Source organism: Cynocephalus volans, chromosome 4 (genome assembly GCF_027409185.1).
Source record: "Cynocephalus volans isolate mCynVol1 chromosome 4, mCynVol1.pri, whole genome shotgun sequence".
In the NCBI taxonomy this organism is placed as follows: domain Eukaryota; kingdom Metazoa; phylum Chordata; class Mammalia; order Dermoptera; family Cynocephalidae; genus Cynocephalus; species Cynocephalus volans.
The window spans coordinates 45,918,580-45,990,668 of NC_084463.1; the positions used below are offsets into that span (position 1 = coordinate 45,918,580).

The 72,089-nt window shown below is 39.4% G+C and overlaps 1 protein-coding gene across 1 annotated transcript; it reads right to left on the reverse strand.

Annotated features, from left to right (window-relative positions):
- Nucleotides 1–14,590: 14,590 nt before the first annotated feature.
- LOC134375679 (death-inducer obliterator 1-like) lies at nt 14,591–40,967 on the reverse strand. Its single transcript, XM_063094339.1, is given in 14 exon segments — nt 14,591–14,812; nt 15,712–15,801; nt 16,498–16,651; nt 16,945–17,449; nt 17,686–17,821; nt 18,083–18,136; nt 18,139–18,189; nt 18,333–18,449; nt 19,733–19,892; nt 20,032–20,476; nt 33,443–33,656; nt 36,885–37,097; nt 39,076–39,397; nt 40,132–40,967. Coding segments are annotated over 14 exon segments (3,519 nt in total).
- Between the last annotated feature and the right edge of the window lie 31,122 nt (nt 40,968–72,089).

The window sequence follows — 72,089 nt, forward strand, 5'->3', positions numbered from 1 at the left end:
TACAAATTAATTAAACACCCATAACTTCTCTAACAATGCAGAGTCAGCCTTGATATCCACAGGTTCTGCATCTGAAGATTCAACCAACTACAGATCAAAAACATTCATGCATAAAAACAATAATAACAATACAAGAATACAAATATGCAAATAAAAACAATGCACTATAACAACTATTTACATAGGATTTACATTGTATTAGGTATTGTAAGTAACCTAAAGATGATTTAAAGTATACAGAAGAATGTGTGTAGATTATATGCAAATACAATGGCATATTTTATCAGGGATTTGAGTATCCACTGATTTTGATAACTGCTAAAAGTCTTGGAACCAATCCCCCACAAGTACTGAGGAATGACTGTATATCTATTTTTTTTTACAGCACATTGTAACATACCTTATTGTTACAGAATCATTATCTGCCCTCCTCACAAGACTAGGAATACTTTGAGTGCCGGAAATAGGTTTGTTTTAATACACCCAAAACCTGGCCAGTACCTAACTCAGAGCTCGTTTACATTTGTGAAACATCTCAAAGAATTTTAAACTGATTAGTAAAGCCAAGTAAGTAATTCACCATAATATAATGTGATAAGTGTTTAAAAGCAGCATGACTGAAATTACCAGAACATAGAGGAGGAGGAAGGGCTTGATTCTGATGGCATCTGGAAGAATGAAGACTTGAGGGAAGGGATTATAGTGAAGAGGTGACATGCAATTAGAAGGATTAGTAGATGTACCTCAGAAAGAAATGGAGCAAAGAGATGAGCCAGCCTAAGTGTCCAACAACAAGTGAATGAAAAAGAAAACATGGTATATGTACACAATGATAATACTATTGAACTATGAAAAATAATAAAATCCAACCATTTATGGTAGTAAAATCCCCCCAAATTATAAGCAAACCAAATTCAACAGCACATTAAAAGGGTTATATACTACAGTCAGGTGGGATTTAATGCTGGAATGCAAGGATCATTCAACATGTTAAAATTACTTAATCGGATACACCACATTAACAGAATGAAAGATATTGACCACACGATTACCTTGATAATCCAATAAAAAAGCATTTAAAAATTCAGGATCTATTCATGTAAGAAAAAATTTCAGCCAAATCTGTATAGAAAAACTTACTTTATTACAATAGAGGGTATATATAAGAGCTGTAGAGCTAACATCAAAATCAGTGGAGAGAAAATAAATTTTGGCCTGTAAGATCAGTATGAGGCAAGTATGCCCATTCTTACCACATCCATTTGACATAGCCCTGAAAGTCCTAGCCAGAGCAATTATATAAGAAATAAATAATAAAAAGAATCCAAAGCAAAAAGGAAGTAATACTGTCCCTCTTTGTTGACAAGATGATTATAAATGCAGAAAATACTAGTGTCTCCACAAAAACACTGTTATATTAACAAATTTTCTAATGTTACAGGATACAAAAATTAGTGGTTTTCTAAACAGAAATATATATTCAGAAAATATGCTTCTACAAATGAAGAAAACAATCTCATATTTTTAAAAAGTATGAAATATTTATGCATAAACATAAAGTAAGTAGTAAAAGACTGCACAGAAGATTATAAAATGTTGATGATAGAAATTTAAAAAGAAATGGTTAGGTACAAGTACATACAGTGTTCATGCATAAGGGAACTAATAGTGTTAAAATATTCAGATTATCTTTCGATATCTACAAATTCAAAGAAATGAATATTATTCATTTCCAATATGGAACAAATAACACTAAAATGTATATTTAACCACAAAAGTTCCTAAATAGCCAAAGGGATCCTATACAAAGAAGGAAATGCTGGAGGCATCAAACTTCCTGACTTCAAAATATATTACCAAGTTGTAGTATTCCATGCCATATAGTATAGACATACAAAAAGGCATATACCCCAACAGAACAGAGAGCCCATTAATAAATCCGTACATATATTTTAATAATATATAATTATTGTACACATTTATAATTTATGCATATTGACGCATCACAATAAAACCTGACAGCAGTATATCAATGATAGATTTAAATATTTCCCTTTTAAGAATGAAACACCCAGAGAAAAAAATTATTACAGAATCTGCTCACTTGAATAACACTCTATAAGAAACAGTCCTAACTTATTATCCAGAAATTTCCAACCAACCACAAAATCCACTTTCTTCCTAAGAGCATAAAAAACATTTTACAGGACAGATTATATATCAGCTTACAAAATAACTCTCAAAAAATTTGAGAAGTTCAAAATAATCCCAGGTATCTTTTCCAAAAATAACTGAATGAAACTACAAATGTATAACTTTAAGAAAATAGGAAAATTTACAACTACAGAAAAACTAAACAAGACATTCTTGAACAACCATTGGGCCAAAGAGAAAATACAAAGGTAATTTGAAAAATATCTCAAATCAAGGAAAATAAAAACATGAGATGTTAAAACCTTTAAGGTGCAGTCAAAGCAGTATTATGAGGGAAGTTTATGAACAACCACATTATATATTTTAAAAAGTCTCAAATAAGCAATGTCACTTTACACTTCAAGGAAGCAGAAGAAGAACAAACAGAGCAACAAATTAGTGGATGACAGAAAAAAATTAGATTAGGACAGAAATTAATAATGAGTAGAAAAACAAGAAAAAATGTTTTGCACCCCCAAAAACAAAACACACAAACAGAAAAAAACATAATCAAAAAACCATTCAGTTTATAAGGCAAAAAAAGAGAGAAAAGAAAATTTAAAAAAAGAGAGACATAAACAGAGACTTCAAAATGCTCCAAAAATAATAGTGGACAATTTTAAACAAGTATGTGACAACAAATTTGGTAACTTAGAAAAAATACTTTTTTTACTGACATACAAGCTGCCAGCACTGAATCGAGAAAAGAGAGAAAAAAAAAAAAAAAAAGCCTGAATGGACCAACCACAAATAAAGGGACTTAATTAGTGCTACAAATCTTCCCATGAAAAACAGCTCAGGATCAGATAACTTCGTGGGTCAATACTACCAACACCCAAAGAAGATAACTATCATTATCTTTTACTACATTTCCTTCACATGCAATAATTGTACACGTTTCTAGGGCACAGTGTGACATATGGATACCAGTACACAAAAGGAAATGATCAAATCAGGATGATTAGTGTATCAGTCACCTTATGTACCAGTTTTATATGTGTGATGGAAACAGTCAAAATTCTTTCTTCTGGCTACTTAAAATAGCTTTGTGATAGCTACAGTCACCCAATATCAATTCTTCAATACTTGCAAAAAAACAAAATAGAAGAAAACCTACACAGAACATTTCTAAACTCATATTAGGAGGCTAGTATCAGCCTGATATTAAAACTAAAAAAGGAAACTTGAAGAAAACAAGAAAATGTCCCTGACATACAGCATTGATGTATAAATTCCCCCCAAATATGAGCAAACCAAATTCAACAGCACATTAGGGAATATATACCACAATCAGGACGGATTTACTGCTGGAATTCAAGGATCATCCAACATTCAAAAATTGCTTACTGTGATACACCACATTTAAAAAATGAAAAATATAGACGACACGATTACCTCAAAATGCTATAAAAAGGCATTTAAAAATCCAGCATCTATCATGATACAAAAAGTTTCAACCAAATCTGTATAGAAAACTTACATTATTACAATAAAGGGTATATAATAAAGCCACAGAGCTAACATCAAAATCCATGGGGAGAAACTAATATATTGGCCTGTAAGATCCAGTACAAGGCAAGTATGCCCATTCTTACCTCATCCATTCAACATAGCCCTGAAAGTCCCAGCCAGAGCAATTATATAAGAAATACATAATAAAAAGAATCTAAAGCAAAAAGGAAGAAGTAATATTGTCCCTATTTGTTGATGAGACGTTTATAAATGTAGAAAACACTAGTTATATCTAACAAATTTACTATTGTTGCAGGATACAAAACTAGAGTTGTTTCTAAACACAAATTTAAATTTAAAATGTTTTTTAAAATGAAGAAAACATTCTCGTATATTTAAAAACTATGAAATACATATGAATAAACTTAAGCTAAGTATTAATATATTGGTCCACAGAAGATTATAAAATATTGATGATAGAAACTTAAAAAGAAATGGGTAGGTAGAAACACATAGAGTGTTCATGGATGAGGGAACTAATACCATTAAAATATCCAAATTATCTCCACCTATCTACAAATTTAAAGAAATCACTATCATTCTTTTCCAATACAGAACAAACAACCACAAAACCTATATGGATCCAGAAAAGACCCAGAATAGTCAAAGGGATATTTTGTAAAGATAGAAAGGCTGGGGCCGAGCCCATGGCGCACTCGGGAGAGTGCGGCGCTGGGAGCACGGCGACGCTCCCGCCGCGGGTTTGGATCCTATATAGGAATGGCTGGTGCACTCACTGGTTGAGTGCCGGTCACGAAAAAGACAAAAAAAAAAAAAAGATAGAAAGGCTGGAGGCATCAATCTTCCTGACTTCAAAATATATCACAAAGCTATAGTAAAGAAAACAACATGGTAGTGACATACAAAGTGGAATATACACCAACAGAACAGAGAACCCATAAATAAATCCACACATATATTTTTCCATAATGTATAATTGTACACATTTATAATTTGTGAATACTGACATATCACAAAAAAACCCTGACAGCAGTATATTAACAGTAGGAAACTTAAATAATTCACTTTTAATATTGAAAGAAACACCCACAGAGAAAATGATTAAAGAACCTGCTCACTTGAATAACACTCTAGACCAAAGTGTCCTAGCAAAAATATCCACAAATTTCCACCCAACAGCAAAATCTAACTTCTTTCTAAGAACATAGGAAACATTTTACAGAATAGTGTGTGTATCAGCTTATAAAATGTCTAAAAAATTTGAGAAGTTCAAAATAATCCCAAGTATCTTTTCGAAACAAAATTTAATGATACTACAAATATATAACTTTAAGTAAATAAGAAAATTTACTAGTACAGAAAAACTAATCAAGACACACTTGAATGACCATTGGGACAAAGGGAAAATTAAAAAGTAATTAGAAAAATATCTCAAATCAAGGAAAATAAAAACACAAGATACTAAAACCTTTGTGCTGCAAACAAAGCAGTATTATGAGGGAATCTTATGAACCATCACCCTCTATATTTAAAAGGATCTCAAATAAGCAATGTCACTTTACACTTCAAGGAAGCAGAAGAGCAAACTGTGCACACAATTAAAAGAAGACAGAAAATAATAAGATTAGGACAGAATTTAATGAAGGGTAGAAAAACAAGAAAAAATGTTTCCCTCCCAAATAAACAAAACAAAACATCAGAAAAGACAAAATCAACAAACCCTTTAGTCTATTATGCAAAGAAAGAGAAATAAAAATATCAGAAACTAAAAAGAGACATAACAATATGACTTCAAAATGATCAAAAAATCAGTGGACAATTTTAAACAAGTATTTGACAACAAATTTGATAACAAAGAAAAAATAAATCCTTTTTTACTGACACACAATCTACCAGAACTGACTCGAGATAGGAAAAAAAAAAAAAAAAAAAAAAGCCTGACTGTACCGACAACAAAAGAAGGGATGGAATTAGTACTGCAAATCTTCCTATGAAAAAACGCTCAGGACCAGATAACTTTGTGGGTCAATTCTACCTACACCCAAAGAAATATTAACAACTATCATTATCCTTTAATCCTTTTCATTCACATATAATGTGTACACATTTCTAGGGGACAGTGTGACATTTGGATACCTGTATAGAAACTGGAATGATCAAGTGAGGATGACTAGTGTATCCATCACCTTAGGTACCAGTTTAATATGTGTGATGGGAACATTCAAAGTTATTTCTTCTGGCTTTTCACAACTAAAAAATACTTTTGTGTTAACTACAGTCACCCAATACCAAGTCTTCTTCAATACTTCCAAAGAAACAAAACAGAAGAAAAAATACAGGGAATACTTCTAAACTCATTTTAGGAGGCTAGTATCAGCCTGATATTAAAACCAAAAAAAGACCCTCGAAGAAAACTAGAAATATGTCCCTGACACACAGCATTGATACCGTAGGATTCCAGGCAACATGAATTAACTTGGAGGACGTTATGTTGAGGAAATGTGCCATGCACAGAAAGGCAAGTACTGCATGACATCACTCATATGTGAAATGTAGAAACAGTTGTTCTCATAGAAGTAGAGAGGAAAATAGTGGTCACCAGAGGCTGGGGAGGGTACTGGGGAGGGGGCGGGGGAGAGATTGGTCAATGAGCACAAAGTTACAGTCCGGCAGGAAAACTAAGTTCCGGTGCTCCAGGGTGACGATAGCTAACAATATCGTACTGTACATTTCAAGGTAGCCAGCATGGAGGATCTTGAATGCCACCATCAGAAAGAAATGATAAATGTTTGGATGATGGCTATGCTAACTACCCTGACTGGATCATTAAACACTGTATGCATGTATTGAAACAACACATAAAATTTAAATTTGCTTAAAAAATAAGAAAGAAAAGGGGCAAAAGGAGAGCATTCAGGCCGAGGGAGCAGACTGAACAAGAAGCATCAGAGGTGTAGAGGATCATGACGTGTTGGGGACGAGGGGCCTCCTGACATGCCCTGAAGCATGGGGGTGCCTAGGAAGAGTGGGGGCAATGAGGCAGGACAGCTAAGTCACGTTCAGAACGTTGTCCATCCTGAATCAGTTAGCGGATCTCTTCTTGCCTCAATTTCTACCTCATGGTACAGTTCCGAGGAACTTCACATTTCAGAAAGCAGCTAGTCCCCCTCCCACCACGGTGAAGTGTAGAAGGGGTGCTCCATCCGAGAGGTTGGCAGTTCCAGTGGTTAGGAAGACTCTGTCTCTTTGGCTTATGACATTTATAAGTACTTCTCAGTCCTTATCCCCTTCTTGGGACTGGAAGCTTCGAGAAGGATGGAGTTGGGCATTTCCCCTGCCCCAGGAGGTTTGGCCCCGGTAAAATCTCAGTTGGTTATTAGGCTCTTAAGAAATCGTTTCTTTTGAAGGCAGCAGCTGTTAAGGAGGACAGAATTCAATGGGCGTATTTTAAATGCCTACTTTCCCCTCCTGCTGGAAGCTGAAAGCAATTATTTTGTGAGAGCCTGGTCGTGTTTCTGGAGGTAAAACTCCTTAATTTGTGGAAACTTCCAAGACTGGGCACTCCAGCGGTTTTGACTCTCAAACTTTATGAATTCGCCAATTCCAGTTTCGGATTCTGCCACCTGGAGCGCTTCTCACAGAGGTTTGCTTGTGGTTTTCTGATCAAGTAAGTGATGGTTCTTTGAAAGAGCCTCTTTCTCCAGCTTCCGTCTCTGTCTCTGTCTCTCCCTATTTCTATCTCTCTCTGACTCTGTCTCGCTATCTCTCCGTGTCTCTGTCCCCATCTACCTCTCCCTGTCTCTGTATTTCCTGCTGTCTCTCTATCTCTTTCTGTCTCTGTCTCTCACTCTCTTGCTCTTTCTCTCCCTGTCTGTCCCTCTGTCCCCCACTTTCTGCCTATCTACCCATATCGATCCCTCTCTCTCACTGTCTCAATCTTTCTGTCCCTCTTTCTGTCCCTCCTTGTTTGTCCATCTCACCCTGTCTCTGTCCCTCTGTCTCACTGTCTCCCCATCTCTGTCTCCCTATCTCTGTATCTCTAACTATCTCTGTCTCTGTGACTCTGTCTCTCAGTCTCTCCCTGTCTCTGTCTCACCCCCATCTCTCTATCTCTGTCTCCCACTGTCCCCCTCACTGGCTGTCATCTGTCTGGTCCTGTCTCGTTCTCCTCCTTGGCCACAGGCTGACACAAGGAAGAGGAAGGAAGAGGAAGGGACGGGCGTGTGTCTGCGGCACCAGCAGTGTGGACACCATGTGATGCGCGTCCTGTTACCACTGGGATTTGTGTTTCGTTTGCTCTTAAAGATGTAAGTACTTAAGAGCATCTGATAAACCTTCATTATGGATGTGATTTTAATTAAGTCCTTAGGAGTACTTGATTAAATATGTTCGTAACTGATATATAAATATTTGGAAAAATTAACTTTGTTCAATATTGAATTTAATGTTTAAGTGTTTAATATGCAGTGTTTAAATATTTTTTAAAAATATTATTCAATAGCTTTATAGGACTAGGAAATGGGATGTTAAACAAAATATGAGAGAGAGGAAAAGAAGGTTAAGGAAATATTCCAAAATGTCAACAGCAGTCAGTGCTGGGTATAAAATTATGGGTGACTTTGGTTTGACTTCCTCTCTTTTGCTGAGTGTCCTGCAGGAAGCAGGTGCAGGACCCGGTGGCTACCAGTCGAGTGCCCTGGCCCTGCCCTGCCACTGAGTGCATGAGGTCCTGTCTGTGCTTGAACCCACGTGGTTCTTGCCTTTCCTTTTCAACCCTCCTTTTCAGGTCCCTCCCAGGGCACAGCCACAGCTAAGGGCCCCACTGCTGCCACCGTTGCTGATGCCATGGAGTTCAGTGGGGCCAAGGGCCTGGTGTGGCACAGAGGGGCAGGGGTTACCCACTCCCTTTGGGTGTTACCCTCCACTGGAGGCCCCAACACCTTTGAGTTTTCTAGAGAGATGGCTCTTTCAACTTTCTGACACCTGCCTCAACAGATGTGCCAGGACTAGGAGCCACACCCAAGTGGTCCCTGTGCACTGGCAGCCCAGGATCTCTGGCCCGGGTATTTCTCTGCCCTGTGAGGTGGACATGGCTGTGCCCTTGTCTAGGAACAGGCTGGGGCTGGACTGCTCACCTGTCAGGTTTCTAGAGAGCCATGCATGGCACAGTGCACAAGTGTTGTGGGTGATGTCGGCCAAATGGTACTATGGGCTGGAGCCATTAGAGCTGGTCCTGGAGGGGATGTCGGGGTGGACAGATGCTTGAGCAGTGGAAGGAGCATGGCAGAGCTGCCTGATATAGCAGGAGGGTTTCAACAGGGCTTTGGGGTGAACGAGAATGAGACCAGACAACATCCGAGGCCTGCAAGGCCTGAGGGCTTTCAAGTGCGGGCATATTTTCCCAGTCATCTGGGAGGCCACCCTGATGGCAACCTGCAGGCCACAAAGTGTGGAGCCAGGGGCTGTGCCAGGCACACCTTAATGTCTGTGTATTGGAATTGGAACTTCCACTCTCTGGCAAAGTGTCACTGTTGGGCTGGATCGCAGACCCCTCTGCCTCGTCCTGTGCAGGTTCTGAGTCAGGTAAGGGAAAGAAAAACCGAACAGCTGCTGGCAAAGTGGACATGCTTTATTCTTCAGAAACGAGCTCCACTGACCAGCAGTTCAGAGCCGCTGCCTTTCATACTGAAGTATACAACAGCGGCAATGAGCCAAGGGGTGCCCGGGTGCGTGCGCACTAACTCTACTCTTACATCACTTGTTTACAAAGGATGTGCCTAGTCACACCCAGCCGGATATGAGGCGAGGGGACCTGACAAACCAACTCCACTTTCCTCACTGTCAGCTACCAGGATCTCGCTTCAGAGCAGTCTTCCATGAGGGACACCTGCACACATGCCACCACTCAGCTTGACAAGGCCCTTGAGGTGATGGGGCCATTGTGGAGGCAGTGCCAATGGCTGTGACAGCAGTCTGAAGGCAGTGGGGGCTGTGTGGCGAGCACAGGTGGTCAGAGGGGTCCCCTTATGAAGTCCCCTCCCTGGTTACACTTGCCTCAGGTCTGCCTGAGCTTGTCTGGGAAACGAGACACCAGCCCCACTGAACACTCTGTCACACAAGGCCTGTCCTGTCTGCGCTGGTCAACGCTTTGTTCAGGAATGTTCCCTTGGTGTCTATGCTCACGGCTGAGTTGTGGACATAGACAATTGCTGAGAAGCTAAGTGCTGGCCCAAGGGTGACCACATCGATCTGTCATGTGGAAGGTGGGCCAGACCCACACCCACATGCTCCTTCTAGTTGTGGCCACACACCATCTCCCCTTCACCTGCAAGTACTGAGTCTGGGCCACCAACTCTGCCCAACCAGTCACTTCCTAAGAAGCCTGAATGGCAGCTGGATGCTCCTTTGAACCCCAATGAGCTGGGATTAGGGGGCAACCTGCCCAGGAGCCACATGCTCAGCCCCTCCCTGCACCTCCTCACTGTTACACCCTGACTTCATGTCCTTTTCACCCTGCTCTGTGGTTCCCTGGGAGGGAGGCTCCTTGGTGGCCCCCAGCAGGGGTGTGTAACACCTGCAGAGTGATGAAGAATGTGGGAACCTGGGTGGCCAGTCATGACTAGGCTCATCCCCCAAGTTCAGGAAGGGGCCGAGGGCAACAGAAGCTGGGGGTCCAGGTGCCCATGTCCAAACTCCGACTGCCCAGTGTTAGGACAAAAATGCTGAGTGAAGACACACGAGACAAAACTCTTTGTAGATATTTATTCTACTTCAAATAACAGAACCTGACAGCCCAATATACAGTGATAAAATACTCTGCAATATAAATACAACTTACAGAAATTTCTATCAACAAAACCTAAAGAAACAAACTTTTTTTACATTTGTATATTTAAATTAGACAAAAAAACCTTCATAATATATTAAGTATTGGGAATGACACCCACTTCAAGGTAATTTAAGCTAGTGACACTTGTTTTATAACACAAACACCCCAAGTAGATAAGTTCTCCATATTTCCATAACTTAAAAATTTGTGCTATGAAGTGAAAGTCTGTAGTGATGTGTAATGCAACAGACTCCAAAAGAACATGTGAAATTCTCTAATGTTACATCTGAAAAAGTAAGTTTAAGAAAATGTAAAAAATTATCAACATGTATTTGTGCAGTCAAATAAATTAGCCAGGTTTTCTCTATTTCACACTTCAGAAGGACATCGTGGGGTAGATGGAAATGTCCACGTCTTCCTATTGAAGTCAGGGCCGTTTCTTCTCAATCCTGTCTAACTCTCCAGCACTTGGAGGACGTTTTATTTTATGACAGATTATTAACCCAAGGATTATATTTGGGCGTGGTGACTCAAGACCTGAAAACAAAATATTTGTGTGAATTTAAGAATCTAAATCCAGTTTTCATCCTTCAGAGGTAAATTTTATTAACGGCTTTCATGTGGGAAATTCTGTGGGAAAATAAAGCCCAGTGTTTGAGGAGCTTATTGCAAAAGAACAAATGGTTCCCGTCCCATGAAGTCACCACCAGGCCTACCCAGCCCTGATGGTGGCCGCTGAAAGGGAGGGATTAGTCCCCTAGCCACCAACTACAGAACCAAGCGCCCAATTCATGAGTAAACTCACCCCAACTGTCAGAACTTGTTACATGCTTTATAAAAAATTACACACAGTGCTAAAGCAATAGCATGGTGGAGGCGGCGGGAAGGGCACTACAGCAATGACTAACATTGTTAACCTGCAGGGATCAAAAGTGCGTGTGGACCAGCATGTCTTTTAAACAAACGCATCTCAGATACGCTCTTATGTGCCTCTTGTGACATATCCAGAAGGTAACAGCCCTTTTTGTCATTCACTTATGAGTTGCAACACATAAGTTAAGCTAAATATACTAGTATTAGGTGTTAATGATTAAGGACCAATTCAACTCAATTTACAATGACCAACAAGATCATAATCAGTAAAGCACAAAAACCATTAGGTAAATTCATTAGTTTCTGGTACCAGAATTACAATGAATGAAACAATAATGCTCACTGAAATAGCTAGAGTAGATGTTTGAGGCTTAGAAAAAAATTCAATGAGCATTAATTTATCAAAAACTAGCTAATGTTTGAGTCTTTGTAAACACAGGGCTTGTGCTTAAGTAAAGCGCCGAGGCATTCAGCACACTGGTGGGGAAGGACAGTCACACGGAGACAGACTGGGAGCTTCGGGGCACAGCATCAGTTTACAGAATAGGTATTTGTTAAGAAACGGTTACCCCAAAGATCCTAAGTTGTGACAACTTACATCAGGAATGCTAACGTTCCCATACTGATCCCCCACCCCCACACTCACACTCCATCAAGAATTCCCAAAGGGGAACTAACTAAACAGCCAAGTCACAAACAGTAACTTACAGAAAAATGATTCACGAAGGACAGAATATTTGTTTCAATAGCATAAGGATACAATCAGTCAGATTGTATAAATTCAATTTACAGATAACATTACATAATATACAAGAGGTAATCACACTTTTTTCTTACAATTTAAAGCAGTACTAAGATTGTCCTGTTCTTTTTGTGATTTAGAGATGATCACACATCACTTCACAGTGTTGTTTTCATAGTTCTAAACATGTTTGCTGTGAGTCTTCCAAAATTCCAGTACGGAATTGATTACCGACAGCTGAGCACACAAGTGCAGGTGGATGTCCTGCCCGCCACTTAGGAGGAGGACACCAGGCTGAGCTGGGGCAACCCAGCCTCCGCAGACTGACGCCGCTCTTCTCCCCTCCCTGCTTAAGGGTGTCCTAAGGTCTCCTGCTTCACAGGCTGCTGTGTAAGAGATTCGTGTTGAAGGCACCCCTGGGTGAGCTGTGATCACAACATATCCTAGTACCATGCCACCCTCCTCTCATGAGAACTTTCTGTCAAAACGTCCTCTCCTGGCCCCATCTGGTAACAGCAGTGTGTCAGCAAAAGAAAAGGCAAAGGAGGGGATAGCATGTGGCGTCTGGCCACCACACTGAACAGCACTTCCAAAATTTCCTGCTTGGCCAATGCGAAGAGCAACTTATCAAGTTAATTTCCTAATTAGCATTCATTATGGGTATTTTATCTTCAAATACTACTTCTTTCACCATAATAGCTATTTACCGAATACTTTATAGCTAATTTAGACAGTTTTGGGGTTTGGTCAATTGTTAAATCAGCTATCACGGCCTTTGTGGACCAAGTATCTCTGCTGCAGATGGTCCCAGAGCTTCAGTACAGGTTTAACTGCTGAGCACATTCGGACCTACTGAGTCACAGCTGAAGTTCTGTCTGTGGGGCAGCTCTGTAAGCCAGGCTCTCTACCTACAAACTTGGTCTCAGGAGCAGAAGTAGGAGTGGGGTTGGCCGGGGTGGGAGTGGGGCACTGGACGGCAAGGACTGGGGGGTCTTTGCATGGGGAAGTCACCAGGGACTACCTCACTCAGGGAAAGGCTCAACTTCTAAAGGGCTAACCTCAGGGCTCTTGCACAAATCAAGTTTCTTGCATCAATCAACTGCGTGTGCTGGGTTAACCATTGTGTTAAACTCAGGAAGACACAGTCCCCAGGCTCTGTAAGGTGCTTCTCTCCAACTATCTTTTAATACCCTAATATGCTTATTGATGAAAAGAATTAGTGTATCTCAGCCCTGACAAGCTGGCTTTGACCTTTGGGATCATATTTATCATAGGTGAGGTTACATAATATTTGTGTTGGTCTTGAAAACAGCAAGCTGTCTAGAGATTGGCATCTAATAAGCAACTGGTTTTTTAGATACTTTCAACTCTCGCCCATCTCATCTGCACACACTGGGAGATGATCTAGTGAAGCTCCACAGTTTTGAACATCCCCAGCAATCTTCCCAAAGATTTCAAATTTAAACAGGCCTGTCCCAAAATGCATACTCCTATCTTGAGATAGTCAAGGCTTATCACCTCACTCACATATTTATGAATATTTGAAATATAACTAGCACTTGGAAATAACTTATATTCATGGAAGAAACAATAAAATTCACTTATCTTGGACCTTAGAAGCAATGCTTACTGAGATGAAGGGACTTGTCTCAAATTTAATGATGCTCTACATTGCTGTAAGGTGTGTCCTGCATGACAATACCAAACAAATGAAGGCAAAGGGCCACATGAGCACCCCCAACTGTGCCCCACATCTAGGAGAGGAGCAAGAGAGGACCAGGTTTCCCAGGGGTAACTCTCTGGGTTGACCCCATTTTGGCAGCTCCTGTGTCATGAGTGTTAACCTGGAGAGTGGTGTGTGTCCCAAGAAAGCACAGAAGCAAAGGCCACGCCGGCTGCAGCAGGGAGGAGGCAGCCCTGTGGGAGGCCGGGCACCAGCTGGGTACAGGATGCTACTTACTCACCTCCCATATGAGGGCTGCTGTGAGGTTTACAATCCATAAAGTGTGTGAAAATAAGCAAGTAGGTAGGTGAGATATTTAAAGACCAGCTGCAGTTAAAATGTGCCATCTTCCACAGAGGTGACACCCCCACCTGATGCCCTCCAAAACACCAGCGTGTACAGTGTATATGAAGACTTTTTAGCTCCATGTCTGTGTCCCTTGAGTTCATGGTGGAAGGTCTAGCCTCAGACTCAGTTGTTAGAATTAAGCCACATGTATGGGAAAAGAAACCAAGGACAAGTTGTACAAATTGATACTAATCAATTCCTCTGTGGGCCTTTAATTCCAAAAAGTTGGCATGAGCCAAGCCCATGCCAGGTGTTAAGAGTGGGCTCCAGTCGGTGCTGGGGCCATGCTGGGGGTGATGGATTCCAGCCCCCGACACAAGTCCAGGAAGTGGAGGGGCCCGTACAGGATCCCAACTCAGCAGGACTCCATGTCAGGGGGAGAATATGTGTGGGTATCAGATGTTCCTCATCACCACCCAGAAAGTTGGTGCTTACCTGGTCCCTCAAAGGGCAAGAGTGCGGATGGAATAGGGTCCTTAGCACCCAGTGGAATGAGGTAGAGGCTCTTGATGTGCCTGCTCTTATTAGGTACAACACCAAAACGGCCACGACTGCTCAAGTAGGAGTAGAGAGAAACGTAGGCAACCTCTTCTTCCTCTGTCAGGGGGTGAAAGCGGATCAGACAGAGCTCCTACAATGCAAACAGAGGACAGGGGAAAGCCTTCACCTGTGGCCATGCGAGGAAAGCATCTGCTTTAAAATTTGTATCCAAACCTCAAAAGTACAGCCTGAAATGGGAGATTTTAGCAATTCTGATTTTGACTTTCATAGCCTTATTGTCCAACATTTGAAATAATGAAATAATGAAGTGGTAAAAGAAATTCACAATCAAGCATCCGAATGCTTGACTCCAGTCTTGGTTTCAGCAGGACACCCTTTAAAATGACTTCTACTCACAGTCTCAATTTCAGAGAGCTCTCCTGTGAGAGGGACAGGCCATGTAAGGTGTAGGCCTACCCACGTCTGCAGCAAAGTAAGCTTTCCCGCATGCACAGCGGCTGTGGGCACGGTGAGCAGCTGCACGATCTGCAGCCATTCCCTGTGTGTCTCCACATGGGAGGGTTAAACTAGGCACAGGGTCTAATCCCTTTTGGGAATCTGATGGAAAACTGTACATACAGACACACGCAGCTGTAGCTAAACCTCAGGGGTTCCCAGAAAACCAAAACCCATTCAAGAGCCCAGGCTCGGTGCCTTTTGCCAGATCACCTCCAAATTCCCATTGTACTCCTTCAATCATAAAAAAATAAACATAAAAATGAGGAAATAAAGTTTTCACATTTTTTTACTAAAATGTAATCATATATACATGATTACAGTAAAGAAAAAAACCCTTCTATCACCATATTTCTCAAACACACCATCACACAGGAATGGAACTATATAAACTTACTTTAACATTCACCTGAAAGTTTCTAGTAAGTTGCAGGCTGACATTTCAAGTGTTAACCATCAAAATGAAAGGTTAAAAAAGATGTTTAAATAAGCCCTATGTTCCATTGTTGCAGAGACTATACTATAAGCGGATACCTTAGACACAGAAGACTTGAGTTCACCAACATAATCCCAAACCATCTTCGGTGCGATCCTCCCACCGATGTGAATTGTGTTGGGCAAGTCCTAAATAAAAAGTACTTTGAGTAAATCACGTGTGAAACTCTAGTGTTCAAAAAGAGACTAATGTAGTAACATGAAGGCACCAAACAACCCAAAATTCAAGAAAACAACAATTCAAAGGAAAATGGTGATAACTGTAGTAAATACTGACTGGTGAACTACCGTCCAGGATTACAAGCTCCCAAACCCAAAGGTGGTATAATAACCTTCTGACAAACAGCATTGTTTAGAAACTACTGCCCAACCTTTTTTCGTTATCTTTTGTGAACACACACACACACACAAATGATTCAGTTATTACCAGGATAACTGACTTGCCACTCCTTCCTAAGTTCATAAATTCTAGTGCCATCTTTGTTAACTTGGAAAAATAAGAGACCTGTGAGGGGGTTACACCTGCCACCCACACTATGCAGGTTACAGACGCCTGGCCATGCTGGTGGCTGTGCACATACGTGTGGTAAATGCCCTTGCTAAACAGATCACTGCTAAACAGATCACTGGGCTGCCCAACTGCTCAGTCAAATTTCTGCTCTGTGCAAACCTGCTGACCCATTGCGGCAACCATTATCTTACATTCAGACGTACTTAAGTAACCAGGCAGCCAGCGTAAGAGTGTCACACGTCTGCCTGTAGTAGAGGATCTCCTGTGAAAGACACATACACACAAGCACACACACATATACTTTTGGTACTAACCTCACTAAGATAATCAAAACAGCCAGAGACAGGATATGCCTTAGTGACAAATTTTGCTACACTTTTCATGTTAATAAATCCTTTCCAAACAGTGTTGAATTGAGATAAAAAGCGGGTCGTATCTCCTTCTGGAGAGGAATGTGACTCTGAGACACTGTAAAACAAAACCATGAAAAATAAGGAAATCTGTGTACAATGAGAATTTCAAAAGAATGAAGACCATGTGTTTAAATGTAAAAGTAAAAATTCCTACACGTTTTGGTAGCTTACTTTTGCCAATTAAATGCTTTAATCATAATGATATAAATAGACATTTTGGTGAAAGAAAAAATAAACTGAATTGTATTTCTGAGTAAAACTCAGAGTTGAAATCACCAATTGCCTTTCCGTTCATTAGTTTAAAAGAAAACTTCATTGGCTCTTTCAGACTATATCTGAAATACACACCTGATATTCTGTGATGGAACTGACAAGTGTCCTGGGTCAGGGGATGAGGATGGATTAGCCAGTATGAACCTGGGCACCATCAAAGAGGTCAAAGCAGGCATCGGTGTGTCTTGTTTGGTTTCTACCACGTGGGCACTGTCTGGCTGGGCTGCTATGGAGGCTGTGACTGTGCATGATCCACTTGGAGCAGTCCTGGAGTCCCAGCTGGACATAGTGACAGTGGTGACAACCGCATTCCCATGGCCTTCCACTGGGGAGAGCTCAGGAATGACACCTCCTGGGGGCCCAGGGAAATACTTTCTCTCCAGGTTTGAATGAGAAGCACTTTCCAGGTCTGGCTCAGAAGCATTTCTGGGCAGAGTTCCTGGTGTTCTTTCATCAGCTGAGTTAGGAACTGGATCAGATGGAGAGCTGACACACTTGGATTTTAAGTCTTCTTTCTTAGCAAAAGCCAACAATTTCTGTTTTTTCAGAGGTGGCTCATCTTCTGATGAGGAAATGTGACCTGAGGTAGATGAGGAAAGACATGGTGAGAAATCTGACACATGAAGAGCACAGCGTGCTCATGAGCAGGTAATTGTTTACGAGAACCCAAAAGCAACAATGCAAAGAGAGGAGCTAACTTCATGAACTCCAGAAATCCATTCTACCCCCCCCTTTTTTTTGGTTTAAGCTCACCTTTACAAGGATTAGTGATTTTAAACAAAATCCAGTGTGACATTATCCCAAAATTATGCTCACCTGTACAGATTTTACAATTTAGATTAAAAAGATGCGCCTCATGCTGGCTTGTTGTTTCTTTCAACAAACTGCTACGGACGTCCAGAAGGGGCTGGGGGCTTTTTTCAGGGACAGCTTGTACTGATTCTTGCTGTTCCTCAAAGAAAAAAAAAGGTAGGTAATTTATTTTCCAATGCCATTTCCAAATTAACAGCACACATGAAAAAAGGTGGATGTGATTAAGAACCACTACAAGAAAAAAAAGGACCACTGGATACAAGTCCTTGAGAAGTAATGAAATTATGTATATTTGTTATAAGCTCACTGTCCTGCCCAATAATTTAAGACACCTAAAAACATTTGGAATGGAGAAATTTTACTCTATCTTTTCTGAACCCTGAAAATACCAAATGCTCACACCTAAGTCTGACATGGGTGTAGAATCTTTTATATTGGGAATGGTTTCCTGTTTTTAATGTTAGTCTTTTTGCCTTCATGGCACAATTTAGTTCTGGATTCTATCACCTAAAATAAAAAAGACAAAAATCAAGCCCTCCACCTTGTTTTCCAGGAGGAAAGCATATCACTCCTGCAAACAGTGTATTATTTGACTTCTGGTAAAGTTAAGTCTCTGGTATCTGAAGCAGCCATTCTACGTCAGTACTCACAGATGTCATCAGTTTCTCTTTCCCCCGGGAAATTTCCTTAGATCCAAGTTCTTCTGGCTTCATTCTCACAAGTTTTGCCAAAGAGATTTCTCCACGCAAAACACAACGGAAGAGTCCCTATAAAGAAACATCATTCATTCATTCATTCAAACAATATCTGTGTGTGTTAATGTGGAGGCTACAGAAACAACAAAGCAGCACAAGAAGCTCTGCCTGGAGGTTCAAGGACCACTGGACAAAAACCAAAGCTTTCAATGGAAGGCTGCACTGCACAGAGCCCTGCAGAGGCGCGACCTCACCTGCCTCCCCAAACAGTCCCTTGAGAGCACGCACCAGGCCACCCAGCTGAGAGCAAATGGAGGCCCAGAAAACATGCGTTTCAAAGTCAAGCAAGTCCCATGTTGCACTGATTCTTCTTTAAAAAATAAAAAGTCACCTGCACAGGAAAAACAAAATCATGTACACAATTTGGAATACAGGTCAGAAAGATACAGTGTTAGGAATACAGACAGGAAGAAATGACTTGTGCTGGGGGACTGTTAACCACGATGAGATGCAGAGTATCTGACCCTGGTTCTACTGCACAGCCAAGAGCTCAGAGAGTGACGCACAGGACCAGAAGACTGTAAGCCCTGGTGGCAGGAGGTAAGGGGCTGTAGCAGGTATGCAGCTCAGCCATTGCAGACTTCATTTCCATTTTGATCACACAAGAACACCCACCACCCCACGCCTGCTATGAGGACTGAGCTGCCCTGCAGCACCGGTCCAAATGGTGAGAACTGTAGGGGCTGTTCCTTACTATTACTGTGAAGTCTCCCAAATTGTTGGGCTCACTCAAGTGCTGAGAGAAAAGAAAATAAGGCAGAAAAGGCTGTCTGAAGCCAGAATATGGACACAACCATATTCTAGATTAAAGAATCTGTACTTTACTTTAGAGCCAATGAAGGGATGGGCATGTGATTTGGCACTGCAATGTTTAGAAGAGGCTAATCTGGTGAAATAAAAGATGGACTTCAGGGGCCGGCCCGTGGCTCACTCGGTAGAGTGCGGTGTTGATAACACCAAGGCCCCGGGTTCGGATACAACACCAAGTCAAGGGTTAAGATCCCCTTACCGGTCATCTTTTAAAAAAAAAAAAAAAAAAAGATGAACTTCAGCCAGTGAGATCCCTGACAAGAGTCCACTTAAGGTAGGGAACGGAAAGATCCTCAAATAACACCAAGTACATGGGGGCATACAGAAGTGTCACAGAGGATAAAAATACTTTCTAACTTTCACGGAAAGAATATAAATGTTGCAAATGCTGTTTGATGTATTACTGTGAAACTCAGCGAATAGAAAACACACACCAAGTTTCCTTCTGCGTCAGGAATATTGCAGTACACAGAGACCACACACACCTGATTTTTAGGATCCTTGAGGTTGAACAGGAGGCTGCGGTATTTTCTCATGTAGCGAATATCTGTAACTTGAAACAAGTTAAACATTTCCTTCTCCAGATGAAGGGCGATGTTTCCTACTTCTTTCTCTGTCATGATTAAGTCATCACTGTCACTGACTCTGAATGGAATGAAAAAGAAACTACATAAACCCCTTGAATTTGGATACATTACATTTTTGAAGCAGTGGGGCAATCTCAAAGTGATCACGCCATACATGGAAGAGCTTCCACAGATAAAAGCCAAGGACAACAGCCCACCTTTTCCACAAAATCTCTTTCAAGGAGCATCGTATATTCTGCCGAATTTGTGAACTGGGCTGTGACTGCGCAGGGCTCCAGGTCCCAAGGTGTCCTGGGACTGGAGAGGCCACAGGAAGAGAAGTTGTTACCGGCTTCCCAATGGCTCCAACCAAAGCAGCAGATCCAGGGAACTGTCTGGAAGCCGCCGTCTGCCTGACAGTGGAAGCACCACCTGATGGGGTGGCCACGAGCCACAGCTTTTGGGAGATGGTGCCCTTGAAGCTAGAGGGTGCCTTTTTAATGGACGGTTGGGCTGCTGCCACATTAGCAAAAGGAGGAGACATCTTTGGAGCGAGAAGTCTTGGCGATGGTCGTTTGCCCACTAAGCAGCCCGGGCGGTCTTTTCTCTTTGAGGCCGAGGCCACCGCTGCCTTCTCCTCTGCTCTTCCGTCTGCCTTCCTGGCTGCAAGAGAGAGCGCAGGTGTGTGGGTGACACAGGAGAACAGGCTTCAAAGCACGCCCACCCTAAACTAGCAGGAGCTTACTAGGCATTACTGAATAGGATACATCTAGAAAAAAGGATTTTTAAAATCTTAAAATTCAGAAAAGAAGCATAATTAAGGACTGTCAGCAGTATTTATGATAGTGACTATGGCTTATTTCAGATAGAAAAATGGTTTATTATATTATTATATTAAAGCTTTTACTTTGACCAACACACTCCATAATCAAAGCCTCAATTTACTCCTCAGTTGAGCTTTAAAACTGAAGGACAAACTTCATTTTACCAAAAAAAAACAAACAAAAATACCCTACGTAGGTTTAGGGTAACACTTAAGAATTCAAGTGCAATTTTTTTGTAAACTTGAGTTTCAAAACTCTTCTCAGGAAGGGTAAACAGACGAGTGCTCCTTACATGCACATTCAACCCCGAGTGGACCTCTGTGGCAACCACATCTGAGCATGGGGGGGGGGAAGGTTTCAAATGCCACATTGTCCTACTAGACGAGTCACTTGGAGGTGATGCCATTAATGAAATATGGAAAGGTGAGAGGAATTTGCAAGATGGGGAAAGTCAATCATGTTTCCATACTAAGAGTTGGCAACCAACAATATAATAATGTTGCTGTATAAATGTTCCCCTTTACAGCCCTCTAGTCATTATTCAATTAATGTGGTAAACAGTAAATTAGTGCTTTTAATTAAAACAAGGATTATAGTCAAAAGCTCAAAAAAAAAAAAAAACCTCAAAAGCCCCCAACTTGCACAAAAACCTTTACATGCCAGGAAAGAACCCATTGCATTATAATCCTATATAGGCCACCAGAACTCAAAGATCAGCACTGCAACCCCTCAGCTAGGCAGGGGCTCTGGTACAGACGCCATGTCAGTGGATGATGCTTGTTTGGGCAGCTGTGTAACACAGCAGCAATCCAGGCAGTGGGACAAGGCATAAAATGTCGGGGGAACAGGTCAGAGCTGCAGGCGGCCTTGGGTTGCATGGGATGGGGGTTTCCCAGGGAAGTGGTCAAGATACAGGCTCTTCTCAAACTATCCACTCAGCAGCAACCCTCCAAATTCCCAAACATCTTAGTGGGAGAATTCAGCTCATATTCCAGTGATCCTGTAAGTTTTCAGTCAATTCACTAAAAACCTGGGAGCTGCAGTTTCCCCACTTTACAGGACAAATAAAATTGTTTAATTTTACAAATTTGCAATGGTACCACATGGATCCAAAGCTTAGGACAGTCAGACAGTGTTAACAGGCATTATAGTTAACTTTAATTCCAACTGCTTTCGTATTTTTTGTCCTAATCATCCTTTTAATGGTAATTCACACAAAAGGCAAATCCCATATTTTCCTCTCACAGAGCCCTTCCAACCTCATACCCTGCCTGTCCCTTGCCACAGGGGGTCTGCCCATACTTGGTAGCATTTCTAAGCCTCAGTGGTTGAGGCTCTCCACAGACCACTGTGTCCCCTGGGGACTGTGGCTCACATGCTACAACAGCCACACCTCTAAATGCTTCATGCCTCTGGGACCTCTGGGTCTTCAAATGAAGTGCACTACACAGCAATGACAGTGTCTGACAAAATCAAAAATAGGGACATACTAGGAACAATGACAAAGACTACCTTATACTGTCCAGACACCTTGTTTTAATATTTTTACATGTATTATTTTATCAAGTTCGTATACCTAAAGGATCACTGTATGTTAATATTTGGAAGTTTATTTTTTAACAACTCAGATTTAGGTAGCAAGGTTTGCAGCATCTAACTTGACTGGCTCCTGGAGTTTAGATTAGATGAAATTGGCAGAGTCCCCTTTCCACGGGGGAAGAAGTGTGGGGGCAGGAAATGGCTGAACATATAAAGCACAGCAAGGATGAATTGCTACATGACAATGTCAAAAGGACTTTGACATTGAGCCAGGGCACCATGAACCAACTACTGGCCTAGAGAGGTGTGTAACTAACCACCAGCCAGGAAGCCGACCATCCAGCAGTCATGAAAAGAATGAACCTGGCATGAATGAACTTGAGACCTAAAACCAGTTCAGTCACTGTTTTTACAAACAGAAATTTTTCTGAGAATATTTTAACATTTCCAGAAACCTCAACAAAACACCTTGAATGCAGCACATGGGACACCTGTGCTATGTGACCTGAAGCCAAACCTAAGTGACATTTAACAATCACCTTGTTTCAGGTTACAAATATATGTTCACCTCAAAAATATTAACTACATTTCTCCAAATTATAAGCTTTAAAATGAGACATCCACAAATGATTAATACTTCCACGACTGGTCTAGTTATGTATTTTCTCCCTCATTCATGGAAAAACCAAGAGATTGTTTCTGGGACTTTCCAACACATGTGTCTAAAGTCATTTATTACCCAAGAGCAGTAGTAGTAAATTATGTAATACGTTACAAAAGGTGATTGCCTTCCTTAACCATGAAGATGCTATTTTATAAAATTAGCTGCTTCTCTTAAAAGCCAACCTTCATTATCCTTTACCTACTCTTTACTGAGTATATAAATACAAATAAGCAAATTATTGGTAAAATGTTCTATAACTGGGAGACTTCAGTGGCCAGTTGCCCACAGTTTACCTGCTGGTTTCCTGTGACACATATTAAGCCTCTGTTGTACTTTGAGGGAAAATGTTCAAAACATACCAAAAGTTCTACCCAGCATCCGCCCCAGGGACCTGCACGCACTTCTGTCCCACTGTGAGTGGCAGCCGCATCGGTGGTGCTGGACTTGGGTCAGCTCTGCTGGAGTGGCAGCGAAAGAGAAACTCATTTTTGAGCACAGCTAAAATGAAAACTTGCAAGTTCACTTTTTAGTGAATTATGTCGTGTATAAATTTACAGGATGGCAAGGAGTAACTCTGTGACCAACCAGAAAAAAACCTATTCTAGAAAAATAGCAGCACCACCTCTCAGGGCTGAGACCCCCCTGCGAGCTGCTGAGCTCTCTGCTGGTCAATGGCAGCACTAACTGCATCATGATCAGAGGTGTGTCACCCAGTCCCCTCCCATCTGTCCACTGGACAGGAGGGAAGCCATTCTGTCCACACAGCCTCTTTCAGCATCTGCACCCATGGGGCCTGCTTGTGGGGAGGAAAGGTGTCACCTTAGGGAGCTGGCTTAAACCTTAGCAGCAGGAGGAACGGCTGCCCATGGCCAGGCCACTGCCCCAGATGAAACTGCTACTGCTGGGCCTGGCCATTTGTTTACAATGGAAATAAGTTGTTTGGGGTCCAGCCGACTATAGAACGAAGCAGGCTCTTGGGCACAGGGAGCAGCAGCACACCCTAGTGGGCTAATTCCCCCAAAGCATGAAACTAGGTGTCTTGTCTCACTACAAGGATGGCTGTGGCAATACAGCATCACTGGACACTGGGTGGCACTAGAGGGCCTCACAGAAACCAGGAGGAGATAATCCGGCCTCCAGCAAAGGAACTATGCTAATAATTTGCTCCTCTGGGTACAATCTGCCCAGTAACCCACATGGAAGTTGCAGCAGGACAGGGATGAAAAATACAGGGCAAGAGCTCAAGTCTGCACAGTCCCAACCAACCCCACAGATACCCATGTCCAGTGACCGCACAAAATGAATGGCTCCTCACAGGCAAAGGAACGGGTGAGACACACCCCTTCTCAGTACTGGTTACTGATCTAGGGAAGTCGGGCTCCAGACCCTCTTTCACTCACACTGTGTCCTGAATCCTCACCATCAGTTACAGCTGTAAGGACTGTTTCTCTTCTGTGAACCTGCAAGCTACGTCTCTGAAGAGACACAGAGGAGAAAGCGTGTGAGTAAATTCTGTTCTATTTTTAGAACTCAGTAAGGCACATGCACAATGTAGTTTCCCATCTCAACTGTTTCTTCACTGTCAAGATTTTCCCTGGTATGAAAAATCAAGGTGCCAGTAGCAAAAGAACATGTTTTGCTTTTGCTTCCCTCAATATGCTTAAACATTTTCAAGTAAATTTTATGTCATGAGGGGAGATGGGGATTGCTCTCAGCTGCATCACGGGTCACCTCCCAGCTGTGCAGTGGTGTGCCTGGCTGCCAAGCTCACTTGGGAGCAGAGATGCTGCTTTTCCAGATTTTCCAAGCCAGAAACAAGCACTGTTCACATTAATAAGGTTAAACTTGAACCAACATCATTTTTTGTGCCTAAATTGTTTACTACTTAAACCCAGCAAGACAGAAGCATGTTAAAATAGTCCATTTGCACTCCCCCTGTCCCAAAGAGTCACATGCACATAAACCCCAGAGCTGATGACACCATGCAAATCATGGTGCAGGATATGCAACCTTGAGTTCTTCTCACTGAACACTTCCAGGTTTGCATCAAGTAAAAGTTGACTCAACTTTCATTTAAGTAGAAAAAGTAGCAAAAATTCCTACTGATTTCCTAAATTTGCTTCTCTAATTCCCAGAAGCTGGCTATAACTATGTTAGTGTTGATGTATAACAAACAACTATTAAATAGTTTATGACTTTATACAAATGTATCTGAAGATTGTGAACCACACCAGAGGAATTGTACCAAGTGTCTTCAGAGGTGACCTTTGCAATCTGTGACACTGATAATGCCATCAGAGGGACTTTCCATGATTATTAATCTTTAAGGTGTATTAGAGTAGATCCATAGCTCTAAAAGGCTCTATGAAGGTTATTGAGGAGCAGGTGAATTTATTGAGACCACTCCTGCTGAAAATTCTACTCCTCTCATCCCACTTCTCCAAGGTGGCTGAAGAATAAGAAAGAAGGGAACAGGTAAACGACAGACTGAAGGATGACACAGGACAGTGCTGACGGGATATCACCTTGCAGGTTTAAGTTTACAGAGATGTGAAACCTTTCCCTGACCTAATTTTCTGAACAATAGGCTATTTTTTTAAATTTATGAAATGTAAGACACTTCTTTAAGGCAGCCGAAGGCCCACCCACACATGCATGAGCCCTGGAGAGGCCTACACATACCAACAGAGCCAGCACCCAAGTGAGTGCAGGATCCTGCAAGCCAAACTCCTATGTAGTTGCAGGCCCACTGCTGCCCACCAGAGCCTGAGAGGGGCATGCACATTGACCCAGACGGAGCCAAGGCAGCCAAACATACACTCAACTGCATTGATACAAGACGAGTCACCACCAGAGCCTACAAACAGAGGAGGAAGTCTCTTCCCTCATAGCCCACTCCAGAGTAACAGAAGAAACAAGTGTCCTATCAGATGACCAAACACCAATGAAAATAACAGAACTACAAATAAATAAGAAGATATGACACCACCAAAGGAATATGGTAATTCTCAAGTTCCGGACTCCATCAAGGAGGAAAACCTTGAGATGTCTGAAAAGGAATTGCAAGCATTGATCTTAATAAAACTAAGAGAGATAAGAGGAGAATCAATTAGAGAACACAATGAAGCAAGAAAAAATATCCAGGTTATGAAGGAGGAAATTTACAAAGAGATTAATGCTTTTGAAAAGAATGTAACAAAACTAGAAAGGAAGGATTCATTCAGTGAAATAAAAAACAGAACAGGAAGCTTGAGCTGCAGGAAAGAGCAAGCAGAAGAAAGAATTTCAGACCCAGAAGATGGTCTCTTTGAAATAACCCAGGCAGGCAAAAAAAGGAGAAAAAAAAATTAAAATGAAGAAAATTTAAGAGAGCTAATAGAAAACCTCAAGTGCACAAACATCCAAATCATGGGTATTCCAGAAGGGGAGGAAAAAGTAAAAGTCATTGTAAACCTATCTAAGAAAGTAATGACAGAAAACTTCCGAGGCATAGAGATTCAGACTTTCAGATCTAGGAAGCCTGAAGATCCCCAAACAGATGCAATCCAAAAAGATCTTCTCTAAGCCACATTATAGTCAAACTGGCAAAATTTATAAACAAACAGAATTCTAAAAGCAACAGGAGAAAAGTCACCTATAAGGGAGTCCCCATCAGACTAACAGCAGACTTCTCAACTGAAACTTTACATGCCAGAAGAAAATGAGATGATATATTAAAAAATACTAAAAAGAAAAAACTTCCAGGCAACAATTCTATACCCAACAAGTTTATCCTTCAGAAATGAGGGAGAAATAGTGTATTTCCCAGACTGACAAAAATTATGGGAGTTCACTACCACATGACCAGCCCTGCAAGAAATTCTCAAAGGAGTCTTGCATCCAGAAACTGAAAAATGATAATCACTCTCATGGATTTACAAGAAAGAGCCAAACCCACCATTAAAACCAAAACACTAATAACAAAGAGAAAGAAGTTAAATCATGTCACCTTAAAGATCTAATTAATATTAAAGGAGAAAAATAAAAGGGGAAGAAAGGAACAATTGACATATAAAACATCTAAATAAAGAGCAATATAATGACAGGCAAAAAGCAGTATTTACCAATAACCATAAATACAAATGGACTAAACTCCCCATTAAGAAGACACAGATTGAATGATTATACAGAAGCTAGAACCAACTATACGTTGTCTTCAAGAGACCCACCTCGCCTATAAAGAAACACAGACTAAAAGTGATGGGATGAAAAAAGATATACCACACAAATGGAAACAAAATCTGAGCAGGAGTGGCTATTCTTCTACCAGATAAAATAGACTTCAAACCAAAATCCATAAAAAGAGACAAAGAAAGTAATTAAATAATGATAAAGGGACCTTTCCAGTTAGAAGACATAACAATCATAAGTATGTATGCACCCAGCACTGGAGCACCCAGATGTAAAGCAAACACTCTTAGACCTAAAAAAAGATAGACCCTAACACAATAATATTGGGTGAACTGAACACCCCTCTCTCAGCACTGGAAAGATCTTCCATACCACAAATCAACAAAGAAACACAGGACTTAAAATTAACCTTAGAACAATTGGACCTGGCAGACATCCACAGAACATTTCATCCAACGACTAGAGAATACACATTTTTTCTCATCAGCACATGGAACATTCTCCAGGATAGACTACATGTTAGGTCACAAAACAGGTTTCGGCAAATTTTTAAAAACTGACATCCTTCCTGGAAATCAATTACAAGCAAATTTCTGGAAAATACTCCAGTGCATGAAAACTAAACAACAGACTCCTGAATGACCTATGGGTCCAAGAAGAAATTAAAAAGGAAATCAAAAACGTTCTTGAAACTAATGAGAAAAGATGCATCATACCAAAACCTGTGGGATACTGCAAAAGCAATGCTGAGAAGGCAGTTTATTGCAATATATGCTTATATCAAAAGAATGGAAAAACCTCCCATAAATGACATAAATCTACACCTCAAAGGACCAGAAAAACAACAACAATCCAAACATAAAATTACTAGAGAGAAAGAAATAATTAGCATCAGGGCAGAATTAAATGAAACGGAGACACGAAAAATGATACAAAGGATCAATGAAACAAAAAGTTATTTTTTGAGAAGATAAATAAAATAGACAAACCGTTAGGCTTGCCCACTCTCACCACACTTATTTAACATAGTATTGAAAGGAGTAACCAGAGCAATCAAGCAAGAGAAAGAAATAAAGGGCATGCAGATTGGAAAGGACAAAGTCAAACTGTCCCTGTTTGCAGATGACATGATCTTATATATAGAAGACTTAAACACTACCAAAAAACTCTTACAGCTGACTAACAATTTTGATAATGTTGCAGGGTACAAAATGAACACCCACAAATCAGGAGCATTTTTATACTCCAAAAATGAACTAGCAGAAAAAGAAATCAAGAAAGCAAGCCAATTTACAATAGCCACCAAAAATAAAATAAAATAAAATAAAATAAAATACCTAGGAATCAATTTAACCAAGGAGGTGAAAGATCTCTACAATGAGAACTAAAAACACTACTGAAAGAAATGAAAGAAGAAACAAAAAAAGTGGAAAGACATATCAGGCTCTTGTATGGGAAGAATTAACATCATGAAAATGTCCATTCTACCCAAAGCAATCTACAAATTCAATGCAATCTCCATCAAAATATCAACAACTTTCTTCACAGAAATAGAAAAAGCAATGCTAACATTCATAGCGTATAAAAAAAGACCCTGAATAGCCAAAGCAATTTTAAGCTTTAAAAAAAAAAAAAAAGCTGGAGGTATAACACTACCCAATTTCAAATTATATTACAAAGCTCAAAACAGCATGGTAATGGCATAGAAACAGACACTCAGATCTATGTAACAGGATAGAAAACCCAGGAATCAACTTGCATACTTACAGCCAACTAATCTTTTACAAAGTCAGCCAGAACATACATTGTGAAAAAGACAGCCTCTTCAGTAAATAAATGGTGCTTGGAAAATTGGACATCCAAATGCAGAAAAATGAAACTGACCAGTATCTCACCATATGCTTAAATCAACTCAAAATGGATTAAAGACCTGAATATAAGACCCCAAACCATTAAATTACTAAAGGAAAACATTGGGGAAACACTCCAGGAAGTAGGAGGGGGCAAAGGCTTTATGAATAAGATCCCAAAAGCCACAAGCAACAATATAAAAAATAAACAAATGAGCTAATATCAAACTAAGAAGCTTCTGCACAGCAAAGGAAATAATCAACAGAGCAGAAAGACAACCTAAAAAAATGGGAGAAAATATTTGCAAACTCTACATCTGCCAAGCACTTGATATCCAGAATATACAAAGAACTCAAACAGCTATACAGTAAGAAATCAAGTAATCCAATAAAAACTGGGCAAAGGAGATGAACAGACATTTTTCAAAGACATAAAAATGGCAACAGTACATGAAAAAATGCTCAGCATCACTAGTCATCATAGAAATTCAAATCAAAACCACACTGAGATATCATCTCACTCCAGTTAGACTGTCCATTATTAAAAAGACCATTAGTAACAAATGCTACTGAGAATACAGGGAAACGAGAACTCTTCTACAATGTTGGTGGGACTGTAAATTAGCACAGCCACTATGGAAAACAGCAAAGAAGCTCCCTCAAATACAGACAGCACTACCATATGATCCGGCAATCCCACTACTGGGTATATATCCAAAGAAATGGAAATCATATCGAAGGGACACCTGCACTCCCACGTTCACTGCAGCTCTATTTACAATAGCCAAAATATAGAACCAACCTCCGTGCCCATCGACAGATGACTGGATAAGGAAAATGTGATACATGTACACAATGGAATACTACTCAGCTATAAAAAAAGAATGAAATTCTGCCATTTGTAACAACCTGGATGAGTCTGGAGAAAATTATGTTGTGTGAAATAAGCCAGACAAGGATAGATAAATACCACATGCTCTCACTTATAACTAGGTGCTAAGAAAGAAAGAAACAAAGAAGCAAAGTAACAAAGAAACAGAAAAGACTACAATTCCTTGAACTTTCAGAAGGACAGAAGAAACCAAAGGTTACTAGAGATGGGGGGACGGAGGGAGGGAGGGAGTTTGGGGCATGATGGGTCAGGTAAAGGGCATAAAGAAAAATCACGATTTGTAATAATGAATATGCTAATAACAATATTTTTGAAAGTAAGACACTTTAAGTACAAAAAGAATGTCATTATTGGCTTTCAAGAAAATTCCAGCTATGTGGATAACATTAAAAACCAGCTGTCAAGCTAAATTCTTTATCAGAACAAATTTTGGTATTTCTTCAAATTAGGAGGAGAATGTTGATTTATATGTACAATGTCTGGTTACTCCCAGCCTCATTTATTTGTCACTGACAACTCTGCGAGAGACAGAGAAAATGGCTTATGCAACTTGTAAAACACAGACACACCCTCCACCACCAGCTTTAAATTTCTAAAAAACGATCTTGGGATCTGGTATTCTACCATATGTTTGTTTTATTAAAGGAAATTTGCTCATGATTTCAATGCAATGTGCTTCTGGAGCCAATGCCAGAATTTGTCCTTGAGGACACATGTTCTCCTGGATCCATTTCACACTGTGCCTGGCCACCTGCGTGGCACACACACATGAGCAGGAGGACAAGGCTGTCAGATGGGGAACTCACACAAGCAATTATCTGGGTTTAGGTCTGCAGGCTATTAAGGTTTTCCTTTTCAACTCCGCCAGCTAGAATTAAACTGCAGAAATCTGTTTTCTATTTAAAATCTGTTCACATCCCAAATGTTTTAAGTTACTTAACAAGACTTTAGGGAGTCCAATATACTGAGAATTGTGCCTGTAAATATAAAGACCAGGCACTTCCGTTTCAAAATTGTAATAAAGCAGAAATACGTTAGAAAAGAATTTTTAGCCCACTTCATTCCTTGAGTAATGGGGGGTAAACAGTGGAAACAAAGAGAGGCAATATGGAAGGAAACAGATATAAAAACACAAGAGAAACGTCATTTTCTAGGGGAGAACTAAAAAGCAAACTGTGTCTGTAAACTAAGGAAATTATAAAGAAATCCACCCCCCAAAATTTACAATAATTGTATGTTAATCGCATCACCTTGAGAATGTGAAGGATACTTTAACAGGCAGGGCACCTCCTTAAGCAGCAGCAGAGAGCTTCCTGCACAGCAAGGCCCAGTTCACTGAGCAGCTATACCTTTGCCCACACACCGAGGGCAGCACCAGCCATGTGGGAGCAGAGGATGTTGTCAAGGCCACCTCCACAAGCAGCAGTAATGCTCAGCTCTATGCCACAGGACTTCTCACAATGTACACAGTCACACAGACTGTAAATGGACCCAACAACAGCCTCAAGACCCCCGCCCCCCGAAAGCATTTCTGCAGCCAGTCCGGGAGACAAGGAAGGGTCTTCATGGGGTGCAGTTATGATGGGCTGTGTGCATGTTGCCCACTCCCACTATACCTGTCAGGACTCAGAGGATGTGCCCTGCTACCAAAAAGTCAAAGAGATGTTTGGTGGGACAGAGAGGCAGAGGCACATTGAACTTGGATTATTTTACCCATGACCCTACTCTCCTCCCAATCATCATTGGGATAAATGACATTTCTGGGGAAACAGAAAATGATCAGAAGCAAGTAGCTAAAATGTATGTCCTTTATAAATTTTAGATATCAATCAATTTCAATTCTGAGATGTAGAGATGTGCTGGGAAGGTTAATTAGCCATATCAGTGCCAGTGAAAAGCTGATGGAAGAAGTGGGAAAGGCCAAAGGAGAAAACCTATGAGTACAGAAATTACCCTCTCTGATCTGGACTTCCATCCATCGCTGTCCCCCCTCAAAAGGTGAGTGAATTAGGAGATGATAATGTAGAGATTAGGGCAAATTACTTCCCCATCTTTTCCTCTCTCCAATGTGCACAGTCTCCTCAACCCCCACACTTGGAGTCTTGGGGTCAGCTCTCCAATTCTAGTCAACACAGAGAAAAACTAACTGAACTGAAATTAATCATCCAAATTATCTCTTCTGTGGTTATTTATACCCCCCAGTTTTTCTTTCCTTTACTGTTAAGTGCATATAATCAATTTAATTAAAGCATTATAGCAGAATATTAAAAAGTGACTGCTCCAACCCCTTTGACAGATTTGTGATACTTATTTTAACATCTGTTCATTGGCTCTAAAAGTGCTGTTTTGCACAGGTGCTATAATTGGATGAACATATGAGACATGCTATTTGCTGGCTTGAAATTCTCAGCTCAAACAAGCTAAGGTGTATGGAGATTCATTATAACACAGTAACAGGTTAACTCAATTGGGATTCCATTTCTTAGGTCTTGGGCTGTTTACATAACCAAAAGGAATTACTTTTTATATACATAAATAGACCACAATAGATCTAGCACCTACCTACACAAGTACACCCCTGCCAAGTGATGTGTTCAAAGGCCAACAAAAAGGAAAACACAGAACACATTTATAATCCTGAAATCTAGGGCTATTTAATCTTTTTGGTGTTTAATTTTTAAGGCACAAAATGCACTATGAACACCATAAATGAGAACTGATTTGACCACAGTTTTGTAATAGAATAAAATGTATCTGATGGATTGAATTTAAATTTCTAAAATATAACTGTGCAGCATTAGTCTGAGAAACAAGATGCATGATCTAATCAACAAGCTGTGTGATCTAATTGGGTTTCATGGATCTATTTGGAATATCTTCATTACATTAATTTGAAATGTATGCCAGGGTATGACCTTTAATAGTCTGATCTTTAATAATAGCTTAAGAGATGAGCCAGGAAACCAGTCACACTTAGAATTCTCAGCACTTTCTCTTTAGTGAGGACACCCTGCAGTTCCACATGGGCAAGCACACCCCTCACTCACTGTGGGATCTACAGAGCAGCAGTAAATGCCCTTCAAAATTCAAATGCATGTTATGTGGGTGTGTAGTATGAGTAGGACATGAAAAAACTCCCACCTGTCCAGTCAGAGATAAACTTAACTCCTGAAAAGCATACCTAAGGAATACCAGATGCCACACTAATTTGCAGAGGTTCCCACAACATATAAAAAAAGTGCTGGTTTTATGTGCTGAGATTGGATCATGTGGGAAAACTTAAGTTTTATATGGGCTGTAAGAAGACTAACTGATGTTTGGACAATGAGGAATTTTAAATGCTGGGCGGTCTATCTATTCAGATTTTGCTGAAGACAATACAAATGCTTATCAGAGCCTGATAAGGAAAACAGATTTAAAAACTTAATCATCAAGGTGAAACATTTACTAATGAGGTTTGCACACCTTTTTGGAAAACACTGACTGGAAGTCCCAAGAGATTAGAGATAGACCTTCAGTGTCAGGAGGCATCTAGCACATGGGCATTCCCTTCCAGCACTGATGGTGCAGCCAGTGTTTATGATCAGCATTAAAACACAACTGCAACCCCCAGTCCTGGACAGGCTCAGGAAATGGCTATCTGGAAAGAGTGGGAGGGCTCCAGGAGGCCAGCCCCCAGGTGATACATACGTTTGCACAACAGTGATGACGAGACAGTGGAAGTCTTTTCCAGCTTTACTGCACTGTAATTCTGGTTGCTTGCCCAGGACGGCAAGCTGCTTTCACAAGTTGTCTCCTTCCCGAGGGATTTGCTTCTAGAAAAAGCCACCACCGCCTTCTTCACTGTGCCTTCTTTTTTTTCTGGAGCTGGTCTCTCATGCAGAGAAGAGCTTTTAATGCCTCCCTGGATAATCAGTAAAACCCCAATCATTAAGAAGGCCAGAAAGTACACCTCCACTTCATTTCACTGAGAAAGAAAGGTCATAATCCTTTACCTTCTTTGGGTCATCTACCCTGAGTCTGCACACCACATTTGCCTAGCAGCAGTCTGGCTACCTTTGCACATCAAGCCAACCCTTAGCACTCCCACCTCTTATTCAGTATTCCATCTTTTTGAGTGACAAGAAGATCCCTGACACAGAACCCCCTGTAACCTTGCTGAGGTATGAGAGCAGTGACACAGGAAGAGAAGAGCACAAATGATGTTTCTTTATACTCTGCCAGGCCCAGGGCATGCTTGGTGCAGCTATTCTCCTCCTGGGTGCAGCAGCAACCACTTCTTTGTCAGTTCTATGATTCAAAACTACCAACTTTAAAAATTAAGTCACCTAAAAGTAAAATAAGCATTTGAAAATAATCAAGAAAACTCTCCAAACAGTGTTAGTTACACTTTGCTTGTCATAAATGTAACATCAACCTGAGCCCCAGGACAGGCCTGAGACAAGAACCTGTGATTTCCAGCAATCCCTGAATTCTCCCCAAGTACCAAAACAGGACAACCTTGGCAGGAGCCAAGGGCAGCCTCATCCACCTGGAAGCAGGCAAGAAGCAGAGCATGCCTGGAGTCCAAGGCAGGACCTGAGGGCAGCATCTCCTGCCTGGAAGCAGACACGGAGCACACTAAAATACCCCTTCCACATGGGTGGGCCACCACAGCCACTACCACCGCCATGGCTGCTGCAAAAGCAGCTCAAGACCACCACAGTAGCACAGGTGTCATGCAGACAGCCTACCAGATACCTGATTGCATTGACACAAGGAAAGCCACCAGTGGAGTGTGGAAAAAGAAGAGTACATCCTTCTCTGCAAAGCCCACTCCAGAGTAACAGAAGAAGCAGCAACTATTCTCTAACAGATGACCAGACATAAATATAGAGATACTAGAAACATGAAAATCCAAGAAAATATGACACCACCAAAAGAATACAGTAACTCAGAAATACCAGACTCTATATAGCAAGAAACCCTTGCAAGGACATAAGGGGTATTATGAGCAACAATCTTAAAGGAACTCACTGAGATAAGAGAAGACTCAGACAACATAAAGCAATGAGAAAAAAAATCTGATATAAGGGAGGAAATTTACAAAGAGATTAATACCTTATAAAAGAATGATCAGAATTCATGGAACTGAAAGATTCACTCAACGAAATAACACAATGAATAGTCTTAAGCAGCAGGATAGAACAAGCAGAAGAAATAATTTCTCATCTTGAAGATGGGCTTTTTAAAAATTACCCAGGGAGAAAAAAAAAAAAAAAGAAAGAAAGAAAGAAAGAAAAGAAAAAAAAATCTAAGAGAGCTACAAGGCAACCTTAGGCACACAAAAATTCAAATCATGGGTGTTCCAGAAGAGAAGGAGAAATGAAAAGGCATGGAAAACCTATCCAATGAAATAATAATGGAAAACTTCCCAGGAACAGGGAGAGACATGGACCTCCAGACCCAGGAAGCTCAAAGATCCCCACACAGATTCACCCCAATTATCCTCTCCAAGACACATAATAGTCAAACTGGCAAAGCTCAAAGACAAAGAGAATATTTTAAAAGAAGCAAGAGAAAAGCATCAAGTCACCTATAAAGGAGCCCTTATCAGACTACCAGTAGACTTTTCAACAGTAACTCTGCAGGACAGAAGTAAATGGGATGACATACTGAAAATACTAAAAGAAATAAACTGCCAGCCAAGCATACCATAGCCAGGAAGGCTATCCCTCAGAACCAGACAAAGATTGTGGGAGTTTACCACCATGTCACCAGCCCTGTAAGAAATCCTCAAGGGAGTCCTACACCAGCAATCCAAAAAATGGTAATCACCCATCGTATTAGCCATAGTTCGGTTCAAACTGTATCTTACAAAATTCAGTCTTGGTAGGTTGTGTGTTTCTAGAAATTTATTCATTTCATCTAGAGGATCTAATTTGTTGACCAACAATTATTCATAGTATTCTCTTAAAACCCTTTTGATTTCTGTAAATTTCATTGTAATGACCCTTCTTTCATTTCTGATTTTAGTTATTTGAGTTTTCTTTTTCCTTAGTCCACCTAAACAAAGGTTTGCCAATTTCATGGATCTCATCAAAGTACCAACATTTAGTTTCATTGATTTTCCCTACACTTTTTTCTGTTTTGTTTCTTTTTTCTATGCTCTAATTTTTATTAGTTACATTCTTTGCTAAGTCTGGGCTTAGTTTGCTCTTCATTTTCTAGTTTCCTGAGGTGCAAAGGTAATTGTTCATTTGAGATCTTTCTTTTTTACTAATATATGCATTTATATTAGATAAATTTCTCTTTTAGCAAAAAATAAAGCATAAGAAGTAAATAAATAAAAACAGGTAAGCTATGGAGACAATAAAAAGATCAGGGGTTATGGAGGAGGAATGGATGAATAGGCACAGAGGATTTCAGGGCAATGAAATTATGTGACAGTATCATGGTAGACATACATCATTAAACATCTGTCCAAACCCACAGAATACACAAAAAAGTGTGAAATCTAATGTAAACTTTGGTCTTTGGATGATGATGATGTATAAATCCTTTTCATTAACTGTAACAAATGTACCACTTTGTTGGGCAATGTTGCTAATGGGACAGGCTACACATGTGTGGGTCAGGGATACACATGGGAAATCTCTGTACTTCCTGCTCAATATTGCTGTGAACCTAAAACTGCTCTAAAAAGTAAAGTCTATTAAAAATAAATGAATAAAAATAATAAACAAACAATCTTGTGAGTGAGGTCTCAAATGAAGAACGTAGACTTGTCCAGAGCTCACCTCCCTCCCAACTGCCCTGTGTGTCTACTCTCTATACAAACTCCGTCGGGTGACCACCAACTCTTTTATTCAAGACTGCTGCCAGTGTCCTGAAGTCTTATGTTCTCCCTGCAGCAGTGAGTTAGCTGCCTTTGCTTTACTGCATTTACATGACTGAATTTCAGCTAATGGGTTATGAAAAAAAAAATAGGTGGAAAGGGGGAAGACAAAGGTAAAGGTGATAATCTCGGCAGTACATTTGTACCTGCTTTCCCTTACATTCTACAAATAAATAAAAAAACAAGTCTCAGGGGGAAACACTTTTACACAAATTTTGCTCCAATTGTTCAAATGGCTGGTGTTAGTCAGCTTACCTGAACACTATGCTGTGCAAGACGGAGCTTCTCTGGCTTCATCTTGATCTTCTCCTTAGGTTTTGGTTTCTGTTCTTTGCTTGAACTTAAGCATTTCATAGTAGCTGCAGCATGTTTAAGAATGCGGTCCTTGCTGCAGTAGGCCAGGTTGGGCTGCACCACATTGGAGTGCCCAGGTCTGGTACACCTGGAGGTGCCTGGAGCCTCTACCACCTGCAGAGCAAAACAGGGAGCTTCAGACATTGTGCTTGCCAATTTCAGCAGTTAAAGTGCTGTGTAAAATCACTATGTGTAGTACCAAGCTCACTGTTTTTAATTAAGAGATGTCAATAATATTTTTAATATGAATAAAATCCTATCTTTACTTATTCAAACTACATGAGTGTATTTCCCCGAGGCAAGGTATTCACATTTTAACTGTCCTTCAAACCATCTGTGGTGGGCAGAACTCTAAGGTGACCCTTAGGACACCTGCCGCTGGTACATAGGCTCTGTATAATTCCCTCCATCTTGAGCATGAGCAAGGTCCATGGACATGATGAGACTTCATACCTACAATCAGGTTCTGCTACAGGGCAAACGTGCAGTAATTGCACAGGTAAGCAAGGTCCCAAATGAGATGACCAGAAAGGACCTGACTTCACCAGGCAAAAACCCTTAAGAGAGAAACTGGCTTTTCCTAAAGAGAGGAGACTCCATTGCTGATTTTGAAATAAGCTACCCTGCTTTGGGAAGGCCAACCAAGTTTAGGATCTGAGTACAGCTGCTAGATAAAATACGGGACACACAACTAAATCTGAATGTCAGATAAACAAAAAATATTATATAAGTATGCCACAAAAATTGCATGGGACATACTTATATACTGAACAGCATGAGGGATTCTGGAAGGGGATCTTTCCCCTGCTGAGCCTCTGATGAGACAAAAGTCACAGCCTGACTGCAGTCCTGTTAAGATCCCAATCAGAGGGCCCAGTGAAATCATGCCCAGGCTTGAGAACAACAGAAACTGAAACCATAAATGTGTGATGTTCTAAGCTAAGTTTGTGGTAGTGTGGTATATAGTAACAAAAACCTAATACATCACAAGATGTACACTTGGTTGCTTCTGTTTTGATGGTCAAGACTAAAATACACATGAAGGCATCCCTCAAATGTACTTAAGTGAAAACTTATTTCTCAAATTAAATAATTAACATAGTTATTTTTCTTCCACAGAATCTGTTTTACTTAGAATAAAGTTTTATATAAGCTTAAGTAAAACATGTTGACGATAAAGACGAAATGGAGGAATTTTCCTATTAATTTTTCTTAATGACTGTGATATTAACAGTAGTGTCATATTTCCATTTAGTCAGTCTTAATACTTTCATGGCACATTTATTTAAATGGCTCAGTCCTTGCACTTCCACCTTGCAGCTAACAGTGCAAGAGTGTTCATAAGGCAGAGATGCTTTGAGACACAGCAACCTCAAAGCCTCCTGTTTGGTTGGCCCCAGTTAGAGGACAAGCTGCCAGGGTAGGGGTGGGCCAGGGACTCAGGAAGGCCCAGAGTGAAACATGCTCTGAATCACGTCCTCTCATGGGCACTGGAATGGAGATTATGAGCATGTGACATCTCTCCTCAACAGCAGAAGCTGACATATGTGGAAGAAATGATGAAGAATCACAGCCCCAGAGGGACATAAAAACCAGGTGGCAAGGAGAGTCAAGTAAATAGCCACAAGGCAGAGAAATGACACACTGAGCCAAGAATAGTGAGGGTCAGACTGATGCAGGCACCAAGACCACTCAGGGCTTCCCACACCAAGATGGCAAAAGAACCACAAGGCAGCTCGAGATGGTGTGTGTGGGTGGACAGGAGGGCACACGCATTTCAGCAATTCAAAAACAATGCTGCTGATACACATAAAATACATAAGTAACATCAAGAACATGGAAATAAAAGTGAATTGTTAAGAATTAAGTCCACAACAGCAGATGAGGTAGGTACAGATGCTTGTCCAGATGGTGTGGGCAGGAGATGGGGGCAGAGCACGGGAGGCCCCACCCCAGATGCAGCACCTGTCCTGGTAGAAATTACCTTATTTCAAGACAGAAACTTTCCTAGCCTTGATAGTTCTACCAATAGAAATTCTGGAACCCATAAGTTCATCCCCTTAATGTTTACTTCAGTAGGCAAAATACTCACAGGCTGGCAAAGCTTGAGTTTTTTCTTGCCACTTGGATTTGCAGCTTTCTCAACTCTCCTCTTTATCTTTCGGTCTTCACTAGATTTTTGCTCCACTGTTCCTGTACTTGTAAACTCTGTGTCATCAGCATCTCCAGGTCTAAATTTAGTTTCCCGATGATCTGTGGTTTCTGCATTAGTCTCATCCTGCACTTGCAGAACGGTGCAGTTTGGGCAGATATAATCTTCCCTGTTCCTTTCCAGTAGCCTTCCTCGAGCCTGAGAAGCGCCCCCACAATCGCCACGAAACCGTTCTTCACATCGGTCACAGCAACTCATAAACCTGAAATCACAAAACAGTGATATTAGGAATGGGACGTGAGGGACAAACACTCATTTTTTGACAAATTAAGAAGTCCAATAGGTTTTAACATTCTATTGCTTAGAAAATGCAAATATACATAAAAGTACAGAGAACAGAACAAAGAACACATATGTCCCTCTCTTGATTTTACTAACATTCAACTAAATTTGTTTATCCTTTTTTGGCTGGAGTGAGCTATAGGCTTTCAAGGCATTGTACCCTAACTACTTCAGTATATGTCTCCTCAAAACAGCAGTGATGCCTTTGTCCCACCAACAAGCCAACAGAGATTCCTTAATACCAAAGTCTAGCGAAGACTCTGAGCTGCCCCCATGTCCACGCCCTCTGCTGTCTCCCAAGGAACAGTCTATGGGAGCACTCTCTGACAGATTACTGAGACCACGTGTGGGGTACTCGGCAGCCACTGGCTGCACATGGCTGGGTGGGGGCAGGGAGCTTCTCACCTCCTCCCATGCTCATCACTTTGACTGTAAACAGCCACATGTCCGGTGGCTACCACAGGGGAGGAGTGGCTCTAGGCAGGCCTTTCGTTCCTTTTTTGATAATGATGTGTTCGTCTTTTTTGAATGAACAAATTATTCATCCAGCCTAGCTTTGTAACATTTAAAATCAAAACAAATATAAACACTATTTTCATCACCCGGATTTCTTTTAAAGCTGGGGCAGCCCATCCCTGTCCTCCCATGACCCACCTGTTGTTACGAGGCTGGAGACACATGCGGTCAAGAGTGCTGAGGTCATGCAGCTCACATTCAGGCTTAGGCTTGCCCGAGTCCCTGCTCTCTTCATCTTTTACTTGCTGAGCTGCTGTCCTCTCCCGCTGGCTCTCTTGGTCATGGGTCACTGCCTGGGACACAACCCTCTGGACAGTCTCTGGCTCTTGCTTGCTGGGCAGAGCATTCTTGACAGTAGTTCCTGCCTCGTCATGCACAGTTTCTGTGGGATTCTCCTCCCGACGCTTCTTTCTCAGGTGATTCTGGATGCCTTTCAGGGGCCTGTCAGGTGGCTCTTGCTCTTGCTTTCTCCCAAGGCGATTCTGAAGCTCCTTCAAAGTCAGGCCATCACTGTCATTGTCAGAGGTGTCCTCCTTCTCCTTGCTTCCTGTGGCCTTTCCAGAAAAGGAAGCTCGTTCCTGTACACTCAAGGAACCAGAGTGGGGGCCACTTTTCATCTCAGAGGCACTTCCTACGCTCCCTTCCAAGGCAGTTTCAACATCTGGGACTGGACAAGACGTTGGCTCACTGGAATCTTCAAAGGAGACATGAGCATTCTTCCTTCTTCGGCGCTGAACTATTGTAAGGGATTCCTCCACTCGCTCGGTGCACTGTGGCCATGTCCCACTGCGTCCCAAGGCCCGGCTGTGCTGCTGTGGGGGCTGCTGCCCCTGTGAGCCTGCCTCCACATCTCCCACACTCTCTCACTTAGCAACAGTTGTTCTTCCGAATCCCTGGGTTTTGATGAAGGCTTTCCTTGTGGGTTTGATCATCTCAGGTGTCTCCTCACTGCTCAGGTCACCTTTACCTTCCATACCTAATGAGAAAATGTAATCACATCATGACCAGCAAGCCACTGAGCAAAAAGATGACACAACCTCAACCACACACAAGAGGGAGCACAACCTGCTGGCTGAACTCTGAGTGATCCTCTTGGATGCCATGTGGGAGAAGCACTGCTCACATTCCACAACATTCAGAGATATGAAACAGGCCTTGTTTTAGTCCACTGAGTTTCTGGGATATTGTCAGCAGCAACAGATAACTGAGACATTTAGACAATATGAACCTAGGCAATAGCTTTAAGGTATAACACTTTTCTCTATTTTTTTCACTTTCTAATAGGTTCTAAAGGATCATGTTTGTGAAACTTTTGCTCTTGTTTAAAACAACAAAACCTGAAAAACAGTACATACCATGAGAATTCTTTTCCAAGCTGTCCAGCTTTAATCACATTTAAATGCTAATGACTCTGGTTTTTGCCATGTTCCATCTGAGGAACAGACAGGTATAAAATGAAAACCTTAAAAACATAAAACACACAACTTGAGATCACTTGCAACCTAAATTTTTCTTTTTGCTTCCATCTAAATGTTGTCACTTCCCAGTTTCCTATCCAGCTGTAGGTGCTGCCTGATTGCAAACCTGACCCACACACTCCTCAGTCACCCAGAAACTGCTGAGGCATGGACCACACCCCTTCCTTCATGCCTCAACATGGCTAAATTAAACCAGGCACCAACACTGACCCTGCATCAGCATGGCAACCCCAGGCCCCCAGTAGTGTGCAGAGGATCCTCTGTGATGGTGGCAACACAAAGGGGGGCTTACCATGCCAGCTGGGGACACTGGGAAAATCACACTGAGCTGCTGTCCTCTAGGAGGCAATGCTGACCTGAAAAGGTCATAGGTTTTAAATGTGAGAAATAACACAAAAAGCAAAGACATGCTCCTTATCAGTACATACAGCAGAGCTGTTACTATACTACAGTATACTACATTATACTTCTAATATATAATTATAATACAACACTAAATTACAATTGTTTATTCATTCTTGCTAAAAATTTTACTTTTTGGGAAACACTTTCTTTGCTTACACAAATCAGCAAACTTGCAGTAAATTTGATACACATTTTAAAAGAAAGTCAAGTCCCAATTTTCTTATAACACTTTGAATTTCTACTAAAGATGCAGTCTGAGGGGCCTTCACCAAGAAGGGCATGTGGATGCAGTCCCTCTACCGCTGGGACCTGCCTCTGTGGGGAAAGCTTTCTGCAGGAGGAATAAAGGGATGATGTGAATCAAATTCTTTTTGTTTGTTTCTCGGGTGTCTGGCCAGTAAGGGGATCCAAACCACTGACCTTGGTGTTAGAAAGTGAACCTAATTCTTAAAAGATGATTTTCAAATGAAAACTTTGGGCAAAAGTTTAGAATATTTCAAATAAATATGAATGCTCCATTATGTCAATCTCCTTACAAATAAATTCCACTTTATTAACAGAAGACACAAACTTACTAAGTTAAAATTTAGTTATTACCATTTAACAGAACTGATACTTTACGAGCCCAACAATGAAAGCTTGGATACTTTTTCTGCTGGAATCCTAAATACAAAACAAAAAACAAAAAACAAACAAAAAACCTCCAAAAACCTAGCTGACAAAATCTCTTGGTTCAAGCAGAGAGCCAGGCCTCACAACACCGTTGTTGTTGGTCACTGTTCACAAGTAACAGGATTCATATTTTCAACATCTCACTTTATCTAGAGATCCTAAAAGAAAATTAAAAAATAAATTATTATAGCTGTTAAATAACTGTAACTAAAGCCACATATCAGTAGTTTTAAAATAAAAAGGCACTACACTTTCCAAGTGATCTTATATTTGAATGTACATTATGTTACCCACAAATACATCTGGGGAGTTAGAAAAAAGCACATAACACCCTCTCTTTAAGGACTTTAACACAGAAAGGCAGATATTACCAGTACACTCTGAGAAGAGAAGGGACTAAGAGAGCCCGGGAAGGAGCGGACAATCTTGGGTTTGCCCAGGGGGGCTGGCAGAGGCACAGAAGATGAGGGCTCAGAGGTCAGCCATCAGGCATCTCCTTCTTTCCAAGTATAAGCCTGCTTCAGAGGTGAACTCAGTTCAACAAAATCCAGCACAGAGCAGAGAAACACGAACAAAAGGTGAAAAGCCTGAATAAAATTGTATATAAATGTCACTATTCAAAAACTCATAATATTGTAGCTATGTCATCATTTTAATCAAAACCTAAGAAAATCTTTAGAAGACTAATGTTTACAATTACTAAACATCAATGTGGCACAGTTCATCTACGTGTACTTAAATAACATTTCCCTTCTAGATCCTCTTTCAATAGCCACACCTAAACACTCACTTGAGATGCTTTTATTTCTAGGTAGGACCTGAATATCTACCTTTTTCTAGCACATCTGCCCCAGAGCCCACCCTCCTGAGCAGTGCTTACCACCTCCTACCTTCTCACCTGCTCCAGCTGCCACCTCTAACTGTGGTCTCCCTGGTGACCTCGGAACAGAGAGGAAAACATTCTGCCTCATCCTTTTAAAGAGACGGTGACCATTTAGTGTTTATTGATTAGCCCAATGACATCATCATGGTCACATAATCTCTTCAATGTAGTAAACCTACCCTCAAAATGCCTGCTTCAATAATTCAGAAACTGCCTGGAAGTACACTTTTATATTTCACAACACTGAACATTTATAAAAGCAATGTTCTCAGGAATGAAAAAACAGTTTTAAAAATTCAAATTCTATATTAATCTGAAAACATAAACATGTTTATGGATTTAAGTTCTGAATAATTAGAAAAAATATAGTTATTTCTGTTAAGTAGAATGAGATAAAGGACATATTCAGAACAGATGGAATCATTCCATATATGCAAAATTGATATCTTTTTATAATTTCTTCAACACTGGGAATCTAATATAAAATTTCAGTTAGCTTGTGAAATAAAAACACATGTATACCAAGGCAAAAGTAAAAAACAAAAAATTGTTAAATTTCTAGCACAACTCAGAATTAGTGTATCACTCTACCCACTACCCAGCACATTACATGGGGAACATGGTCAATCACAGCATATTAACACTATTTTTTCTCAACAGGAAGAGAAAGGTGGGCTTCTCTGAAACTGGGAAAGTAAACAAACTGTAGGGTAAGACTGAATGTACTGAATTTAAAATTATCTTTCTACATTTCTAAGCACAAATTTCTTCTCAGCTGAAAACTGCTCTACTTTCTACTAACTAGAAGTAGGGATGATGCTATGAAATCTAAGATTAAATATTATGTATGCATACATTTGTGCGTGCATGCATGCACATGCACACATGCATGCAGAAACCTGGACTGCCACAATGGAGCCTATTGTCCAGGCCCAGGACTTCAAGCACTGGGAACCTCTCCCCACTCCACCTCCCAGCCTGAACCACCTTGGCATTTGAGTATTCCAGCCCTACCCTGACTTCCTTCTGGCAGACCTCTATACCAGAAGTGCGAAATGTGGAGGAACACTCTGCATCTAGCCAATAGGAAACACCCTCTGCCGATTGCAAAGATGTACTGGCCAATGATAGAGGCCTGTGTATACATGCTGCTCTCCACTAACTTCCAGCCTTTTAATATAAAATGTTTGCTACATTGAGACCTCTAGATGTAAAGAGGTTGCAAATGTATGATAAAGTTAAAAATGTCACCTCTTGTAAATGTCCATTTTTTTATTGTTTTGAACCCTAAGGCTATATTAAATAAAGTGATAAAAGTGGACATTATTGATTTGTTCTCAGGCTTTAAGGTAAAGCATATAGTCTTTCACTATTAAGCATGATATTAGCAGTACTTTTATATAGGCGCCCTTCTACAGGTCTAGAAAATTCCTTCCTATTCCTAATGTGCTAAGAATTTTATTATAAATGGATGTTGGATATGTGAAATATTTTTGTGTCAATTGAAGTAATGTTTTTGTTGTTCTTTAGTCTATTATACTGTGTATTGTATTAACTGACTTTTGAATGTTAAGTCAATGTTGTGGTTGTGAAATACTCTAATTTTGTTGTGGTGTTGGTTATTTTTATATATTCCAGGATACAGTTTGGTAAAGTTTTTAAAGGACATCTGTGTCTGCATTCATTAGGGATGCTCATTCATATCATACCTTAAATGTGATGCTTTTGTCTGGCTCTGATATCAACATAGATCTCATGGAATGAACCGAGGAGGGTCCTCTCCTCATTTTTTATTTTGTGAAAAAAGGGGTTGTGAATAATTAATATTGATTCTTCTTCAAATTTAGTAGAATTGATCATGCAAGACATCTAATTCTATGTCTTTCTTTGTAGAAAGATTTTTAAAATTATTTCAATTTCTTTAGTTGTTGTAGGCCTAACTATATGTATTCCTTGAGTTTACTTTGATAATTTGTGCCTATCAAGTAGTTATGTCTCATGTGTCGTATTCCATGTTTCTAAATTTTCTATACTGTTGTCATAGAAGGTTCAGGAATTGCAACATAAAAGAATGAAGCTTTGGTGTGATTAATGAATGACCAAAAGTTTCTTCTGATATAGGATGGAGAATATGACTATAATTACTGTACTTAATACTCATATTTATTGTGTGAGTCAAACAGTTATTAAATCTAAAGGAAAACAGTGAAGCATTCCATTCGACTTCGGATTTTATCAGAGAAGCAAATTTTAATAAAAACAGATACAAAATAATTTGGTAAATGAAAAATAAATTAAATAAAATTTGACAAATCAGAGTATTTACTTAGCCCTCTCAATGTTAGAGCTAAGAGTTTAAAATGTATAACCAAAAGATTCATGGAAAATGACAAAACTGACACATTTATAATCATATTAAGTGACATTACAACCATTACCAAGAGAATCACCATGTATACACTTGAAGAATGATCCCTTCAAAGGAGACATTGCTGGATACTGTCAGAGTAAAAACATGTATGTAATACAGTTCATGGGTGAAAGTGAGCAGTAGTTAGCACTGCTATGTGGATGAGAGCCAAATGACAGGTGATCAGACCAGTGGCCTAGGCCTGCGATCCAGAAAGAGTGTGAAGATACAGATGAGAAGAATGAAGGTGCTGGCTATGAGTCCAATGCCAACTTGGAAAAGAAAGGCATTTTTAATAATATAAATTGAAATTGATCATTTTACCGGCAAAGAAGGAACATCTGAAAAAAAGAAATAGACCTCTTATCACTAATGTTATTTACCCCATAGTCAAAATTATCACCAACATCATTTGAACTTTACCCATTTATGCTGATTTACCTTCTCTTATATGAATTCTTAAAAGTACAGTCTGAATATTATTTTATCTATCAAATACTCAATACACATTAATCACCAACACATCCACAATCACACATGTGCAGGGTGCACATTATCTATACTTCTGTAGCACCTGCGATTCACTGTTTAGAGAGCATTGCTTTACTATCTTTATTTAATTCTTGCCACCAGAGCAGTGATGTGCATATAAAAATAAACCATGGTTGTCTGTGAAAATGAACTGAAGTAAATTTCATGCTAATTAGAAAAGAATCACCCCAAAACGTTTTTTTAATAAAAGTTGGGTGTGGTTCATCTTACATCAAATCCTTTGACACTTCTTTCTTCTTCATCAACCCTCTACATTTAACTACCCTTGTCTTTACATGATGAGCATCGTGATGATGGAGGATAATCTTCTTATCATAGAGTCAGTTGATTATTAACCTTGATTCTATCTGCACCTAAATTTCCCTTTGCCACATTCCCTAATATATTCACAAGATCAGGGGATTAAGGTGTGACATCTTTATGCTAACTGTATCTCCTCAAAATAATCCCAGCTCTCTCCCAGTTTACTCTCTAGACCATAGACCTCCCATGTACAGTATTCATCTAATGAAGAAAATTGCTTAAGCCCTGCTCTCAATTTCAAGAGGGCAGTACTTTTATCTACTTTGTAACATTGATGAGATTGCATCCAAATATTTACATGGTGATTCTTTTCCTCAGACTTCAGTTATGAGGATACCCTCCTATGCCTGTAAAAATACTTAGGTCTCCAATAGTAAAGACAATTTCATTCCTTCCTTCCTTCCTTCCTTCTTTCCTTCCTTCCTTCCTTTCCTTCCTTCTTTCCTTTCTTTCCTTCCTTTCCTTCCTCCCTTCCTTCCCTTCCTTCCTTCCTCTCTACCTCCCTCCTTCCCTCCCCCCTTCTTTCCTTCCCTCCTTCCTTCCTCCCTCCCTCCCTTCATTTATTATAGATATTCATAAGATACAAACCCAATTGTCACCTCTTTTGCACATAATGTGAGAGCCAGATTCATACTGGGGGCATACACATTACCAGAAATTACTTTTGTACTCTGTGTCCCTACCCATTTATCCCCCAACCTTCCTCCCCTTCCCGCCCACTCCACTTTGTAGACCTAGGAATGATCCCTCCCTGTGTAAGACCAATGCAGACAATTCCACTCTTGTCTTAACCAAGAGATATCTGTATCAGAACCCTTTGTAAATGTTCACAGAATGATCCTGAAATCACTTTATCATGATATTTCCCTGAATTCAGGCATTATTATTTTATCAGATTAAAGCAATCTATGGCTTAGAACAATTCAACTGTATGACACACACAAAAAATCCATACATTCACTCTATTTCTTTTTAGATAGAAGACTATTCAATTAGATTTTAAGATTATACAGGCTCATAAATATAAATATGGAAAGCAATGCAGATAGCAGAAAGTGCTCTTGGGTCATCCTCAGAAAATTATAGCTGAAGGAGAACATTGTTCCACACATATGACTTCTGTATCTATGAATATCATAGATATATAATAAGCATATACATATATATATAATAGCATATGTTATCACATGCTAGATTAAGAATTTGAAGAAAGAACAAAAATACATGGAATGCTTATATATATTTTTGCTCTTTCTTCAAATGCTTAATTTAGCAAAGAAGTCATTTATTTATCTCAACTGCCAGAACCAAAAAACTGGTAATCCCAACAATATACATCTGCACTCTCAGCTCAGTTGAAATCTGTTAGCATGTTCCACTTGGGAAAACACCAGGATAATATTGATTTATGCACAATGGTCTCTAAATTTTAAAGTTCACCATGTAGTGCAAGGAAAACAATATTTGGTCATGAACCACTAATATATGTGTAATTATTTAATAACTACGTGTCTGAACCATTTTGTTATTGCCCTGTGTATATTATAGGCCATATACCAAAATTAAATAAAATAGTAGAAAAAGTAACATAGATAAGAATTTTAATGTTTCTTTTCTCACCCCAAGGCATATCCAGCTCACTTCCTCTAATTCATGGCCCCACTCTGTAACCGAATATCACATCCTGAGCAAAGAGTGTATCTGCTACTCCATCATGTGCATCCTTCTCCGATGAGACTCTGGAGGGCACTGGTGCTCAGCCTGGACTGGGGAGGACTGTGGTTCCCATGAACTGGTGTTACCAGATAGATCACAAGACAGTCTGCTAAACATGAACTTCAGATAAATAATGAAAGTCATTTCACAGATAATTATTATGAATTACATGTATATATAAAATATATAATATATCCCCAGATATTACATAGAAGTATTATGTGCAAATATGCAAAGATTTTATAGTTATACTAAAAAGTTATTTTTCTTTCTTAATTTTACACTTTACTCTGTGTCCTGTATTTTTATTTGGTGAATCTGGCAACCCCAACATAAAATAATACTGGGATTTGAAAACATGGTACATACTAGGAGAAAGAGGATAGAAGAAAAACTCATAGAGGTCGTATAGTCTAGTCTGAGTGTGAAGGAGAATTGGGGCCTAACACCTTAAAGGTCCTGATGCCTTGAAAAGTTACAAACCTGAATGCACATCTCAGCACTCACTGTGAGCAGTGACAACCAGGCTGTCCTTGGGCTGAGCGTGAAGTCCCTGAGCATAATCTGAAGACAGATGATGCAGATCAAGTTCATCCTCACTATTCTTACTTTCAACTTAGAATATTATTAGTATTGTAAGCCCAAAGAATATCAGCAGTCATAACTGTTGTAGGGAACATAACATCATTACATGGACAAGGAACCAAAGACTGATCATAATATCTATGGGTTTAGACCAGATGTCCAAAGAAGAGAATGAGTGTAATGAAAAGAGGAAGCCACTTACAAACCCAATGCTATTTGCATTAAGAAATATTTTATTTTTAGAAAATGAAGTTCAATAACATTTATTTTCTCATATTTATACTAATATCTAATATTTAGACTTGTATTATTTTAGGACTGATATCATATTAACACAGTTCTTCACATTCTTCCCGATTTATATTTAAGTATAAACCTATGAGGGTACATTAAAAACTTCATGGAAAAAGAGAACTAAAAGATAATGCTAATCTTCCCATGATCTTTAATGTATCCTTATATAACACAAAACAACATCCTCTGTCTTATTTTATTGTTATAATAGTAAAAAATATCACATTCCTCATCAATTTCACTATATTTTATGTACAGCACTGTAAAACCTATGACTGGTCACCGTCCTCTATGCACCAGGAAGCCTGGTCAGGATCAGTCATGCCCATCCTCAGACATCCTCCCTATACATGGAATGCAGGGGCTTTTAACAAGAGAGAATTTAAGACAAACTTCTCTAATGCTCAAGAACAAAAGTTTTCTACTCATCAAGTTTTTTAAGGTTATGATGCCCTTGTGAGCCACAAATGGACAATTTCTGCCACTTTCTTCTATTTTCTACCTTATCATGATTCCATCCTCTCTGTCTTCAATTTTAAAGACACATGAGCATTAGAAGGCATTAAACTGACTGAACTCACACGTTAACTTGTGAATTTCAACAACTAAATAGAAATTTACTTAATTTTTGTAAATATATTTTCATATGGAGCTTATTAAAATTTGAATCTTTCAGAGAAAAAAGTAGGGAGACTAAATTTAGATTTTTTAATAAGGAAATGACATGTCACTCACATTTGTAAATTATTATTTTCTCATCACTAAACAATCTCATACAAGCTAATATATAGAACATTTTATGTTTTCAAAGATTTAGAAAACACCAAATATTAAATTTAAAGAAATATTTGAAATTATGATGAATATTACTATTCATTTACATAAGGTAGTCATTCACTCTATAGAGATTTGATATATAGCAGAAGATAATGTTTCCAGACAGTTTTCTGGGAACAACAAAAAACAAAACCCTGTATTCGCATATATACACACACACATATATATTGTCATCTCATAAAATTTCATTATTGTAAAATGTTAAAAAATCTCATGTTTTATGACATTATTAGCTACATAGTCCTAAAACATTAGAAATATACTAAAGGATCTCTAAACTTAAGAAAACACAGAAATCTGATTCAATTATTCTGAATTAGTTTAGATTTACCATGCCTTAAAAGATAAAAAAGGGTCATAATTTCATAAAATTTGTTGTTGTACTAATTTATTAAAATAAAGAGTCAAATAAAATTTCAATTTAAATGTAACATCAAAAAATTTCAAATTTCTTTCCACAAATCCATACATTTATGTGCTGACTTTAACAAAATGTATATTTTGTCTGGAAACACTTACTGATTACTTACAATTCAGTGAGATATAAGAACAAAATTATGAGAGAATTACAGACATCACTGAGAAAATCCTGCTTCCTTTCACCACCTACCTGAGTCTTGAGCTGTCACTATTAATGAAGCTGAGAAACAGACACTCACCCAGCTGAGTCCTGGAGTAATTATGTGCATGTGAATTGTGGTCCCTAAGACATGGCTGTAAGGAAGGAATGCTGTCAGCTCATCTCCCTCTAGGCATGCAATTTTTATACCACCTGTAGATGCAGGACATCCCAGGCCTTGGGATTGTTAGAAACAGGAGTCAACAAAGAAAAAACAAGTTACCTTATTCCTGGTAAACAGCAGAGCAGGAGAAGCTGGGTTCCAAACATTTCCACCTGTGAGCTCAATGTCTTAGGCAACCTTACCCAGGCGGGTTGTCTGATCTCAGTCCTTGTCAACAAAAACAGAATTAAACAATAGTTCTAAATTCAATTATTATTTTTTTTAATTTTCAGGTCAGATTATCCAAAGTATCCTTGCTGACTCAGGAGATTCCTGGCGGCCTTCACACATGTTCTTCAGTTGCCCCTGAATTTCAGGATTTCAGATAGTCTTTATACTACTTTTTGGGGAATGGAAAAAAATGGACCTTCATGTAACTTCCTAGGCAATGGACTCTTTCTTCACAGGACAAAGCCCTGAGCAAGCAAACATGGTATAGGATCCAGAATGCATACAACATTTTATGCCCATGGCCCAACCAGTTTGGGAGGTGTTTTTGAAGGACAAAGAGAAAAGATCCACTCAAGCACCACAGAGGGACGGAATGTGCACTGTCCTTACCAAGATATCTTGTTTCTTTTTTTAAAATTTAATTTTATTTTGTCAATATACAACGTGTTTGATTACTATGGCCCATTACCAAAACTTCCCTCCCTCCTCCCTCTCCCCCCTCCCTCCCAACAACCTCCTATCTGTTCGCTTGTCATACAGACTTCAAGGAATTGTAATTGTTATATCTTCTTCCAATCGCCCATATGTGTATTTATTCATTTACTTTTAGCTCCCACCAATAAGTAAGAACATGTGATATTTCTCTTCCTGTGCCTGACTCGTGTCACTTAATATAATTCACTCTACGTCCATCCATGTTGTTGCAAATGGCAGTATTTCATTCATTTTATAGCAGAGTAGTTTTCCATTGTGTAGATATACACATTTTCCGTATCGACTCATCCGATGATGGACATTTGGGCTGGTTCCAACTCTTGGTTACTGTAAAGAGTACTGCGATGAACATTGGGGAACAGGTATACCTTCGACTTGATGATTTCCATTCCTCTGGGTAAATTCCCAGCAGTGGGATAGCTGGGTCATGTTGTAGATCGATCTGCAATTGTTTGCAGAACCTCCATGCCATTTTCCATTGAGGCTACACCATTTTGCAGTCCCACCAACAATGTATGAGAGTTCCTTTTTCTCTGCAACCTCACCAGCATTTATCATTCACAGTCTTTTGGATATAACCCATCCTAACTGGGGTGAGATGGTATCTCAGTGTGGTTTTGATTTGTATTTCCTGAATGCTGCGTGCTGTTGAGCATTTTTTCATGTGTCTGTTGGCCATTTGTATATCTTCCTTTGAAAAATGCTTATTTAGCTCTTTGACCATTTTTAATTGGCTTACTTGTTTTTTCGTTGTAAAGTTGTTTCAGTTAACTGTATATTGTGGATATCATTCCTTTGTGAGATGTATATTTTGCAAATATTTTCTTGCAGTCTGTTGGTTGCCTTTTAACTCTGTTAATTGTTTATTTTGCTTTGTAGAAGCTTTTAAGTTTGATATAATCCCATTTGTTTATTTTTCCTTTGGTTGCCTGTGCTTCTGGAGTCATATTCATGAAGTCTGTGCCCAGTCCTACTTCCTGAAGTGTTTCTCCTATGTTTTCTTTAAGAAGTTTTATTGTTTCAGGGTGTATATTTAACCCTTTAATCCATTTTGAGTTGATTTTAGTATATGGTGAAAGGTATGGGTCTAGTTTCATTCTCCTGCATATGGATATCCACTTATCCCAGCACCATTTGCTGAAGAGGCAATCTCTTCCCCAGTGTATAGACATGGTGCCTTTGTCAAGATCAGATGGCTATAGCTGTGTAGGTTGATTTCTGGATTCTCTATTCTATTCCATTGGTCAGTGTGTCTGTTTTTATGCCAGTACCATACTGTTTTGGTTATTATAGCTTTGTAGTATAGTTTAAAGTCAGGTAGTGTTATGCCTCCAGCTTTATTTTTTTTTTTTTGGTCAGCACTGCTTTGGCTATGCGTGGTCTTTTGTTAATCCATATAAATGTCTGGATAGGTTTTTCCATTTCTGAGAAAAATATCATTGGAATTTTGATGGGGATTGCATTGAATTTCTAGGTCACTTTGGGTAGTATGGACATGTTCACAATGTTGGTTCTTCCAATTCAAGAGCATGGGATATCTTTCCATCCTCTGGTGTCCTCTTTAATTTCTCTCAGCAGTGGTTTGTACTTCTCATTATAGAGATTTTTCACATCCTTGGTTAACTCAATTCCTAAGTATTTTATTTTTTTGGTGGCTATTGTAAATAAGCAAGCTTTCTTGATTTCTCTTTCTGCATGTTCACTAATGGGGAATAGAAATGCTACTGATTTTTGTGTGTAGATTTTGTATCCTGCTCTTTTGCTGAAATCATTTATCAACTCCAAAGTATTTTTGTAGAGGCTTTAGGCTGTTCGATATATAGGATCATGTCATTTGCAAACCGGGACGGTTTGACTTCATCTTTTCAAATCTGGATGCCCTTTATTTCCTTCTCTTCTCTGATTGCTCTGGCTAGTACTTCCAGCACTATGGTGAATAGGAGTGCTGAGAGTAGGAATCCTTGTCTAGTTCCTGTTCTTAAAGGAAAAGTTTTCAGCTTTTCCCCATTCAGGATGATATTGGCAGTGGGTTTATCATATACGGCTTTAATTATGTTGAGAAACTTTCCATCTGTACCTACTTTGTATAGAGTCTTTATCATGAATGAGTCTTGCACTTTATCAAATGCTTTTTCAGCATTTATAGAGATGACCATATGGTCCTTGTGTTTGATTTTGATATGATGTATTGCATTTATTGATTTGCATATGTTGAACCAACCCTGCATCCCTCAGATGAATCCCACTTGATCATGGTGTATAATTTTGCATATGTGTTGCTGTATTCTGTTAACTAGTATTTTGTTGAGGATTTTTGCATCTATATTTATCAAGGATATTGGCCTGTAGTTTTCTTTCTTAGTTGTGTCTTTACCTGGTTTTCGTATCAGGGTGATGTTTGCTTCATAGAATAAGTTTGGGAGAATTGCCTCTGTTTCAATCTTTTGGAAGAGCCTGTACAGAATTGGTGTCAATACCTCTTTGAATGTTTGGTAGAATTCTGCTGTGAATCCATCTGGTCCTGGGCTTTTCTTTGTTGGGAGCCTTGTGATAACAGCTTCAGTCTCTTTTATTGTTACTGGTCTGTTCAGATTTTCTACATCTTCTTGGCTCAGATTTGGTAGTTTGTGTTGAGAAATTCATCCATTTCCTCCAGATTTTCAAATTTGTTGGCATATAGTTGTTTATAGTAGTCTCTAATGCTTCCTTGTATTTGAGAGGTATCAGTGGTTATATAACCTTTTTCATTTCTAATTTTTGTTATTTAGGTCTTCTCTCTTCTTTTTTTCGTTAGCCATGCTAATGGTTTGTCAATTTTATTTATCTTTTCAAGAACCAACTTTTTGATACATTGATCTTTTTTACTGTTTTTTGGGCTTCAATTTCATTAAGTCTGGCTCTGATCTTAATGATTTCTTTCCATCTGCTAACACTGGGTTTGGATTGTTCTTGTTTTTCTAGTTCTTTAAGTGAAGTATTAGGTTGTTCACTTGCCATCTTTCCATTCTTCTGAAGTAAGCATTTAATGCCATAAATTTCCCCCTTCGTACTACTTTTGCAGTATCCGACAGGTTTTGGTATGAGGTATCATTGTTTTCATTCATTTCAATAATTTTTTTGATTTCCTGTTTGATTTCTTCTTGGAACCATATGTCATTAAGTAGAATGCTGTTTAATTTCCATGTGTTTGTATTTGATTTCTAATTTTAATCCACTGTGGTCTGAAAAAATATAGGGGATAATTCCCATTTTTAAAAATTTGTTTAGATTTGTTTTGTGACCTAACATGTGATCTATCCTGGAGAATGTTCCATGTGCTGATGAGAAGAATGAATATTCTGAGGTTTTTGGATGGAATGATCTGTAGATATCTGCCAATCCAATTGGTCTACAGTGTTGTTTAGATCTTGCATTTTTCTGCTGATTCTTTGCCTAGATGATCTGTCCAATATTGACAGTGGGGTGTTCAGGTCCCCTGCTATTATGGTATTAGTGTCTATTTCCTTCTTTAGGTCTAATAGGGTTTGCTTTATAAATCTGGCTGCTCCAACATTGGGTGCGTACATATTTGATTGTCATGTCTTCTTGATGGATCAATACTTTTATTATTATGTAGAGGCCCTCATTATCTCTTTTTATGGTTTTTTGTTTAAAGTCTATTTTATCAGACATAAGAATAGCTACTCCAGCTTATTTTTCATTTCTGTTTGCATGGTAAATCTTTTTCCATCCTTTCACTCTTAGTTTATGTGAGTCTTTATAGGTGAGGTGGGTCTCCTGAAGGCAGCATATAGTTGGGTCCTCCTTTTTAATCCAGTCAGCCAGTTTGTGTCTTTTGATTGGGGAATTTAATCCTTTTACACTGAGTTGTTATGGAAAAGTGATTTACTCCCATCATTTTATTGATTTTTGTTTGGCTGTCTTAAGTGTCTTTTGTTCCTTTCTTTCTGATTTACTGTTTGTCTTCTGCATTTGTTTGTTCCTTGGGTTGTACATAACTTTTTTTTCTTCATTGTTGGCATTTTTATTTTGCTAGTGCATTTTAATTTTTCTTGAGTTTTTATGGCAGTCATAGCTTTTTGTCAGGTACCAAGCCCAGTACTTCCTTGAGAATTTCCTGTAAGGGTGGTCATGTGGTAGAAACCTCCTGCAGTTTTTGTTTGTCTGAGAAATATACTATTTGCCCTTCATTTTGGAAGGATAGCCTTGCAGGGGAGGGTATTCTTGGCTATCAATCTCTGTCTTTTAGTATTTTCAATACATCATCCCATTCCTTTCTGGCTTTTAGGGTTTGTGATGAAAAGTCTGATGCTAGTCTGATTGGAGCTCCCTTACAGGTGATTTGACGCTTCTCTCTTGCAGCTTTTAAAGTTCTCTCTTTGTCTCTGAGTTTTGCCAATGTGACTATAACATGTCTTGGAGAAGACCTTTTTGGGTTGAATAGAGTTGGGGATCTTTGAGCTTCCTGAATCTGAATATTTGTGTCTTTTCCTATACCTGGGAAGTTTTCTGCCACTATTTTGTTGAATATATTTTCAATGCAATCTCCTTTTTCCTCCCCATCTGGAATACCCATGATTCAGATATTCGAGCGCTTAAGGTTGTCTGAAATCTCTCTTAGGGTTTTTCCAATGTTTTTAATTCTTTTTTCTTCTTCTTCTTTTTTTTTTTTTGTCTGCTTGTGTTATTTCAAACAGCCAATCTTCAAGGTCAGAAATTCTCTCTTCTGCTTCTGCAAGCTTGCTGGTTAAACTCTCTGCTGTGTTTATTTCATTGAATGAATTCTTCAGCTCAGCAAGCTCTGCTACATTCTTTTTCAGGGCATTGATTTCCTTGTCCATTTCTTCTTTTAGGTCCTGTATACTTTTCCTTGTTTCATCGTGTTGTCTAGCTGAGTTTTCTTGTACCTCATTTAGTTTCCTTAGAAGTATCACTTGAAATTCCTTGTCAGACATCTCAAGGGCTTCTTCTATAGGATCAAGAGCTTGAGAGTTATTACCCTTTGGTGGTGTACTCTCTTGATTTTTCATATTTCTAGTATCTTTCCTTTGATGTTTAGTCATTGTGGCAGTGGATTTCATGGTCCACTGGCTCAACACTATTGTCTGGCTAGGATGCTGCTGGGGCTGCCAATTTGGCACAGCTGCCTCAGTGTCTCCTTGGGTGCCCACTGGTGTCTTGGGTGCATGCTCACCTCAGGTCTTGGGCCTCTCCAGGGAGGCACTTCTCTGGTCAGTGCACACTCAGCCAGGCTGCGGATGGAGTTTGGCAGAGGCAAGGCCTACTTGCTGGGTCACGCATTGGCACCACAGGACACGTGGTCTCTGTGGATCTTGGGGCTTTCTACAGGTGCACCTCTCTGATTGGCGTGCACTCGGCCGGGCTGGGGCTGGAGTCAGGAGGGGGCGGTGAGGCCTACCTGCCCAGTCATGTGCTGGCACCATGGGCGTGTGGTCTCCGCAGATCTCGGGGCTCTCTGGCAGGGCACCTCTCTGGTCGGCGCTCACTTGGCCAGGCTGGGGATGGAGTAGGGCCGTGGCGGCAATGCTTACCTGCTGGGTCGCATGCTGTAAACGCAGGGCGCATGGTCTACACAGATCTTGGGCCTCTCTGGTGGGGTGCCTCTCTGGTCAGCGCACACTCAGCCAGGCTGGAGATGGAGTACTGCAGTGGTGAGGCCTACCTGCTGGGTCACGTGCTGGCACCACAGGGAATGTGATCTCCATGGATCACATATCTTATTTCATCATGGACATCAGGCTATGTGGTGGTACGTTCTGCCACCTGCTCAGTCTCCTGTGCCGTTTCCACTCACAGACATGTCTTCCTTCCCACACTCTCCACTACAGTATGTAGAATAAAATAATTAGAGCATCCTGAGCAACAGACAACTTGTATTTGCTTCTGTGACACCCATCAACTACATCTTTGTCATAACTATCCATAATTTTAACCTTACCTTTAGTCATGACTCCCATGGGTGTGGTAAACTTTCTTAAACACCATATGATGCTAAATTGGACACTTTTTCCCACTGAACTTACAGATCCTCCCTGAAAGCAACAGGTCTAAGTGTGTTTGGATTCAGCATGGTGCACCTCTCATGTGCCATCTTTGACGCTGTAACAAATAAATCCTCCATTTGGCTGCAGTCAGGATCACTTGATCCCCAGACTTGTACTGTCTTCAATCACAGTTCTCCCTGCCATCTTCATCCCGGTCCCATCTATCATCAGCTGCCATCACTATGACCTCCGTGTTCAATCCAGTCAGATTAATCAGGTCCTGATCTATTTTTACTCTTCAAATCTTTTCAACTCCTTCTTTATAAATGTTTTTGTCCCATATTCAAAAAAAAAAAAAGAAAGCAAAACAAAACAAAAAAACTGTTCGAGAATTTTATACTCACAAAAAAATATCTATTATGAATAAAGGTTAAATAATAAAATTCCTGATGAATAAAAATTGAGCCAAATTGTTGCTAGCACACAGACATTATGAGAAATACTAAAAGAATTTTTTCAGGCTGAAAACAATTAAGCTCAGGAAATAATTTCAGTACATAAGGAAGACAAAAAGCACTAGTAAAGGTAATTATACAATTATAAGATGAAATAAATGAATTTTTTAATCTTTAATTTAAGGGGACTATGAGACAGAGGGTATTCAAGAATCGCCTCAAAGCCTCACTCTTTCACAATATTTTTATACATCAACTACCACAACAATGGCAGAAACATGGAATACTAAATGTAATGAGCAAATTCATACATAAATAAAAAATTATCGAACCAGAATGAAAGAGTAATAGAATTACTTTAAAAGGACTAAAAATGTAAAGATATTAAATTAATTTAAAAATCAAGATCTGAAAAGAATATCCCAGATTGTATTGGTGTCATTGTCACCATGTGATTGCCTGCAGCACCTCGGGCCCCTCCCAGAAGAAGATCCTCACCAAATGTGTCCCCTGGAATGTGAACTTCCCAGTCTCCAAATGATGAAGTTTGGATGTGTTGTCCCCTCCAAAACTCATGTGGAAATTTGATCTCCAATGTGGCAGTGTTGGAAACTGATTGAGTCATGGCCCTCATGGATGGATTAATGCTTTCCCTGGGGGAGGAGGGGTAGTGAGTGAGTTCTCACTCTATTAGTTCCCATGAGAGTTTGTTGTACATAGGATCCTGGCACCTCTTGCTTCCTCTCGCCATGTGATCTGTTCGTACCCACCAGCAGCCTGCACTTTCTGCCATGAGTAGAAGCAGCCCGAGGCCCATGCCAGATGAAACTGTCCCAGAATTGTAAACCAAATAAATCTCTCTTTTTTATAAATCACCGAGTCTCAGGTATTTCTGTTAGAGCAACACAAAATGGACTAAAACATGAAAACTGTAAGAAATAAATTTTGTTTCTTTATAAATTATCCAGTTTTCAGGTATTCTGTTATAAGCAACAGAAAACTGCCTCATACAGCCACAATCCAAATTCAAGTATTATACATTAAACATGCAATTTTTTGTTTTTATATCAATTGTACCTTTATAAAACTGTTAAAAAACAATAAGCTAAAGCACCATATAGATAAAAGAAAATCTCAACTTACACAGAAAAAAACTTTGACTATATCCAGCAACCACTTATAACGAAAACCCTAAACAAACCAAGAATTACAGTACACTTCTACAAACTGATACATGGCATGGATGAGAAGCCCACCATAAACATACTTAATGGCAAAAATAGAATGCTTTTCCCATAAGATTGGGGACAGAGCAGAACTGTTCACTTTTACTACTTCTATTCAACACTGTACTGGAGGTTTTTGTTAAAAACAAAACAAAACAAAACAAAAAACTGTCAATGAGTAGAAGGAAAGACCTGCTGTTATAACAAACTAGTATTCAGCAATCAAAATGATTTAAATACTGATACTTGCTACAACAAGAATGGAGCTAAAAAACATTAAGCTGACAGAAAGAAACCAAACACAAAGGGTCACATACTGTGTGATTCCAATTAAAAGACATGTCCAGAAAAGGTGAATCTCTAGAAACAGACCAGAGATCAGTAGTTATCTAGGTCTGGGGGAAATGGGAAGTGACTGCAAATACCATGAAGCTTTTGGGGAGGCTAATGGAAATGTGCTAAAGTTGGACAAAAGTTATGGTCTTATAACTGCAAATATACCACAAAGCAGAGGATGTGCATTTAAAACATGATAACTGTCTCAGCAGCCTGGGTCCTGAGGTGTACGCTTCTGAGAGGCACCTGAATTCCATCCCAGAAGAGTACATATAGGACTTATGCCTGCCTCTGCCCATGCATGATGGGGGCTGAAGCCCCACAGGTGCCACTGAGTGACAAGGGGCACCTGAGGTTCCAAGGACTGCTGAATGCACGTGATCTCTCTCTCTCTCTCAGTCATGGTGGAAAATTGGATATCCACATGAAAAAAATTCAGATTGGACTCTTATGTTACACAATACACAAAATCAACTCAAAATGGATTAAAGATTTAAAATAAGACCTAAAATGATAAAACACCAAGAAGAAAATGGGAAAAGTTCCATGACATGGGTTTTGACAATGATCTTTTTGGATATACACTAAAAGCACAAAAACTAATGGAAAAATAAAGGGGGACTATATCAAACCAAAAAGTTTCTGCATACCAAAGAAGATAAACAAAATGAAAAGGGGAACTAAGACAATATTTGCAAATCATATTTTCAGTAGAAGAGTAATATCAAAAATATATAAGGAACACATACAACTCAATAGCAAACAAACAAACAAACAATAAAACCCCCAAACAACCCAAATAAAAAATGGGTAAAGAGTCTGAACAGATATTTTTTCCAAAGAAGACATGTAAGTGGCCAACATGTCTTTGAAAAAGTGTACAACATCACTAATCATCAGGGAAATGCAAATGAAAGCCAGAGTAAAATACTACCTCACAACTGTTTGGCTATTATCAAAGAGTCAAAAGATAACATGTACTGGCCAGGATGTGGAGAAAAGGGAACCTTATAAACCGCTGGATGGAATATAAATTGGTACAGCCATCATGAAAAACAGTATGAAGGTTTCCCAAATAAAATTATAAATAGAACTCCCATATGAGCTAGCAATCCCACTTTTCAGTATTTATCAAAGGAAATAAAATCACTATCTCAATGATACCTGTACTTTCATGTTTATTTCATCACTAGTCATAATAGCAAAATATAGACCTTAAACAACGAAGAAAATCCTGCCATATGTGATAATATGAATACAAAAGGAAAGACCTGGAGGACATTAGAAGAAGTGAAATAAGCCAAACACAGCATGTAACAAATCAGAAAACAAAGCGATATATAGGGGGAAAAAAAAAAACTAAACCAGGAACCCCAAACAGTACCCATTAGGTCTTATCCATGGATAAAGAGCAGTGGGGTTTGACAGGAGGAATCTTATCACTACTGGTATGGACTCTGCTGGGAGCAGGGGGTGATTCTTCTAGACTCTCTTCTCTCTTGGCTCTAACTCCAGGAACAATAGCCAGCCCTTTCTCCCCTAATCAGGGTGCTCTGGCACCTTTAATCATAAACATTGGGTCCAAAATAGGTCCCAGGAATACGTCACTAAAAGAGCATAAGTCCCTTTAGCACTTTTCATGAGTTATCTCTATGATCCTCAATAACTTTGAGTTACCTGATAATCACCCAGTTTCTGGAGCTGCAGAGCTGAATGCCATAATAAGGACTGGTCCAGCTCAACAGTCTGTTTCCCTGTGACACTCATATGTCATCTCCTGAAGAATCACAGGAGGCAACATGAAACAGGGTGCTTAATTGGGGTGGGAGGTGTAACCAAATGTTAGAAGCTCAGTAAGTGTTTGTTGAATTAGTAAATATATTCCTCTTACAAAGTTAACATAACTTGAATTTAAGATGATGATGGAGAAAATAATCAAAACGAAGCATGTTTTCCAAAACCCACTGTCTTAAGTTTCTTCAACTTGGTGTGGACGTCTTGTTCTTCAGATAAACATTTGCAGTAGAACTGCTGATTTATGGATCCATGTATAATCTGCTGGTTCTAATAAGCCGTTTAGATATTGTTAAGTATAGCTGGGGCATGAAGCTTATGCTTCAGATTGTACACAGACGCTTTTGGCTGCCATTTGTAATCAGTAACCAATGATTGTGATTCTTCTGTTCCATGAGAAAAAAACAAATGTACCTGGAGCTTTCTCCTCCCTTTCAAAACTCCCCTATAAAATGCTTTGCTTGTAGCAAACTATGAAGCACTTTCCAACTGTTGGTTAGTGTTTTCTCGGTCAATCCTCACATTTGGCTGCCTATAAACTTCTCTAAAAATATTTTCCTAGACAGCCATAATATTGGTCGACAAACTTTATACATATGAATTTTTCTTATGTAATTTAAATGTCTTTTAAAATAACCCTTTCTATTAGCATATTATTTCACATCATAAATTTTCTTTATGCCCCTTACTCGACCTATCACTCCCCGACCCCTGCCCTCCCCCCACAACTGGTATCCTTAGGTTTGTTCTCTCCTTCTGAAAGTTCAACATATTATTGTGGTCTTTTCTTTCTTTTTTTCTATCTTTCCTTCTTTCTTAGCCCTCTTAAAATTAAACATATACCATTTCATGGAGGGATTTAATGGATACCAAGTGTGTTCTCTCACTAGAATGGTATAATATTAAGCTTTCAAGTATTTTCCCCTTTGTGCTGAAAGTCACAATTTACTTGCCCACATTCAATTGTGGGGTTTATACACTTTACAGTCACTGTAATTGTTAAAATGAACCTATCTGTATGAAACTCTTTATCTACCTCTATAAGTTTTTCCACAGGACTGACCCCCAGAGGTGGTAAGTCCTTGGATAAAAAGGGAAAAACAAACACCTTAAAACTCTTGATAGAAGTTTCTAAAATGTTTTTCAGAAAGTTTGTATACTTTAACCTCCTACCAGCATTTCACTGTGTTTGTTTAGCACCCATCATTGTTTATAGTAATGGTAACTTGAACAGTGGTTACAAGAGTGGAAGTGAAGAAAAAGTGACAGACTTGACAGGTTAATTCAAGCCAAAACCAAGAAAATCAAATATTGGTTGGTCCATGAGAGGTTAATAAGATTTTTTTGATAGAGAACATAAAGGAAAAAAAACGATTTTTTTCTTTTGTATTGTGAGTTGTTGTTGTTAGGATTGTTATTTGTTTGTTTTGTTTTGTTTTTATTGGAAAAGGCTGTATTATGTGTTTGAGGAGACAAGTTTATAAATCATAGAGTCCAGAGGAGAGTCTCATGAGATACAGGAGTTCTGCTAGGATAGGAGAAAATCCAGAACCAACTAGAAACACTGAGCTACACTGAGGCTGTCTAGAGAGAGAATATCAATGAAAACAAACAGCAAGCCTTGAATATGTCATTTAAACTGTTGCATTTGAACACAAAAAAAGAACTAAAAGGAAGAGCAAAAGAGGATGATGAGAAAGCAGGAAGTCAGTGTCAACTTAAACCACGGAGAAGTGTAAGCAGCTACTGGGAGGTAAGAAGTAAAGTAAAGACACAACTCACCCATGGACAGAGCCAGGAAGTCATAGTTGACATGAACAAGGTGAGGTTTACTTCACCACACCCCATGTGGAGCAGACTATAAAGCACACCATCTGTCCTTGACTTTGACTTGCTTTTTAACCAAAATTGCAAACAGGGATTTCATTTCAACCACTAATGTTTTAGCACTAATTATGGGCCATGCATGGTTAGTACAACTCTGAAAAACAGTCCTTGCTCTATGTCACACCTACATGGAGCTAAAAATACAATATTTAGAACTATTTCAAAGTCTTTAAATTTACTTTAGAAAAACAAACAATATTTTTTCAGGCATCCAAAGTCTTAACATATTATAAATGTCTATAACAAAATCCATATCAAGTAGCATTAAGGCTGAAAATTTTGGACCAGTCCTAGTAAAATGAGGAATAACACAGATTGTGTATGATCAATGATCAAATAATACCGTCCTTGTATTCCCAATTAACATAGAATGAAAAGCAAATGTAAAGTCAAAAGGCATTTAGAAGATAGTTATCTTAAAAAACATTAATGAACTGTAGAGAAAAGCAGAAGAGGAAAATTAAATCTGTTCCTCTGAAATTTACTGAGAGGAGAGGCAAATCAGAGTTAAGTGGGGATATGGCATCTGTGCAACCACCAACTTGGGGGTACCAGTAAATTTTATTGCTGCTGTGTTAGAGGAACTTCAGGACCAATTTAAATAAACTACTTCAGGTTTGAGGTGTCAGAAAAATCCTGAGCCAAAGAAAAGGACTGAAACGTTCTGTTTAGATGAGACCAAGTAGACCATTACTTCCTTCTCTTCTCCTCTGAGTAAAAGTATAAACCTTTAAAATAACAGAAGGGACACCCATAGGAGAACTCAAAAGGCAGTAAAATCAAACACCACAGGGGCAGGACATCAGTGTTCCCACCCCAACTGAATTAGGAGACACCTGGTGTTTTCTTCAACCGGTCATGAGAAAGAAACCAGGAAGGTGCACACCTTCCGGAATTGAACCTGATCTCTTTGACAACACGTGGTGACCACCCATGCCCAGCATGATCTGTAAAGAACAGATCTGGAGCCGTGTGGACAATTAGTGGCCAGTAGAGCTTATGTTTCTCCCTGCAAGTCCAGATACTCCCCACCTAGAGATGACGAGGCAGCCAGGCAGGACCTGCACAAACAGCACAAAAGAAAAAAGAAAAGAAAAGAAACCTGGCACAAACAGCATCCTCTCCCAGGAAGATGGCTATGCAAGTATGTCATGTCACAAGAAATTCTTCCTGTTTCTTGCCTTCCAGGAGGAGAGTGTCCAGGGCCTGTGGTGATAGCTCTGATGTGATGTGCTCACAGACTTGGACAATGGTACTCACAAGTAAGCACACAACAATCTGCCCCTAGCACCAATAACTTCATGTTTCTTCTGCACACAAAATACATTCATTACATTTCAACAGTCTCAAAAGTCTTAACACATTTCAACATCAACTGTATTGTCTCCAGTCCAAACTCTCATCTACATCTTCTAAATCACATCCAGGTAACATTTGAGGTATGATTTATCCTGAGGCAAAGATTATCTCTAGCTGAACCTGTGAAACCAGACAAGTTATCTGCTTTCAAAATAAGATGGTGAAACAGGCATAGGGTTTAAATTCCCATTCTTCAAGGTAGAAACAGGAAAGAAAGAAGGAGTATTAGACCCAAACCATTACAAAACCTGGCAGTACAAATCCATCACATCTTAAAAATTGAAAATTATTCTCTTTGGGTCTGTGCGCTGCCTTCCAGGCCCACTGGGGGGCAGTGTCACCCCAACAGCCCTGTGTGGCAGTCCTGCTGTTTTAGCCTGGTGGGATACCACCCACAATGCTCTCTGCAAGGGTCCTACCCCTGGGCTCCTATGTGACTTTCCTGCCAACATGACATTCTAGTACAGACCAATACATGTGGTTCTGCTTAGCACAGAAGGCCCCTTTGAAACAGAGGTGGAAATACCCTTACCCCTGAGGCACATATACTTTGAGCCTATAATGGTAGTGGTAACCTTGATAATCTTTAAAATGCCTTTTGGGTCCTTCTCTTTTCTTGAGAGAGTGTATGTTTACAGCCAAAAATCTCTATTAGTCCTGTCCTTTAAAATTCTAGAAATCTGAATCAAAGGTCTGGAGGGAAGCACACACAACCCAGCAGGCACTGAGGTGAGCTTAGACCTGCACAGCACCAGGAGCTCAGTCTACTTTTCCTTTTCAGGAAAGCTAGAACAGGAGCCAAGGTGGTTTAGTATAGATACTGCCAGACCTTCTGTAACCATAAAGACAGTTCACCACAACAGTAGCTGCCAGGGCCACTCTACAGGCAACCTGCCACTCATTTGACTACATTGACATAAGAAGAGTCACCAGTAGAGCCTGCAAATAGAGGAGGAAGTCTTTATCCTCACAGCCAAATCCACAGTAACAGAAGAAGCAAGTCCTCTACCAGATGACCAAACATCAATGAAAAAATACTAGAACTACAAAAAAAAAAAAAAAAAAAAAGATATGACACCACTAAAGGAAAACAGTAATGCTCAAATTCCAGACCCCATAGAACAGGGAATCCTTGAAATGTCTGAAAAAGAATTCTGAGCAATGATATTATGAAAGCTTGAAGAATTAAAAGAAGACTCAATTAGAGAATACAAGGAAACAAGAAAAAATACCTAGAATATGAAGGAGGAAAATTACAAAGAGAATAATACCTTAGAAAAGAATGTAGAACTCCTAGAATTGAAAGATTCATGTATTAAAGTAAAAAACACAACAGAAAGCTTAAGTAGCAGGCTAGAGCAAGCAGAAGAATTTCAGATCTTGAAGATGGTCTTTTTGAAATAACCCAGACCAAAAAAAAAAAAAAGAAAAAAGAAAAAAGAATTAAAAATAATGAGGAAGATTCGAGATAGCAGACAACCTCAAGCACTCTCACATCTGAATTGTGGGTATTCCAGAAAGGGAGGAAAAAGGAAAAGGTATTGAAAACCTGTTCAAGGAAATAATAACAGGAAACTTCCTGGGGGTAGGGAGAGATGCAGTCCTTCAGATCCAAGAAGCTCAAAGGTCCGCAAAAAGATACAGTCCAAAAAGATCCTCTCCAAGACACATTTTAGTCAAATTTGCAAAGCTCAAATACAAAGAGAATTCCAAAAGCAGCAAGAGAAAAATGTCAGGTCACATATAAGGGAACCCCTATCAAAATCATAGCAGACTTCTCAACTGAAACCCTACAGGCCAGAAGAAAGTGGAATGATATATTCAAAACAATAAAAGAAAAAAATTGCCAGCCAAGAATTCTATACCCAGCAAGGCCTCCTTCAGAAATGAGGGAGAAATAGTGTATTTCCCAGACAAAACTTGTCGGAGTTCACAACCATATGACCAGTGCTGCAAGAAATTCTTAAGGGAGCCCTGCTTCTGGAATCTGATACTGAATGTCACTACCACAGATAGATGCACAGCAAAGAGCAAAACCTGCGGTCAAAACAAAAATGCCAGTGAGAAAGAGCAAAAAGCTAAATCATGCCACCTCAAATATCCAACTAACACAGAAGAGAAATAAAAGGGGAAGTGAGGATCAAAAGATATTTAAAACATCTAAACAAAAGGTAATTAAATGAGAAGAATTAAACAATATCTGTCAGTAACCACCTTAAATGTGAATGGATTAAATTCCTCACTCAAAAGACACTGATATACTGATTCGATTAAACAGCTAGGGCCGACCCCGTGGCTCACTTGGGAGAGTGTGGTGCTGGGAGCGCAGCGGTGCTGGGAGCGCCGAGGCCATGGGTTCGGATCCTATATAGGGATGGCCAGTGTGCTCACTGGCTGAGCGCAGTGTGGGCAACACCAAGCCAAGGGTTATGATCCCCTTACCGGACACACACACACACACACACACACACACACACACACACACACAAAAGCTAGACACAAGTATATGCTGTCTTCAAGTGACCCACCTCACCTGTAGAGACACACACAGACTAAAAGTGAAGGGATGGAAAAATAGATACCATGCAAACAGAAACCAAAAATGATCAGGAGGGGCTCCTCTTATATGAGATAAAATAGACTTTAAACCAAAAATATATAAAGAGACAAAGAAGGCCACTATATAATGATAAAAGGATCTATCTAGCTAGAAGAAATAACAATCATAAATATATATTAACCCAATACTGGAGCACCCAGATATATAAAGCAAACACTCTTAGACCTAAAGAAAGAAATAGGCCCTAATACATTAATAGTGGGTGACCTGAACACCATTCTCTCAGTATGGGACAGATCTTCTAGGCAACAAATCAACAAAGAGACACAGGATTTAAATTACATGTTAAACCAACTGGACCTGGCAGATATACAGAGAATGTTTCACCCAACAACTATAGAACATACTTTCTTCACATGATCTCATGGAACATTCTCCAGGATAGGCCACATATCAGGTCACAAATCTAGTCTCAACAAATTTTAAAAATTTGAAATCATTCTAAGTATCTTTTCAGACCACAATAGACTAAAATTGGAAATTAATAATAGGCATAACTCTAGAAACTATAAAAATACATGGAAACTAAATAGGCTCCTGAACAACCAATGGGTCCGAGAAGAAATTAAAGAGGAAATCAATAAATTTCTAGAAACTAATGAAATTAAAGATACATCATACCAAACCTGTGAGACACTGCAAAAGCAACACTAAGAGACAGATTTATTGCAATTAATGCTTATATTAAAAGAACAGAAAGACTTCAAATAACCTAAAATAATGCCTCAAAGAACTTGAAAAAAAACAAAAATCCAAACCTAAAGGTAGTAGACAGAAAAATAAATAAGATCAGAACAGAATTAAATGAAATACAATAGAAAAGATCACCAAAACAAAAAGCACATCTTAATTCAGACCAGCCACATTCCAGGTGTTCAGTGGCCACATGTGGACCTTGGCTGCCACATTGCAAATGCAGCTGAGGGTTCTGATGTCTTTGACATAAGGAAGGTGAAGGGCCTGAACCCCCTTCTCTGCCAGAAGCAAGGGAACACCCCTCCCCACCAACAACTCTCCTCAGGCCCAAGGGTGGGAGAGTTGGTGCAGAGTATGCATAAAGCAAATGTACTTCACCGGGCCTGGTTTTACAAAGCCTTGCAGTTTCAAATATTGACCTTGCAAAGGACAGAAAATTTTCCCAAGGATATATAGTCTCTGTTGTAAGATAAAGAATTGTAACACAGCAGCAAAGTTGATGGCTCAAAGACAGACAGGTTACTGATTGATATGTAAAGATGCTGGGAAATTGCTGTAAGAAGAGAATGTTTGCTAAAATCAAGCTTTTGTTAGTGGATTAACTTAACTGCATTTTACCAGCTTCTATTGTTAAACTTGTTAAACTATACTTAGCAAAAACCCCACCTGTGTTCTCTTCCTCTAACTTCCTGGGCTGGAAAATAAATGCAGGAAGAGAACCCCAATTCATGGTTAATTACTCAAATGGAAGGAATGCCTCTATCTTGAAGGTTCTGGGAGATTAACCCCCTTCTGGGGCTTCTCACTGCTCAGAAGAGATGGGCTTTGAGTAATCTTTGGTGGCTCCATCAGCCAGGGGAAAAGGGGTGACAAATCTGTGGGAGGCAAAGCAACAAGTTGGTACCTGGAGAGGCAGCAGGAAGCTGCAGGCGGAAAGTGCCCAAAGATAGACCACTGATTCCCACGTGCTGCTTGGAGTGGGCCCATTTCCCCTTGCTAAAGATCAGACAGCCATGGAAAAAGAAGGGTCCCAGAAGGAAGGAACACCATGTCCTAATAACTGTCCACTGCCTTGTCCTACAGTTTGGATTTGAAGGGAAAAGATTAAAGGCAAACTTCTTATCTTGCAATTTGACCTTGACCTTAGGGGATCACGGAAGTGTTAGTAGAAGAATAAATACCTCAGAATATTAATACCTATCTGATGATGCCATGAGTGAACTCGTTGCACTTTAAAACAGAACAAAACTGCTGTTATTTTGAGACATTGAGTTAGAATTTTTGTGCAAATATGCAATATTAAAATTCGTATTGATGTATAACATGCATATAAAAATACACGCACTTTTATGTAAAGCTCAATAAATTATTACAAAGCAAATACACTTGTGTAAGCAAGAAGTAGAACCAGCCTCACTCATGCCTCTTGACAATCACTTTCTCCCATGCTTCTCTCCAAAGGGAACCAGGATCTTAAGAGCTAACAATGTAGATCAAACTCATTTTATAGAAGCGCTTTTTAAACAACATTTTAATCATATACAAATAAACAAAATAGTACTATGGACCTGCCACCCAACCTTTTTTTTTTTTTTTTGAAATTTTAATTTTCTTTTTGTTTTCTTTTTTTTATTGAAGCATAATTGATTATACATATTTGGGGGTACGGTGTTAACAACAGTCTCCTGCGTACAACATGTGATGATCAAATAAATATTAGATATTTGTAATTATTCTTTATGCCACTTACCTAATCTCCCCCCAACATCCCCGTATCCCTCATCCCTCCCACCTCTAGTAAACTTGGATTTGTCCTCTCCTTCTGAAAGTTCAACGTGCTTCATTCTTTCTTTCTCTTTCTCTCTCTCTTTCATTTTAACAACTACCAATCATGTGCCATTTTCACTCCATCTATACTGAAACAAATTTCCCCCCCTCACATTATCGCTTTTTAGTTTTGTTTTATTTATTTTTTCCTCCTGTGGGCTCAGATGTACATCAATGGCAAGGCACAAATCTTAAATGTACAGTTTTGACAAATAAATACACCCATATAAACTTCATCTTTTTAAACCGATAATATTTTAATCATCAGAACATTTTCTTGCTCTCCTCACCAGGCAACGTTTTCCTTCCCCAGAGGCAATTTGCTGCTGTGGTACATTTCACCATTGGTTCATTTGGCCTGCAGTCATACAACATGTACGAGTGCTGTCTCATTCAGCATGTCTGAGAGTCACTCGAGGTGTGGGCCTCAGCAGTTGTTCCTTTGTATTGCTGAGCAGTGTTCTGTTGTATGAATGCTCCACAACTTGTACATCCATTTCTCTATTGATGGGCACTTGGGATATTTCCTGCTTTTAGCTCTTATGTCTAAAGGAGCCATGGAAGTTTTAAAACACTTTTTGTATTTAATTTTTATTAGCATTTCAATGACATCTCTTTATACTTATAGTTGGTGGCCCAGGGATTAAAATACCTTAGAGTCAATATTGTACTATTTTAATAAATGTAAAATATAAAAGCCTTGTTGCACAACAGTTCCATTTACCTCCTGTCATTTCAGCTACTGTTATAAATTATATATTTACACATTATGAATCCCCACATACAGTGTTTATAAAGTTTGAGTTAAACAGCCATAGGCTTTTAAAGAAATTAAGAGAATAAAAGGCATTAATAAATATTTGGAGCTAGATACTTTGAAGCTTTGCAAATACGCTGTTTCTCCTTTAAGTTTCACCCACAAATTTTCCATTCGCCAGTGAATCTTGCCTATTACTCTGAATGTCTAGTAGTGATTTTATCTTTTGCATTATCCATCTACATTTACTACTTGGAATTCTTCTGTAAGGAAAACTTGTCTCTCTCCCTCGCTTAATTTGTTTCTTCCTTTCTTTCTCTCTTCCTTTCTTATTTAATCATTTTTGGTATGAGTATCAACAAATGGATATGTATTTTATTTTCTGAGTTATAATCTAATGCTATCATTATTTATTTTTTGCTCATGTTATTCTAGCTTGGGACATTGGGAGGTTTATTAGGTTGGCTCCTTTTGACAACTCCCTATTCTTGGTTTCTGTGTGTGTGTGTAATTTTAAAGTACTTTCATACTTTTGGGCTCTGCAAGATGCTCTAGGCACATCTTATATTTTCCATTTCCAGCTCTAGTGTTAGCCATTTCTCTAGAAAGCCATGGTTCTTTTTATTAAAAGATGGTATTTAGAAACCAAGATCTGGGTGCTAAGTGTTCTCATTTATACTGGGGTTTGACTACCTCTTGGTCCTCTCAGCAAAGTTTGAAAATGCACATGTAAATATAAACTCAGATACAAACACATATCTATATCTATCTATTTATTTATCTAACTGGACAGGAAGATTAAAATACACACTAGATTATACTTTCTAACTCCAATCTACCACCAGAGGGTTCACTCTAGCATTTTCCTTAGATTATTTCTAACTTTTTAAAACCTACTGTGAGAAACTGTGCACTAATTATCTGACATTTATTCACTTCCATATAGTTTTGCAATTCCTAACCCATATCTTTGTGAGATAAAAAGTTACCATCGAGAGCACAGTGTCTATGTACAGTTATCAAGTCACACAATATCCAGTCAAAAGACTGTTTTCCAAAGTTACTTAGGTCAGAAACTTAGAGTCATTTAGAATAAGAATAATACACTTGAATGTGTTATGTGTTCAAAAACATTAAACAGAAACAAGTCAAAATAAATTGGAGACTAGATAATGAATTACAACTAATTCCATGACAGAATAATGTATTTTAAACAATAATCCAACAAAGCAAAATTGACAAAAATGGACAAATTGTTTGAAACAGAAACAAATGTTGCCTAAAAATAAAAGTTCTCAAACACACTCATAATTTGAGAAATGTGATTATATATGGCATTAGAAGTCCATTTAGATAATTTCACCTAATGTAGTAAATATTTTCATAACGTGTTTGTGAGGGTGTCAATCCAAAGAAAATTTCAAAGCTGGTAAAATAAGAGAGAACAGAAGGAGGTCTCAAGGATATGTGAAGACAACACTATGACCCACATCTTTCCCTGAAGTAATTTTTTTAAAACATAAATAAAAATTTAAAAATGTCCCATGGATG